Source organism: Rhea americana, unplaced genomic scaffold (assembly GCF_003343005.1).
Source record: "Rhea americana isolate MKP2758 unplaced genomic scaffold, rheAme1 scaffold_40, whole genome shotgun sequence".
Classification (NCBI taxonomy): domain Eukaryota; kingdom Metazoa; phylum Chordata; class Aves; order Rheiformes; family Rheidae; genus Rhea; species Rhea americana.
Genome location: NW_028186535.1, coordinates 1,632,521 through 1,702,158, shown reverse-complemented (window position 1 = coordinate 1,702,158; position 69,638 = coordinate 1,632,521). Strand labels below are relative to the sequence as shown.

The 69,638-nt window shown below is 42.8% G+C and overlaps 2 protein-coding genes and 1 long non-coding RNA gene across 3 annotated transcripts in view; all 3 read left to right on the top strand.

Moving 5' to 3' along the window:
• Positions 1-15,153, top strand: part of MRPS28 (mitochondrial ribosomal protein S28) — an 87,795-nt gene extending 72,642 nt beyond the window's left edge. The window contains exon 3 of the mRNA XM_085314320.1: positions 14,429-15,153. Within this exon, the coding sequence (XP_085170446.1) occupies positions 14,429-14,582 (154 nt within the window). The 3' untranslated portion in view covers positions 14,583-15,153. The remainder of the gene's footprint in view (positions 1-14,428) is intronic.
• A 5,488-nt stretch (positions 15,154-20,641) lies between these two features.
• Positions 20,642-46,294, top strand: LOC146590590 (uncharacterized). The gene is made up of 2 exons (XR_014896970.1): positions 20,642-20,936; positions 46,095-46,294. It is a non-coding gene; the product is annotated as an uncharacterized LOC146590590 (long non-coding RNA).
• A 21,584-nt stretch (positions 46,295-67,878) lies between these two features.
• Positions 67,879-69,638, top strand: part of HEY1 (hes related family bHLH transcription factor with YRPW motif 1) — a 5,823-nt gene continuing 4,063 nt past the window's right edge. Inside the window, exon 1 of the mRNA XM_085314297.1 lies at positions 67,879-67,956. Coding sequence (XP_085170423.1) covers positions 67,879-67,956 — 78 coding nt within the window. The remainder of the gene's footprint in view (positions 67,957-69,638) is intronic.

Below are 69,638 nucleotides of genomic sequence, written 5' to 3'. Positions count from 1 at the left end.
TTTTTTTTCTTCAATAGAGACAGTACATTAAAGTAGCTTTGTGGGCAGTGAATTGTTTGAGCCAAGCCTGGCTAATAACACATTCTCCTTGGCAAGCAGTCCTGCAAGGTATGGTTGGCATGGTTTGCACAGTCATGGGGTTTATCCCAAGCATGCGCAGCAATTCTGCTGCATTGAGTAGTAGTTTTAATAACCTTATTTAATGATTTAATAGAAGTGGTCTGACTGTGAAGGTAGAGCTGTAGTGCTTTCAGCTCTTATTTTTTACTTGTATGAAGATCTGATACTATACATGCCATCTTTTAAATCATTTTTAGGACATCTGTTCCAGGTTTCTGTGTAATTGTTCTAAGTAAAAAAGCTCAAAATCAGAAACTAATAGCACTAAGTATATGTCTAAGCTTTCATACAGAAAAGAAAAAAGCCCTTTCGAATTAGTTCTTGTATTACAACTTATCAGAGCACGCTGTGTTTCTTTGGAAGGAGCCAATAACATTGCCAACCTAAAGCATTGAGTTCAACTTTTCTGGTTTTGGTGATAATGAGCAAGAGAAACATAGACCTGTCAGCTGGGATCTTGATTAAGTTCCTTTTGTCCATGCCACTTTTTTATCTCTATATGTACAGATTTTGTCCTGACTTTAACTGTTTTAGTTGGCAGCTTTATACCCTCATAATAAATACATTTTCAGTTGGAAGGTCAGCTCATGCAGATCCAATTGAAAGATTGCACAACTTAAGATGGATAAAATGAGGTATGGCTCATTTTCAAAATGACTCAAAAAAGAGGGATTTTGAATTAAAAATTCCTGAAAGAAGCTGGTTTTAGGAAGAGTTTGGAGGTAAGACTATGGAAAACTAAAGGTTACTTGAGTATGTATAATATCAATTCATTAATTATGTTGTTTCTCAATTTGTTCTTCTAATGATAGAAGCTCTATTTCTTCCTCTTTACCGAGATCTTCTTTACCACTGGTTTCCTTGCTGCAGAGAAAGATGAAATGATTTAATTTTCTGTGCAGCTTTCATCTTTCCATATTTATGCAAAAAGAACCACAGCCTCATTTATTACTTGTTTTCTCACTTGATATTTTTATATTCATTTAATGAGAACTTATCAGTGTTTCTCTATTGATCAGTAAGTAACAAAAGATGAGTAAGTGGTATAAAAATGCATTAGCCAATCAACTAGATCGGGTAGGTAGTTGTTCTTATAAAGTATCATGGCAACTACTGCTAATTTGTTTCCAGGTGTTCTTCACATACTGCATCCAGTTCTGCTGTTATGAACGCACCAACTTTTAACTGTTCATATACATTTTTTTCAGCCCTGAGGCCTGTTTCTTGTTTCTCCATTTTCACTGAATTCTTTTGATTGTACTTACTCTAATCTTTTCGCCCCTTTGTTCAGTCTCCTCTTCTGGGTAGCCCTGTTTTTAAAATACGAACATGCTCTCCYTTCTGCTGTCATAAAAGTCAGTGTCCCTTGAACAGAATTCGCTTCTGCAATCCTTCCTATGTTGCTGCTCCCTTTTGGTTAAGTAATCCAAGACACGTTCTTGTGCTGTATCCAAAGACACGTTTTTTTTCTAGCTTTCCCTTTAAGTCCATCTTTGTCTAGTTCAAACTTGCAACCTCAGATTTGCCCTCATACCTCTTTTGAGCTATCCAGCTGCTCATTCCTTCTTTATTGCCTCCAAAACTAAATTCTACACTGTTCCTTCTAAGTTCCTCTTAACAGGTACGCTCAGTGACAGAATCTGTATTTCCTTAACTTTATGGCGTTATGGCATTTGGATAATCTTTGTCATTTCTCATATCTCTTTCTTAATCGTGCCTTGTTTTGTGCTATTTGTGCCTTTTCTCCTTTTAGTATTTCTAAAAATTGCTCTTAGCCATCTGCACTCATTCCTGAACTTCACTGTGTGTAGTAGGTCAGTGGCTTGCTGAGTGAGCTATCTCACTGCTAGTGCCTTATCTAGAGCTACAGTGTTCTTCATAGATGTTCTTTATGCATTTTCCTGTTGTGTTTTGTTTCATGAAACTTTTTTTTTTTTTTTTTTTTTTTTTTAATCTGAAACATGCCTTTCCCAGAACTGTCTGTCTCCGGTTAAGGCCTCTAGTGTTAGTTTTAGCAGAAAGTGGAAACAGCCTTGTGGATAGTTTTGTCCCATGCTTCGCATTCTTTCTTGCCAGTTCTTGAAAATACAGATGATAACGTCAAACAATTTGTATTTTTAAAGTTCCCTGTAAGAATTTTACGTTCTCTCTGAACAGGCTCTTATTAATCAGAAAAAACATTTGAATGAGTAATATAAGTTTTAGTTAGCTTGCAAAGAAATGCTCTTCATGAAATCTGAAAATGTCCCTTTTACAGGGGCACCATGACCTCTTTTTCRTCAGAAAGTCTGTTCTGTGCTAGCCTGTATTGCACATTCAAAATATAAGAAGCTAAGATTGCTTCTAGGACATTCAGATTAAAGGCACACTAACAAGTAATTGAAACTTGTTAATGTTGGGTAATATTCTCTGGTTTTTAAATACAGGTATTTATTTGAGCTTTGCATGCTTAGTAATGCTTCAGTATGATCTTTGTGCACTTTAAGTARTAAAGTTAATAATCTATGTTGTTGTATTGCTTTCTTGCAAGATCCTATTTTAACTGCTTTTAACTTTGTCAGTCTTTACCTATCATATTGATACTGTTGGTATTCTAAGCTAAAATCTTTGATCTCTTCTTCTCTGAGCCTCATGCTGTTGTCTGAGCAATCTGCATATGTTGCATCTTATGGTACAGTTTTGTGTTATCTAAATGCAGCTCAGAATATGCCATAAGTGAAAGAAGAGTGACTGAGCAAGGCATAGGGCAAATGTTATGGATAGGAGTGTGTAAGTACCAACACCTGAAAAGGAGAATTGGGGGAAAACATGGGACTAGGAAGGTTCTGTTGGACCAGCAAAGAGACTGGTAGTTTTCAGCAGTCCCGTGGGAGGAGCAGTCCTCAGTGTGTGGCCTAAGTTACTTGATAAAGGGGAACTGTATAGTAACTCCAGTTCCTTGTATCTTAGAGCCTCCTTCTCCTTGAAGCACACCAGCTCTTACCAACCCACTATCCTACAAAGTTGTATTTCTCTACTTGCATCTCCTCCAGACTTCCCTCACCCCTCTTAGTCTTTCTCTGATTATTTTCCCTTCTTAGAGACCCTTCAACCATCAGTGTCCCAACCTCCCTTTAAGCTCTCTTGCTGGATTCACATGCAACTGAAAATTTGAGTATCTGCTTCAGATGTTCAGCAACTCCCTTTTCAGTCTGATTGGATATACCAGCCCTTACCTTATGGTTTTCCTCACTCATTGCCACAAGACGAGCCATTCTAGCCATCATCAYCACCACCCTAGTCTTCTGCAGCCCAGCTCTCTCAAGAGAAGAATAATTCCAGCTATGTATCTGTGTTGGGATTTAAAGACAAAGAAAGGATATGGAAAGCATTTACCGTCAATCTAGGTGAGAGCACAGGAGCAGGAATAGAAGACATATCTGCAAAAACCTGCAGGCAGTACATGAATAATTCTGGCATGCTGAAGTTTTTCCTCTGTAACAGCTTCTCCTAGGCTGAGCAGGTTTTTTTTTTCATGCATTGTCARTGCTCCCTTAGCTAGTGTCATTACATGGACAGCAAGGGGGAGAAACAATCTGATTTGAATTTTGATACAGTATCTGCATTACCCAAACTCACTACTTTTGCTAACAATCTAACAGTTTTTCCTGGATTAGAAAAAGAGTACTGGAGATGCCTAATCAGATCCCAGAGAGGATGGTGAGAGATGAATTTAGATGAACAGGGACAAATGTAGAAAGAGAACGAAATTGAGAGCTTGTGTGTTAAGACGAAGACTAGCACCAGCACCGGAAGTTTGGAGCAGTGAAGATTTAGTACTATATACATGAAGAGGATCTGACTTGAGACAAGCTCCCAGAGAGRCTAAGAGAACAAACAGGAACTGTGATGGGAATCAACTGCGGAAAGATGACTATCTGCTAAAGCACGCTTCTATCCAGAGTTTTGATTGGAATTAATCCAGAACACTGGGTTCTTCTGCCCCCCCCCCCTTTTTTTTCCCCACTTGAGTACATTTCTCTTTCATGTCTTGAGCAGTTTGCCTGGCTTCTGGTGCCCAGAAGCATGAAGGGTAATTTTTTTTTCTTATCTTCTGTAGTACAACTGAAATCTTGTTTTTATTTAAATACATCATAATATTTATTTTTAAAACATCTTTAAGTTGTGAAACAGTGTTTTTATCAAAATAATTTCTTACATAATTTAATCAGCAGAAAAAATATAAGACAATCTGAGCTAAAGACACAGCTTTCCTTTACTCAGTTTCTTTGGATTGATGTTTCCTCTCAAGTTAAAGGATATGTTTTATCTTACAGACCAAGAAAGGAACTGGCATAGATTGTTGTATGATGGCATAACTGTATCTGATACAAGTTCTTAGATGACAGGAGCCACCTTTTGCAGGTTTCATTTGTCAAAGCTTACCWCAGCATGCTATAGAGAGAAGGTTATATCATTCATCTTTGTACTATGAAGTGCATTTTAAAATATAGATTATCCTTTCTCTTAAAAAGAAGGATGCTTTTCTAAAAGCTTTAGTAAGAGCTTTTTTATGAAGCATACTAATTCTTGCAGAGGCTGAATTAATTTTTTTCTATTCTTGTGAGTCTTGAGTACTTAGTTTTTTGTCTGAATTGAAAGCAGGCATGTTACACTTTGAAACACTTCATGAATATAAACATTTGCTTAAAGACATAATATCCACATTGGGTGCAGTAGAATTTGGGTTTAAATAATTGTCACCTTTGACTGTGATTTTTTTTCTGTCTTGGAAAAAAATGCCATTGATAGATATTGTTATAATAGCAGAGAATGACAGTGACTTCGCCATGGTTTGCTGAGGTGTTTTCCATGGCAATGATAAAAATTGCTGTAAGTCTTTGTATTTACCTTGTTTTAGCTACCAACTCTGGAAAACTTCCATGTTTCAACTATACCAATGTCTGTTGCATTATAAATTAGCTGCCAGTCATCTTAATAGCCAGCAATGGAAACAGAGATAAAGAGGCTGAGGTCCCTGGACTCTGCATCTCACAGAATGACCATGTCAGGGCTTGACAGATACATTTAAGTTTTGGTCAGCTCTGTAAGGATGAATGGAGATAGCACAATAGTCCCTAAACATGGGGTGACTCCCAAATTTGCTACTCTTACCAGTCTATTTGTTAATAATATTGAACTTTGTTAAGAAGATTTTAAGAACATGCAGCGACATTTGTGTGGGTGCATGTTTCTGTAAGCTCTGGTTAGATATATTTTGAAGTGCTCCAGAATGTTTTTTGTGTGCCAGGATCTAGCTAATACCCTCAGACTTTTTCTGGGTTTCATGTCAAATTCATAGAATCATAGAATCGGTAAGGTTGGAAGGGACCTCTGAAGATCATCTAGTCCAACCTCCTTGCTCAGCAGGGTCACCTGGAGCATGTTAGACAGGGTTGCATCCAGGAGGGCCTTGAAGATCTCCAGAGAAGGAGACTCCACCACCTCTCTGGGCAACCTGGTCCAGTGCTCTGTCACTCTTGCAGAGAAGAAATTCCCCCTCACGGTCAGGCGGAACTTCCTGTGGTTCAATTTCTGCCCATTGCCCCTTGTCCTGTCACATGGGACAACTGAAAAGAGTTTAGCCCTGTCCCCTTGACACCCTCTCTTCAGGTACTTGTATGCGTTGATAAGATCCCCCCTCAGTCTTCTCTTCCCCAGGCTGAAGAGGCCCAGCTCTCGCAGCCGTTCCTCATAGGGCAGGTGCTCCAGCCCTCTGACCATCTTCGTAGCCCTATGCTGGACTCTCTCCAGTAGCTCTATGTCTGTCTTGTCCTGGGGAGCCCAGAACTGGACACAGTACTCGAGATGAGGCCTCCCCAGGACTGAGTAGAGGGGCAGGATCACCTCCCTCGACCTGCTGGCAACAGTCTTCCTAATGTACCCCAGGAGACCATTGGCCTTCTTGGCCACAAGGGCACGTTGCTGGCTCATGGTCAATTTGTCATCCACCAACACTCCCAGGTCTTTCTCTGCAGAGCTGCTCTCCAGCAGGTCAGCCCCCAGCTTGTACTGGTGCCTAGGGTTATTTTTCCCTAGGTGCAGGACTCTGCAGTTGTCCCTTTTTGGACTTTATGAGGTTCCTCTCCACCCAACTCTCCAGCCTGTCCAGGTCTCTCTGTGTGGCAGCACAGCTACCTCGGGTGTATCAGCCACTCCTCCCAGCTTGGTATCATCAGCAAACTTCCTGAGGAGGCACTCCATCACCTCATCCAAGTTGAACAGGAAAAATTTCTGCTTTCGCAGTGGTCAGAATAAAGTAGGGCTTATCTTGGGCTTCCTCGGGTACATAARACACTGATTGCCCATAGGTAAGCACTGCTCAGCTTTACTCAGGTACTCAGCATACTGTGCTAATGAGCGTTGTTTAAGCTGACGGTTTCATAGGAGTTTTAAGCACTCTACTTAACTCTTTCAGGAACATGAGCTAGGTAAAGAACTTTTATCTGGCAGAGTATATCMCTTTTGCATAAAAAGGATAGTTTTGACACATTTATCAAGACATAGAGCAAAAATATTCTGAAAATTGGCTAAGCAAATGTCAGAAACAGCAAATGCTTAGAAGAGATCAGAAGAAGATATTTGCTTGCTTAGTGCATGGAAAGATGAAAACAAACCAATTGAGTGGGAAACAAGTGCAGCTGAAGTGGCAATGGGTTGATGAGTCATGAAAAAAAAGATTTTATTTTCTGATAGAATGTCACCAGCAACCTTGGAGCATTTTTGTGAAGCATTTGATTGCAGAAAAACAGGGATGCTTTGAAAATCCTATTTTGAGCATCCATCCTTCTTTYGAATGACTGGCTGCTGGTAATAAATTATACAGGAACAGAATTTATGGCAAAAGGGACCTTCAGGTCATGTCTTTGAATTTCACTCGAATCAAGAGACTCGAAATTTCGGCAGGTAGCCTTGAAGCGAWGTAAAGCATTTGTTCTGACCTCTCTTCACTGGAAGCCATCAATGGCTAAAGAGTTTCCTTTTGGTGATTTGTTCCAGTTGTTAATCAGTATAACTGATAAAAAGGTTATTCTAAATTGCATTTGTCTGACCTCAGTTTCCTGCCATTATATGCTTTTACCAGATAGATTTAGGAGTCTTTTATATCAGTATTTTCTTGCTGTGAAGGTATAGATGACTAAGTCTTTTCCTTTCTTTTTTTTTTTTTTTTAATAACAGATTGGGATATTTAGGTGATTGTTCAGTTTTCTGCTTGTTTTCARTCCTCTCTTTAACAGCCTTTAAAAAAAATTAGGCACCAGCACACAGCACACTGTTCTAACATCTCTCTTACCCAGGTTTCCACTCTTTGCAGAGTTCACACTACGTTGCTACAGCCACTTTCCACCGTCTTGTTTATAAGTGCAAAGCTCCGGTGGGGTCTTCCAGCCCCAGCGTTGCACAGGCGCCGTGCAGAGCGTGTGTGTGACTGCTGTGTGCAGGGTTTCTGTAAGCAGGATTGCTCTTCCCCCCTCGCTACATGAACACTGTGCGTTTTGCCCGGTGAAGCCCCCGTTACCAGGTTGCAGATTGCCGTGTGGGCCTATCCTGCCTTCAACTTGATTAAGCAACCAGCTAATCTGTCTTACGCATATTTTTATAGACAAGAGTTGTGTGTACACCGGCAGCGAATGAGCGATTGCTGGAAATCGGTGTGCCCTGACTGTACTCCCTTCCTTGACGCCAGCAGTGAGCAGTCGGTACCAGGGAGGTCGGCTGGGCCCTGCATCCAGACGGTTGCTCGAGCCAGCCCTGTGGCCTCCCCTCGCTGCTCTTGAGACTGCTGTAGGGTCAGGATGCACCTGCGAACACTTCGAAATGCCRGCAGCTCCATCTTGCCACAGCTGTACTGCTTTATTGCCGAGTAATTTGATTTAGAGATTTACTGCTCTCTAGTATTGCATTGCAGTTTCTGTATTACTAGTGAGGAGCTACAGGTATTTAGTGAGTGTGCACAGTGGTGAAAATGATGAATGAAAARGGTGGAGAAAAAAATACTGTCAAATTTAATTAATGACCGTCTTTTCTGTTGTATTTTTTCTGAGATTGATAATGTAACATCTTCCACTTAAAAAATGGGAAATGATAAGAAACAGTTAAGAATCTTAAACTGTTCTGTACTGTACCATGTTAACGTAATGAAATAAAAACTCTTGACTAATAGATACGAAAAATATATTTTTAAATTCTCACATTGCAAAAATGAGAGAAATCAAAGCTTCTAATGGCATTCTCTGAAGATGCTCTCTCTAACCCTATCTCTGAATTGCTTTATATCAATATATTTTATATGGACAATACATTGAGGGATTCGTTTATTTCTGTTGTTGAAAGCCATCACTAGAATGTGTGAGGAGAYGTAAAAAATACTAATAAAAATATGTAAAAGATCCAGATGTAAATCTCTAAATCATGGCCTTGGTATAGGAATAAAAAGACCAAGTTTAATTGCTGTCTTCCTGTTCATACAGGCAGGCTTATTAGGTGTGGAACAGACAGTGTGGAGGAATGAATGGTGGGTGAGAGCAGTCAGAGCAAGCCCCAGAAGTCAGCTCATTTAGCTTTAAATTTCACAGGTGATCATTCCAAAGAAAGCAATGGAAACTGAAAAGCAGTAACAAAATAGAATGAATATAAGCTAAGATACTCTGTTTGTCTTTCAAAATAGCAGTCTTGCATTTTTGTAGTATAGAATGGAAAGGTATCTGTGAATGCTCTTTTAAAACGAGGGGGAAATATTTAACAAGACCTGGTGAGACTCAACCATTTCCATAGTTGCGTTGTTATTTCTGTAGGTCTGTTCCCAGAATAAAAGGTTTATTAAATTTAAAATAATAATTTGAATATTATTAATAAAAAAGGACTGCTTGCTAATTTGCATGCAGTTTTAAATGTTGGCTAGTTTAACAAAATGCCTGTAATTTAGAGTCTGAATAAAATTCCTGATGCCATTTAGTAATAAGAATCCTTCCTCTACATGTGAAATTGCACACCTGCAAAACTACTCTCCTGTTTTCTTTGTAGTAAACAGTATAATTATAATGAAAAAAAAATTACTTATAGCCTCCTAGTTTGTACATGCTTTTTTTTAAAAAAAAAAAAAAAAAAAAAAAGATTGATCCCTCCTAGCTATCTTGAAAGTTGGCAAGAGCTGAAATATAGCATTCCATGTAATCCTTCTCCATTTTTTAAATTTTGTTAAAATATTACATTTTTTTGCTTATTTGTACGTTTTAAGGAGACAAAGTGTAATATCTAGTAATATTTAAAGTTTATTAAAAATAACAAGTTGAGTTCTTGACTGAAAAGTTATTTTTGTTGTTGCTTCCCGTAAAGTTTTAACAGACTTAAAAGCTTCAGTGCAGAAGTGAAAGGGTAGGTTAAGAACCAGGTTTCAGTGAAAGGGAGATAGAAGGAAATTTCTGAGACACTTTAGTTCAGAAGGGTGCATTATGTGCTGTTTATGTGTGTCCCACAAAGAAAGTATCTATTTTGATGCAAGTTAAGGCACAGCAGTTTGATATTTACATGCAAAGAAAAAAAGCTCTACTTTTAATGTAATGACAGCACATTGACTTTAATTTTTTGATTTGCTTTTAAGCAGCATTAACAAAGATACACTGCGTGCTTTCTCATACCTTTTAACTAAATCGATATGGTTGTACAGACTTAAAATTCAAACAGGAAGCAGAATGTCTTTTAACTTCTTCTCTAAGTGAGAAGTCAAAGTCTTYTGACTTCTTCTCAAGTGCTTGTTGAGGCCACCTCACCTCCCTTTGTTTCAATTTCCATCCCCTCTGAAATGAGATGTCAGTCTGGGTGCCCCCACCCAAGCTTGGCATGCCTGAAGGATTAAAATTGATAGCTCTTGTGGGGAAATGATTGTTAGCAAAAAGAACAAATGGGCTTTAAGCCCCAGCTCTGTGAATATATTCAAAGTTGGTTGTGCAAGGAAATAGAGCTACTGTTTTTTCCAAGAACCTGCACTGAGTTGTTAGGATGTTGATAAAGTATAACTGAACAGCAAGAGGGGATCAAGAGGCAAGCTCTGCTCTGGGATAGTGCCATTCAGGAGGAGGGAGAGAAGAGGAAAGCGTTCACAGTAGAATTGGGATTATGTGAAGAAATACTATGGGATATAAGGGCCTGAAGGAATTATGTATCCCAGATGTGTTACCTCCATAAATTCATTTCAGTCTTTTTGTTATTGTCTTTCCAATAACCATTTTATAAATAAATTCTAAAGAAGTGAGGAATGCTTTGAGTCTACTTGCAGAATGCCTTCTTTAAAGTTTTTTAGCAGATACCTTTACCTTAATTTGTACTTGCAACCAAACTATCTTTGTTTACTTCAAAGTGAATTTAATATYGTCACCTGTCAATAGGAAGAGTGCTGGGAAAAAGCACGTGCATCCTTAACAACACAGTGCTTGGAGGCTGCGTGGAGGTGAAGGGATCCTGCTGATCCTCCTGACACAGGAGGATCTTGAAAACCAGCACTGTCACGTGAAAACAAAGCAAGTGCTTTTGCAAAATGAAGACGGACTGTCTCTTTCCTTCTACGCGGGTGTTGTGCATCTCCTGGAGCGCTGTTTCTGGAACTCACAAAATGCCTGCTTTGTCTCGGGGCCGCCCTTAAAGCTTCTGCTTTGAACATAGGATAGTTTCATCTGGTTTRAGGAGGAATTCCTTTGTGCTGTGGGTAGAGTATGATTACCATGCCTGGAGCAACCTAGTATTTCCTTTGGCKTCAAAATGTGCTGGACAGAACACCACTGCGAGTTGTATGCACAACTCTACTTTTTATACCTCTTCTTCCGATCATTTATCCTAAAATCTTTTAGCTGTAAGGAACATCTGTCACAACAACAAATGTTTATATCCACATAAATTGACAGTTGTGTCAGCTCCTAAAAGTGATGTTCTTCAGGATCTCTTTGTAAGCAGGTGTGCAGTGACTGGAAAATTTTCTTTAATAATTGGATTAAGTATGATTAAAGTATCTGGACTCTGTGTCTGAGTTACTGCAGCAGCTTTTTAAGATTGTGAGGCTTTTATGAAAATACAGTAGCTTGGCTTTTACGTTACGAATATATGCTAAAGTCATATCTGGAAATTTGAGCAAAGTTCTCACAAAGTGTATAATGAACAAAGTCTTTCTRATGCTATGAAATATGGGGACTTATGCTTAGGATTTATGTATTAAATTTGCTTATTAATCGTAAGAAGAACAGTTTCTTCACAGATTTTCCTCATAGGCTTTCCTGGTGCTGTATAACACTTTCTGATTAGAAAAAAACTAATTTCCTCTATTCAGTTGCAAACCATTTGGACTATTGTCTAGCAATGAGACCAAAAGGAGCTGTTRCATGATGAAAGTAGTATTTTGTATTTGGGTTACAAATATGTAGCTCTTAATATCTTTCCTACTCTGCACAAGTAGTTGTTATCGAATCTAGAGGGGACTTCTCATTCAGTGTAAACCTCATTCAGATTAATATTCTGCAGATAGGTGTTGGATTATGAAGAGTTTTCACARTAGCATTCTAGTTTATGGTATTAGCTTTTTTTTCTGTGGGAGAAAGGAGAGAAGAAAAAAGCAGATTTTGGGGATTTAAAATTTATCACAAACCCAGTAATTCTAGTATTAAGTTTTATTGGGTTAAAAACATGTCCTTYAYTTWTTTWTTTWTTTATTTTAATAGAGCAGTGTTGTACTTTACAGATTTGAATTTAATATCACTTAAGCTTTAATAGTTTTGTGTAGTATATCGTGACTTTTCAGTGACTTTCTCTTCYGTGGCTCTTTTCAGTAGTTTCTTTCTTTTCTAGACAATATGCCTATACTGTTTTCCATGCTTGCTTGTCACCTTCCTTACCACTTTTCCCCCTCTTCATRTCTTCTTTAGTCTCTCTTTTTTCTTCCTTCTTATAAGATGTCTGCTCCCTCTCCTTTTCTGTCTCCTTCTGAGTTCYTTCTCTGCCTCTCCTTTTACCTTCTCCCCAAAACTATTTTCTAACTTTTATTTTTTAAATTTGACTTCTCTCACTCTCCATCTACTCCTTACATCCAGACTCAAAAGTCTATACGTTTATGCCAAAGGGAAGATTAGGAATCAGGATAATGTTATGATTGGATGCTAAGGCAATTTTTTAGCGAGAAGCTGTCAAAGGTACTGGCTAGATGTTTCAATTCATACTAGAGAATTTTCTGTGGATTCTGTGGATTTGTCCCAAACACTCAAATGCCTAAAATCGCTAGCCAGCATGTAAGGTTCATGTAAGGTTCTTCAGCTGTTGGCTGCTGGAAGGAATGAGGAGCTTTCCTTTTTCTTCCTCTTCTTATCTCAAAGCACCCTGACTTCTTTGGGGAACTTTCTCTTGTAAGCAAGCCTAACACATCCCAGAAGCTACCTTTCATTTTCGAAGTCTTTTGCATTGTCTTTTGATTTTGTTTTGCCCTTGTCTTAGTCTTMTGAAATGTTGCATGTTATCTTTTGTGAATTAGTTGTAAAACTGTCCTGTTGGGAAATGCAAGTAGTTCACAAAGAAAGGGGCAAAACTCATCTTTTCCAGCTAYGCAGGTAACGGCCTCGTAGAAGCCAGTCTCTGCCTTGGGAGCTGTGCCGTACTCTTCACTGCAACAGTTATTTTACTCGCTTTTTGGGCAGATCAGTGACTTGGTGTTTTTAAGAGAGTGTATGACGTTTCCACCGTGCCGATTCATACAGACTGAGAAAGGGTTCATCAGGACAAACCTCTGCAGAAACCCTCGCTCCACAAATACCCTCTCTAGCTGCTTGTTCAGCGTAGAGCTATAAAACGATCTTCCTTTTCTGTTCGTAACATAACTGAGCATGTTGCACAGGATAACCAAGAACCATGGGAAGTTAATAAAAAATAGAATTGCCAGAAAATAAAAGTAAGCATATGAAAATACAGCAACTTTTCTTAAAATGTTTGGTTTTCCAAAGGGATCTTGGTTAATGTGTGGAACGAAGGTCAGACCTGGTTTGGTTTTSTCAGTAAACAGTTATCAAATGACAAAGATTGTCTGCGTAGGTTGAAGATGAAAATGAGTAAGGTGAAAGTGTCATACAACAAACTTCTCCATTATGTTTTCTGCAGTTTGTAACTGGAAGATGATTATTTTCAGTGGCTATTTTCTTGCTTTTGCTCAAGGTGGTCAGGCTTGATACATTTTCAGCCCTTTCTTTTAACAAGAAAAAATGTATTTGGCTCAAACTTTCAAAACAAGAATAGTCCTCAGTTTTATTGCTGCACTTTGATTGGTAGCTCTCCAGGTGCATTGTAAAAGATGTTAGTATTTCAAAAATCTTCACTGATTTGTCATGGTGAGCTTGACACATGGTCTAACTTTAAAACATTTTGTGCACTCGCATCTGCTTCTGACTTGAAAACAAAAGAAAGAAGAAGAGTAAAACAATAAACCCCAATGCTGTAGGCGGAATGTTTCATTAGAGTAGTTGTGGGATTTCTTTTTAATTATATGTATTAAAAAAGTTGCAGACAATATGCACTTTTGGGAGAGAGAAAAAGACAAGAAAAGTTCCTTGCCTGAGGCCCAGAGCTGGAAATACAAGCCATAGTTAGCTGGCGTTATGTTTTTTTGATAATAGCAATGTCACCAGTGATCTAATGATGACTTGTCCTCCCCTTTAATGATAGGATCTGCAGGATAGCAGATGATACAATAACATATTTTGATAGAAGACAGAAAAAGTGTCCTATATACTTGCTACTTCTCTGTAGAGCTTCCATTCTTATAGTGGAATCTGTTGTTTCCTGCTGTTCCGTGGATGGGATTAGATCTACAAAGATTGGCTCTGCCATGTTGCAGAGTATGTCCTTGGATCTCTGGGTAGGGTTATTAATCCAATAAACRTATTTTCTCAGTCACTGAACTTGTAAAGGTTTTCTCTCTAGTCTTTCCTTTTGGTGGAAGCTGTTATCAGTGACAAGTAAGGCTCAARGGAGAATACTGTATGCATGAAAATGAATGATTTAAAAGAAAGAGAAATCATAAAACTGAACAGTGAAATATTTGTGAAACTCAGAATAATCTGTCTTTGTATCTTAACTTCACTGTTTTAGTGSTGCTGCATTATGATTAAATTCCATTATAACACATTGTTTTCTATGGCACTGCTACCTCATTCTGCAGACAGAATYTGCAGATGCTTCACAAGATGCAAGACTGCTGCTTATCAAAGCTTATCTTGTTCTCCATTTCCCTTTTGCTCCACAGAAAATATCAGAGAGGATCCCGAGTACGTCTGAGACTGCTGGATCTTGAACTCACATCTAGATTCTTGGGCGCAACAACTGATACAACTTTGCTGGAAGCTGATGCAGTGCTTTTAGGGCTSGTGGAAAGCAAGCAAACAAAGCAAAAAGAGTAAATTTCATGTAAATGAACCCACTTTATATGCTTCGAGTAAATCAGTTCCAAGTTACAGTGCAGAATTTGTACAGTGGATATTGGTCTTGATCTCTGTTATAATACCTTACGCTTTTATCTTTGATAAGGTGATTCATTGAGAAATAATGATTATTCTTTCCTTTAATTTGAGCTCTCATTTCCATTGCTTGTTAGTAATTTTTGTCTGGTCATGAATATAAGTGAAAAGAAACTATTTCAATGTAGTAGGCTAAGTTTAGTGCCTTGGATTTCTGTAAGTAAAGTTAAGAAAAATAGGAATAATGGATATTTGAATTCACAAGCAATGAATCGTGTTCTGGTGTTTCCACATCTTTTTGGAGCATTTGCTATCAGAGAGATTTTCTTTTGATTCCTGGTATATCCAAGTCTTAATTCTGCATACTCATTTCTATAGCCCCTGTAGAGTGCCTAACAGATGTGATGAGGGCAAGTGAAATTTGTCATTTTTATGACCACATTAACAAGGAAAGCCTTTAAATYGTAAAATGTATTTTTTAAAAGCTGGAATAAAATGAGAATTGTTAAGATCATATGCTTTGCCAGACTGTAGTGACATTCCAGTGGCAATCATTTCTAGCTATTTGTGATAATTTAGCAAATTGTGCATTGACTTAAGCATGTATTACTCAAATCCACGTGGTCTCTTCCATTGGAGCAGGCAACATGAGCTGTGATGTAGGCACTAAAGGAGGTATAGTTCCTTTTGTGTCTCATGCCTAGGTATTTCTGCATTTCAGTCACATGAAGGAAGAGGTGATATGGGATCCATAAAGAATAGGGTGCTAGAGAGCTATCTCTAGGCTGCCACAACTCATAGCCACTTTCCTTCTCTATATTTATTATATTATATTATATTTATTAATTATATTTATTTTGATATAGAACAGCAACTATATCTGTATAGACCTATATAGATTTATATCTGTATCTAGATACTCAGGTAAGAGGTCATCAGAGAGCAGAAAGTGTGAATAATTCTGTTAAGCTGCAGCTGACCTGTGGGTCAGAGATATGCTATTCAAGTAAAAGTCTTCATATGGTTGAACAAAATTTGTCATACAGAACACGTTGCACAGGTTTTAGTCTTTCTAGAGATCTTTTCCAAAAACACTTTATTTTACTTTATAAGTTGTCTTCTTTTATTCTTTCCTTTGAAAGCACACGCAAGGAAACGGGAAATCAAAGCTTGTATTTAAGTTCCTTTTCACCTAGAACCAGAGGCTTATCACACTATTGTGTGATTCTTCCTTACTCTCCTACCCAAAGAAAGACTGGATTCCTTTCCTTCCTTTGCCCTTTTACAACACTGAGAAAACAGTTATTGTGCAGGCATCAGCAGCTATAGATAGTTTCCAAAATACATCTTGTGAATGATCTGTTGAGAAGAATGTTTTAAAATAAAGTATTTATTTGAACAAAATACTAGGAGGAATCACATGGAAAATGTGTAATCTTTTTGAAGGGAATGAACGTGTTGTAGCAGATCCTTTCATAGTTTTGCAAACTGAAGCTGTGTTTCTGAAATCAGTAAGGCTCCAAGCAGGAGAGAGGAAACAAGCCATGTGAGCTTATTTTGTTGCCTTAATTTGCTCATTCATCGCAGTGATCTTGATTAGGAGAATTTGAACATGAATTTCATTGGGTGTTAGTCTCTAGGTAGGTAAAGAGTTATACTACTACTGAAATAGGAAAAGGGCCTTTTTAAGAAACCAGAAAGGATATAAAATATCAAAGGTAATCCTTTCTGTTAAAAGTAACCCATCTTGCATGTTTGATCAACCTTAAACAAGAGGAAATACATGCATTAACGTTTCAGGACCATACTATATTAAGACTTATTTTACAGCAGAATATCAAATATCTATTTTATTAAAGCTTCTTCTGGATAACCCTTAGAAAAGTAGCTTTTAAAGATTCTCATGATTGCTAAATGTGTTATCTGATTTATTCAAAACCAGCTTAGTATTTTATTTGGAAATGCACAGGTTCACATGAACCAACTCAGTCTTACAAAGTGAGCTTGCCTTCATTTGAGGGCGGTAAACTGGCAGGTGCTGAAGCTGGTCTCCTACACTTTTAAGTTCTACAGACATTAACTGTATGGTTGAAGCTGCACAGGCTGAAGCCTACTGCTAGTCTTTAGTGCTTGTAGAGAACTACTCTTTATTCAGGCCCTCAGCTTATCCTCGGTGATCTTTCAAGACAGTTAGTTTTGAGACCTCTAAACTCTGAATATTCTCCTAGCAGGACTGTTCAGACAGGAGTCAGCCAATAGGGGAGCCTCCATTTGGGGTAGCTGATGCCTGTTACATGTAGTCTTAATTCTGTGTACCTCCCAAATGAAAAATTGGAATCATAGGACAGGGAATTTAAGATTTCTCCATGATAGGTTGTTTGTATAGTTTGTGTTTTATATTTGTCATACCTATATATTCCAAGCAATCTGTGTAGGGTGCACATGCTTTTTATACTTAATGTGGTGTAAGGAACTAACAGTGTGTTCAWTATTGAATAAGCAGGCAGGCCCACTCACATGGCACTGTGTCTTGTAGAAGTTATGAGGCTGTTCTCCTTTCTGACTCAGATCATTTGTAAGAGGAGAAATTGATAATGCACTCAGGTATTTCTGGTGCCTTCCATTTATTTACAAGTTCTGTGTTCCAGAACGCAGAATAAGTCAAACAAACGTAACCCTTTTTCTGCCATTTCTCATCTCTCTTTCCCTAGGAATTCTCTCTTCATGGCCATACGCCTTTTTGCCCCTTTCTTTGCTTTTGCTGCTGGTACGCGCACACAAGCATACATCCAACCCGTTCTTCTTGAACGATACACAGTGAAGTCTCTTCATCCACATAGTTCAGATTCCTGAGTGGCCTTGCACGTGCTTTTGTTTGGGCAGTTGCATGAATCTGGCTTTTTGGTGGGAGGTCGTTATTATTTCATATAGGAGGATAGTTTTTTCAACTAACGTAAAGAAAGGGTAATAGTCACGCCACCAGCTTCTGTGACACTGTGCCTAGCCCGCAGCAACACTCATATCACTTAAGAATGCTATGTGTATTACTTACATTAACCAAAGTCATGCCACTGATTCAGTATACTGACACTTAAAATTATAWAACTGTAAGCATAAATACGTAATTTTGCTGAGAACTCTTAGGCCAATAAAAGCTGAGTTCTATGACTAGTTTCAGCTGATTGCTAAAATGAGGAATTTCTCTACTGAACATTTTGTGCTTTTCTTTCAAATTTTGTAATTTTGACTTACTCTGATCAGCTTATCACAGATCATCATCCAAATCACATGGATTTAATCTAACAGTTCATTTTTTTCTGGATTACACAGCCAAGAAGACATTTGGTTTTAGCAGATCTCAGTTTTTGTTTCTTAATCTTGTTTTTCAGAGGCTTGTTTTCTATAACACTCTGATTTTTGTACGAGTTTAAGGCTTTTTGCTCTGAAAATTCTCAAGGARCAACACAGACCCCGGCTCATTAGCAGAAATACAGTTCTCTCTTTCCATCTATCAGATACTGCTTTGTATCCTGCCCGCATCTCTTAAGCTCTTAATTGAGGGCAGATCCCACCGTTTGGATATCTGTGACAGATTCACTTCAAGCAGTTGTAATTCATACTTGGTACGGTGTAAAATTTATGCTTGGAGACTAACATGAGATTCATCGGCAGCAGACAAAAGAGATGGAGGGACTGCGCAGATAGCCCGGCCTCCGTACTGCTGGGCACCGCCTTGGCAGGGCCAGCGGCAGGCTGTGGGATTCAGTGGTGCGTAGCTGAGGACRGGTACCAACGCTCACTTTTGCACAACTTCGGTAGTTTCCACATGTTGTACCAGAASATACTTTCTTTTTCTCGACCTGAAACTGAAGTGCTCCCGGATTTCACCTGACCCTACATGCACYTCTCACTCCACTGGCAAGGCATCCAAATGCTACACCTGGATGTTAGTAATGCTTTCTGGTTTTACAGGTGTGCTTGTGAGCAGAAGCTAGCTTTCATAAAACCGGAATCAAAGCCAGTTTGGGTTTTAGCTGGAGCAAGATTAATAAATACTTTGACTATGTTTTATTTGCATCTTGTTAGGACCAGTTCAGTATGTTTTCCTAAAGTTGTCTTTTTTTATTTTTCAGGAACAGAACATTAAAACACCTTCTCTATACTTGGAAAAGCAAAATAGCTTTATCATGGTGTAGATTTGGAAGGAAAAGGAACATAGTTAAATGTTCTTTTGATGGCTGATGTGCTGTAACAGGCACTGGTAAATTCCCCAGGGCTTGTCTGCCCTTTCATATTCCACCTTTAAGTGGTGAGATGGGGGGAAAGAAATGCTGAAGAAATCAGACCTGTCTACTGAGAGGAAATTAGCATCCTGCCACCAAAGCTTTGGCACTGAATTCATTTCTAAAGAAAAGAAAGCCTAGCATTTTACTTTTCTTTAGGGCATTCTGGAAAGTTTGGATTCCCACTCATTTCTTAATACTGTCACATTTATAAATCAGGCAAATTATTGTTTAAGCTTTTTTCTGTCATTATTCCCTTATTCTGGGAAAGCTTTTCAAGTCTTCTGTTTTGGCTAGACACCATTTCTGCTAGATAGAAGCAATCTATGTGTGTGTTTTAGTAAATTATGCATTCTGAGGAAGCATTTTATCACATATGAAGGGTCTAGACTGCCTAAATTAGGCTATTACGTTGTCATCTGGCCTTAACCCAAAATAAATATTATCTCTGGTATGACTGCATTAGACTAACATCAGTAAGTTCTTAAATACTCTTAAATATTTTTATTTCCTTCTGGGCTGTGTCTTGTTCAATCAGCATTAAGCACACTGATGCACTCTACACTGGAGSTATAATGAGGAAATCAGCCATTTGTTAACATTTCAGCTCGTGTGCAATACATTGGGTGCAAAATGCAGCCAAGAGTTAAACTTCCTAAGCAGATTAATCATTCCCAAGCATCTATGCCCTTTGAGCTAGATACTGTAGTCAGTCTGCAGCTTTGGAGTAACTTCTGCAAGTGGCAATATATTTAAATTATTTTTGATAACTTTTCACTTAATTAGGAGCATATCTTGTATACAACATGGTGAGGGGAAATATGGATCATGATAATTTATTAAAARATGACCATTTTGCTAATAGAACATGGTGACAAAGTGTTAATATTAGGAGCACCTGGTCCAATTGCAAAAGAAAACATTTTGTTTAAGTTTTAACTTAATAAAYAAGTGGAGGGTTTCTTATGACTTATTTTGAAAGTGTAAGAAAAAAAATCATTTTGCATTATAAGCAGGTTAGCTGTGAAAATACTAAAAATCTCAATTACTTCTGAGAAGTGATAGGCGTGCTCAKTGTCATCTTCGGAAATGCTACAGACAAATGGTGAAAATTTAGAAAGTGGTAAAAGAGGTCTTTTTTCTCCTGACTTTATTTCAGTAGTTCTTTTACATCTCATTAATCAGCTTTTTTAGATAGCAGTCCCCCTTTAACTGCCTTTCTTTCTTGCAACAACAACTAAAAAGGTTGGAATCTTTACTTTTCTCCACAGCTCCAGATCTGGATTGTGTTTAAGAYACAACACACATGGGAACTTGTTATTTCATGGTCCCAGACCATGGATAAGGGAGCTGAGAGGTTAATACYTCTGTTCCCAGGGAGAGGATTTGTCATCTTCTCTTTAAAATGACTAAACCAAATGCAAATAAAGCACAGTACTTACTGAAGGTAAAGACCACAAACTAATGTGCCAATTACCAAAACATACAAACAGAGACATTGGAGAAGAGAGTTCAGGATACSTGTTGAACTTCCTGACAAATGAGTGTACTAGCATCATACTGAACATCCATTGGTATCTCATTTCTGAAGCCACTCAGTCTGAGCACTGGATCTTTTCATTTTTCCAAATTTCTCAAGACTGTCCTGGAGGTCATCTGTTCCTGAGCTTGGTAGGTGCTATCTTCATTTTGGAATGCAATTGTTAAACGGCTGCAGGAAATCAGAGTTTTCCAGAAGTGGCTGAGGTGTAAATCAGTGCCTTTCGCACAGACACGTGGCTGATTTGCTGCTTGTTCAATTTGTCTTTCCTTGCCCTGTAGTGGAAAGAAGGCTGTGGCTACTGTGTTATACTATCTTCCACAAAATGAAGTGTCCCTGCTGGTTTATTCCCACTATGTGTATGAGCCAACGGAGAACAGGCTCAGGCAAAGACRGCATCAGATTCCTTCCGATTCCGGCTCCTGCATGCCAGGCTGTGTCCGTCAGCCCAGAGTTTGGCTTCAGCCACGCCAGGTAAAAAGGCAGTTTTGTTAATGTAGCTGCCACAAGCTTCTTTCAGTTGGCACAACTGGTTTTTGAGGATACCCCTTGACTGATGAGGCTGTTCTTGCAGAGCCCCTTGCAGAGATCAGCCGTGCAGGCAGCACCACTCCTAATGGTACAGATGATTTCACCTGGGATGAGGTGGAGAACTTGTGTTGATATGGTAGTCCACCCTAGGGACAACTTGTTGATAAGGTAGACATCAGTATTTTTATAATAGTATAAAATAATACATTTTACATAATTTTTATACCAGTATTTTTATGCTCTGCTCTTCCCATCTGCCAAAAGTACTTGGGTGAGCATTCCCCAACTCCCTGCACGTTAGCGTAGATCCAGTGTTAAATTGCTCAAAGCACACCAGAAGAAGACATTTAAATAGGCCTGCTACGGTTTGTTCRAAATCACAAAAGTGCACAGCAAAARGTGGCGAGTGGCTTCCCTCCTTCCGTCTGGTAGACAGAACGCTCGACTGCTGTCTCCAGTGACCGCGATCGAGCAACTCGCCTGTTCGTCCCCCGAAGACCCACCACTGTGATCGTAACAGTTTGGGGTGGCAAAGTCTTCAARAAGCTGTTAGCATGTCCTTGGTGGCCACAGCGCGTCACCCCAAGGCCAGCCTTGGGGGGCGAGGATGTCCCACCCCCGGGCCAGCCTCGGGGGCCCGTGAGCGCTGAGGGAGCAGTGAGGATGCAAGAGATGGAGCTCCCGAAGGCAGGCAGCTACCTGGAGAGCGCAAGCTGTGAAGGAGCAGCCTCTGCTTGAAACCTTTCTGCTGTGCYCTTTGCACCGCGGGCTGCAGCTTCTTTGCACACGCGGGATCACGGGGCAGCTGAAGTTTCATTTATCGGCTGAACAGCTTTGAAAAAAGCGCCTGTTCCCACTTAGTGTTGCGAGTCGTCTGGCTCAACGGTGGGTTGAACTGAGCTGCCGGCTCAAGTGGTGGGCATCGGGCTGGGCGAAGGGGACAGAGAGCAGCGTGGGGGCCTGGGTGCACGTGGGTGCGTGTGGGTGCAAGGGAGGCCTGGGGGTGCCCATCCCTTTCCAGGGCACTGGGCTCTTTCAAGCGAGCTGCAGTGAGCCGGAGTCTTGTGTGAAAAACAACTGCCACAATACTTAAGTCGTAACCTCCTCACCCCTGACGGCATGGGAAAGTGCACTCCTCAGCTGTTAGTTATAGAAAGGCTGCTATAGTCCTGAGAAATGTTCATAAAAACGCAGTTTAAAGGCCGCCCGTCTACGCCGCACATGTCATCTTGCTTGTCAAGCTGCCTAATTGGAAAATTAGGCTTGCCTTAATTTAGAGCCCTCAAAGTTCATGCCAATAATTTCTCAGGGAATTTTTATTTTCATTATAAACAGTATCAGCACGTTGGAAATCTTTATTAAAAAAAAAAAGGTCTGATCTTTCATATCAGATAGATAGTTTGGTTTGTGTGAGTGGAATTGTGCTATTGCCCATGTGGGTGATCACTCACACATGAATGTGAGCCCCGATGTATTTCCTTSTTGTTCCTTGTTTTGCTGTATAAAGCAAGCACGTTGCAGTCTTATTTCAGGACTTAAAATACTTGTTGTTTTTCTCTCCTCCTGATGCTTGGCGTTTCTGAAAACAGTAGTAATAACGAGAAGCGCTCTYGCATGTGCGAAGGCTCGCGGTCAGGTCCGACCCGCGGGGCTCCGGCACCCGCTGGCTCTCCTGCCCGTGCGGGCGGGAGCGCAGAGGGCTGCTGGTGCCCAGCTGTCCGCGGACGCCTGGGATGGCCCGCGGCGGTGGCGCCTGCAGGGTCACAGGCCGCAAGAACAAATTCCTCCCGGCTTTGCCCAGGATCCGATCTTGCAGTTATGTGGAGAGATGCCACCTCTGCCTTCTCAATTCCCGTTTCTGACTCTGCGTGGATCACCTGGCGACACGCCGTATGCCTTCACTCAAGAGGAGGGGCTGGCATTTGCGCGGGGGACGTAGCAGTGTCTCAATAAACCTGTTAGTCCTTGGGAATTTTATCCTGTTGTTAAAATCTCCACACATGAAGCACGTGAGCAGGAGAGGAATGTATCTAAGATGATTTTCAAGATCAACATCTTATACCTTATGGCACAGGTGGGCCGCTATGGCCAAGGACGTGTGTCCTTTCCTGGCCCCGGCTCAGCCATCAGATGAGGCCGCTGCTCCTGCACAGCTTCCCTGCTGCCTCCCTGCCCCAGGAATTCACAGCCGGGTGAATTTCTGATGGACTTTYGCCAAAATGAACCCTGCAGTTTATACATTTTAAGGATGGTTGTTATTTGGATAGACATGCTTACGGGTGCAGGAGCAGGGAATGGGAGGGAGGGAGGAAGGTGCTTCTGGCACCAGCGTGGGGCACTTGCCTTTCCCGATGGTGGGAACAGCGTGACAGAGCAGCGTGTCGGAGGATGCTGGCAGGCAGTGCTGCCTGGCAGCGCTGGAGGGATGCCCAGGAGGCAAGATGCAGCCCTGGGCAGGGGATTCAGCTGGCCTGACCTGTGTCCTGGTGAGACAAGGCATACATGGAAAGCAGGACCTTTCTTCTTCCCCTAAAAATGTCACCAGCGCAGGCACATAGGCTGGGGCTAAGGTCCAGGGCTGACATAGAAGGAGTTCACCTAATGAATAGCCACCACCAATTATGAGAATGATTTTTCTTGAACTATCCTATCCATCCAAGCTGTGACAGCCCAGACGGCCTTGACTTAGACTCTGGCAAGGCTGTAGAGCTTAATTTTGTGTGAGTTACACCGATGTCAATACAGCTTTGCACATTTCTGTGACTGACTCACAAATCTTCAGTGTGCCCCAAACCAGAAGGCAGGTAAAGGTGGGGGGAAAAAAAAGTCAGAATAAAGAAAAATGCAGAGAACAAAGTGAGAACATAACAAACAAAAGTCCTATCTATCTCAGGTTTTATCCACCCTGCAGTTGTACTGCGGAAATAGGAAGCAATACATGGGAAGTCTTGCTGAGATAAAGCCATTAGCTGTCCCTGAGGGCCATTTTACTACTGCTGTATGGCAAAGTCAGGCTGAAATGGTAAGCTYAGAGCAAGGGCTCTTGTCTCCATATACTGTTATCATTCAATGTTTATTAAGTTGTATCCAAAGGTCACAAGATACTCCTGGATTGATTCTGAGGTGCATAAAATCGTGTGGTCCAACAGCATGGTCCCTTGTGCCGCCTAACCTGATGTGCAGTGTCTGGGATATAGTACAAATGTGTATTTACTAGGTCATYGGTACTGTGTGGAGAAAACAGGGTGCAGAAGTTTTATTTCTTCCATTTAGATTGAAAAGAAGAGTCCTGGTGGCCACATCACAACAGTGCATCTGGCAGCACCTGACTGCACTGCTGTCAAAGCCCTGGAAAGACCCAAACCTCAGCTGTGTTGTTCCTAGACGGTGGCCACCTGGACTGCTGGTGACTGCGAGAGCCACCCAGGGAACAGGGGCACTGCGTGTTGTGGAGCTGGTCAGAGAGGAGGGCTGAGAAGGTCTAGAAAACCAGCCAGCTCCCCCAAGGGCTGTGCAGCAGCCAAGCTCAATTGCAAAGTTTCTGACCTTATTTTGGACACCTTGTTTGATATTAGCAGCGAGAGTGRAGCACTGGACATTATGGCCAAGCGCTGCAGTGCTCTGCTGGTACAAACCACAGCGACGCCCTACAAGCTCTGAAGAGAGGAGGTCRGTGACCACCACCTTTTCCCAGCTCCTATTACCTTGTATTTCTAGAAAACCATAGCTATGCATAGCATATTATTCTGTTCCATCCCCTCGACACCAGCCTGTGCTGCCGGCCCTGCAGGGATATGCCCCCTCTGCTGTGTTGCTCAGGGCAGGCACGCACTTCCCCAGCAGATGAAAGGGAGTTATCCTCCCTGCCTTCCGGAGCTTACAATATAAATTAGTTCAACAGAATGAAAGGTTGATGGTGGGAAAGCATGTCAGAAAACACAATGCAGAGAACACAACTCTTGGGAGAGAGCAGTTTGTTTTGTTATTTGAATGAGCTCAGGATTTAGCCAAGGGGGCATAGTGGTAATTTACTTTAAGGGATGCTGACAATTGCATTTGTCAAGTTAGGTTATAGTCATACTGTCATAAAGGATCACTCTGTTGTTCTTCAGCTAGTGTATATATGCATAAGTACTTTGGTCCTCAAAGAGATAAAAATATGGCTCTGATGTGCAAAAACCCATACCGCTGCCCAAATTTCCACGCTGCTGCATGGCCCATTGGTTGTAATGAGACTATTCAGTGCATACATTTGAGTGCTTGAATAGATCTGAAGCCTTCGCAGATCTGCAATGGCTTGATCTTCTGACAATCACACTCTCTTAATTACTCATCCTAAATACCGACAAGCTGAATGGGGCATACCCAGCATTTTCAAATACGTGTGAGCTCAGTGGTGAAAAGGTTGGGCTGATTGAAGCACCTCATTCTGCCCGTACGTTCAGTTAGGTACTTGTTTAGCAAAGCGACCTAATGCCTGTTCCGCTGTTCGCTGCCATGACTTCAGTCCCTGGCTATGCTGCTGCGCTTCCWCAGAGTGTCGCGGGCTGCCATTCCCCTTCTAGTTCTTATTTTTTTTTTTTTAATTTCAAATTCTTAAAGTCTGGGGGTTGATCTACACTTTTTTCTTTTTCTCAGAAGAATTCCTCTATATTCCTGTGTACATTCCTTAATCAAATATTTTCTTGCTGCTAAAAAACTTGCATATTAGGAAGAAAGGCAAGCGCTCCCAGGAAAGCTGCCAATATTGCAGTCCAATATGTTTGCTGGGGAGGGGCAATAGTTAGCAAGGGTAAAGRGGCTTCCGGGAGCCTGAGCCTGTGCGGGACACCTCTGAACCACTTCAACAAGCTCCTGACATGCAACATATGTCCCCTGAGGCTGCGTACCGATGAATACACGTAGACCTCCGGGTAAACCGGAGCCCGCTTTGAATGTCAATGAACGGATTCTGCTGCGGTTGTCCACACTGAGGTGCTAGCGAAGAAACAGCTCGCTCTTTCTGAGACCAGGAAAAAAAAACACCCTTTATTTTTATGCTTGTGTCACTTCCCTTCCTGCCCTCTCTCTTCTTGGGAACGTAGAGATTAAGGACTGGATGCAGATGTGGGTAGAAACCTGACCATGKTTTTTTTCCCCCCTCCTCCATTGCATCTCAAATTAGTCTCTRCTGACACACATTTACTAGTCTTTGTGCGGTGCCCCTGACATGCAGTAGATGATTAGCTTAAGAGCGTTTACAGTCTCCCTTTGCTCCACCCTGAAGGGTAATTCTGGAAGATTTTGCTTTTGCAATATAGGGTCGGTACCTTAACACACATCTCGCACAGCCAGATTAGCAGAGGGGGACGTTTGCAGTGCCCATGTAATTCAGGCGCAGGTCTGGGTCGCTCCTGCCAGGTATTCACAGCGCGCTCGCCTTTCACGATAAGGCTATTAGCGTTCTTTGTAATTTAAAACACTCTTCAGAATTCTGATTTAGGCCTGTTTGAGCCTAAAAAGCTCTCAGGTTTGTAAACATGAGAACTGCAGTTTTCCCCRGTGTAGGCGTAACGCAGCTGCGAAGTTGAAGCTGAGCCGCCCCACTGGGCTTCGAGGGATTTTTTTTTCYGGGAGCTTTTTTGCTGCGAGAACCCAGGGATCCCGGCGCGGGGGGCGCGGGGGCCGGCGGGGCGCGGGCGCGGGGGCACCGCAGGCCCCCGCGCCTCCATCCGCCGTGCGGCCGGCCGGGCGCCCTTCCGCCGCGGCATCGCCCGCTCCCGCCTGCGCAGCTGCCAGCCCTGAATTATTTACTGCCGTCTGCGTCGGAGCCGGGCTCCRTTAATTGCAACCGCGAGCGATCAGGCGGCTGTGAGGGAGAGCGTGCCCCCTCCTCTGCCTCCCCCAGGGGAGACCCGTTTTGCTGCTTACTTCCCCCCCCCMCTTTTTAATTGCACGGCGAGGGCAAGCCAAGCGACGCCCGTACGCTGCTTCCCYCGGAAAGCCCCGCAGATGCCCCCGCGCCGGGGGAGCTCGGCCGCTCRCCGGCCTGATGGGGCCGGGAGGAAGGCTCCCGGCACAAGGCTGCTCCCGGGGAGTCGGGGCCGTCGGAGGTGGCGGGCTTGAGGCAGACGCTTCGTTCAGTCTGGTTTTCAGTCTGCCTACAGCAAGGTAGCAGCCACCTCCCTTCTCTGAGACTGCCGCTTCTCTGCCCAGGAGCTTCTTCATGACAGCCTAACTTCTCTTTTTCTTTCTTTTTTTTTTTCTTCTTCCCAACCCGTCATCCCTGTGCTTAGTTAGCTGGATCATCCTGTGCAACCTCTCAGGTGCCCTCCCTGCTATTTAATCCCATCAGATTTCTCTGCAGAGCGTATTTGGTCTTCGGCCCCTGTTCGCGTGAAAGCCATTTGTCAGTCGGCTCTTTGCGGTTTTAGGGTCGAGTTGTCCAAAATTCCTGTGACAGTGCCAACTCACGCTGGCTCCCGAGATGGCTCGCTGCCCCCGGTCCCGCATCGCGGGGCAGGGCTGGGCGCACGCCCAACGCCACCGCGGAAGGTCTGCACACCGAAGGGCTGCCTGTCACCTTGTTCTTGCTTCCTTCCTCCGCATGTATTTACTAGCTTTCAGTTTTGTGTGGGTTAATCATGGTCTTGCAGTGTGGCAAAGTACTTCAAAACATCGCAGTTGTGTCTTACTGGTACTGTTCAACTACCACCGCAGTGGGTGCTTTGAGCCATGCAATTGCCTGAGATGCTGGTGTAGAAGCAGAAAAGATCAGAGCAAGGAGGAGATTCAGCAAGGAGCAAGAGCCCTTCTCTAAGAAAGGCTGGGAGGGCAGGGTGGAAGGAGAGACGGCAGGGTGGGAAGAAGGAGAGAGTGAGGCCAGACGCTGGGGAGATCCCTGGCTCTTGGCTTTGGCTGGCAATTACAAGTGATATAATTACAAGTCGTCTTCTCCTAGCTGATGAGTACTTGAGACTGCAAGCTAAAAGGAGTAACTGTGGTAGGAAGGGGTGAGGGATGTGGAGGGCTGGGGGAGAAAAAACCCTCTGGAAATGATGTGTTGAGCTTGTTTGGCATCTTTAAGCATTTGAGATATTTCAGGTATGTTTGCTAAACTTCTCCATTACTTGCCAGTACATGATGTAGATATCCTTGTWAGTAAGGGTATTGTGTRTGTGTGTGYGCGCGCACGCACGCGTGTGTGTGCGCACTGTATATAGGGAGACATATGCACAAYGTGCTATGATACACACATTTCCTTTAAATCTATAATGCCAAGCTCCCATGTATATCAAAAGAAAATGAGATATGCTGGCGTTTTGCTGTTCTTGTTGATACAAGCTGMATTTAGACTTGATATGCCTTGGTCATCTAAAAAGTTGGAACTATTTTCCYTGTTCCCTTCCTTTATTTACTCTGTATCCCTGTGGTTAGAGTAGGTGATTGAATCTGGACAAAAATTTTGAAAARTCACTGCCGGGGGAAGGCATATCATACGGTCCCTTCTTTAATCAGAACTTCTGCTTGATTTTTTTGTCTTGAAATGTGATAGATATTTGTATGTTAAGCAAGAGCTTATCAAATGCTTGTCTGAACCCTGCACAAACATATCCCACTCTCTTCCCTGCTCAGTTTTCCCAGGAATATGAGTGTTTGGCATAAGATGCACCAGATTTACTTCTTTTCAGTGCTGAGAAAAAGAGATGACTGAGAGCAGGTATGATAGAGGTCTGTAACRCCATGAGTAGCTTGAAGGGGCTCGGGGAAGGACTGACTGCTTATGACCTCTTCCAGAACAAAAAACAAGGGGTGTTGAATGAAGCCAGTAAGTAGGATACTCAGAACAAGCARAAATGAAAAGGTTCTCCAAAAAATATGTAGTCAACTCCTTGCTGCAAAATGCTGGGGATGTAAAAGTTTACATGGGCTGGAGGGGGACTGGATAAATCAAGGATCACTGCATGCAAAGAAGCCGGTGCTGACTGTGAGGAAAGTCTGAACAGCTAGTGACTGGAATCTGGACAATATCAGTCTCATCCAGGATAACCAGCATTATTATTTTTTCTCATGATCTACCCCAAACCAGGTAACTGCTCTTGGATGAGTTGTGCAGACCACATCCTAGGTTCTGCATAAACTAGATGAGATTAGTTAAAATTGAGTTTCACCTTACTCCACCATTCCTYTGCATCTGCTTCAAAAGCACTGTATTCCCTGAGAAATGTGTCATTACCTATCTATTATGAAAATTTGACCTAGGCATTGCAGTCAGACAAAAAAATCACGTTGCTTGTGCTGATCTGTGCATGAAGGAGAATATACAAATTCAGGAAAAAAAAAAGTTTGCAACGTATGGAATTTGACATCCTGTTTAGGTAAACTTTCTGCCTTTATGAGGCCTGGCATACACACCACTTCTGATGGTACCTCTATGGCTGAGGTGATTGGGCCTCACTTGGAGTAGGAACTTGTCTCTAAGGCTCTCATGCTGCTCATGAGGCCTGTGGGATTTCTGTGGTTCAGAGGAAATGATTCTTGCCACACTCAAGCACTGAACACAGAGCACCAGACTGCAGCTGCCACCTTGGAGCGGTCAGTGTCTCCTCAGAGAGGTCTCTTAAACWTGCACTACAGTGTGTATGGAAACCTACTTGAAAAACAAGCAACTTTCTGAATTCAGTTATCAAGTCACATGATTTGTCATTACTTAGATCTGGCATGGTTTATTTCAGAGAGACGGATTTGGAGTAGATAACTACAAAACTCATTTGAAACACTAGGAAAGTTAACTTCTCTTGAGCCTATTCCAGTTTCATTTTCCACTTTTGTGTTGTAGTTGGGACTTACTGCACCGGTTAAGGAGGGAAATGACCTCAGCAGCTTTTCAACTGATCATGTTGTTAAATATGAGCTTTTCTACAAAGGAAAATTCACTAATTAAGTTTAATTGAGATATTCTCTCTCTTCACTTAGGTGACTTTGCAGTGCAGTCCTCTGATATTAGCTCTGTGGAGCCTTGGTGCCATGATTTCTGTGTGTGCCAGCTCTGCAGTGGGCAGTTTTCTATGTTTCAGCACTTTGCTCTCAGCCTTCCTGCTTTGTGCATGGCTTTTATAAGGAACTACGCAGCATAACAATTTGGGGGATGGGCAGGAAAAAGTGACACTTTGATTGACCATTTTACATAAGCTTTAACAATAGAAGGTTTTTAGTGACTTGGTACAGCCTGTACTCAACATAAAACTGAGTCTGTTATCTGCAAGTGCTTAGATGGCAAGATAAGCTGTTAATGCTAGCAGAGGAACATTACTGAATAATACAATGATGATATTTTTTTCACTTCCACTCTTTTTCCTTATTTAAAATGTTCCCCAAGCTTTACCTGATAGACTGGAGCTCTTGCATCAGGTCATTGTTTTGGTTGGACATGCTGAGCTCTTTTTCTCATTTTAGATGATGAAATGCTTGCCTTTTTTCCTTCTTTGTGAAGTAATCCAAGATATAAGCTGACCAAGACACTTATGTGTTCCCATCTGATAGAGAGAGGCTTTTACATTCTAAGAAGTAAACCCTTGTTCTAGATTACAGGGATGTGTATTATCCAGTGATACTAATACTTGAATAAGAGAAAACTTTATATAATGAAAAATTCCTTTATTTCTGCTGAAACTCTTGCTGAACTAGGAGCTGTTATACACCACACCAGAATACATGCAGATAGGTAAGGTTTTAGTAACATTCATACTGTGTAAATTGCAGATAAGAATGATGCTGGGAGAGTCCATCATCAAAGCCATCTTTTGGGGCAAGAGGGAGATTTGTCATGGAGGAATTTGGATGAATCTCACCCACAGACCCTTAAAGAAGTCCCTGTGTTTGCTACTGAGTGATGCAAGAGCGGGGAGCATGACTCTTAGCTCTGCTGTAGATCAAAGGTGGAAGGGAGTCAGGCTCCTGCACTTACCTTTCAAGCACACACAGCTGTTCTCAGGATTGCGGGTTATCCAATGGGCCCAGACTGTGGCCCTGAGCTCTGCAGAAGGAACATGTTCTCCAAGACAGAAACAAGACTCACCTTCCAAAAGAGCCCCTTCACGGGTTCAGGGATACTTGACCACATATAGGACACCATAGTGAGTGAGGCTGCCACCCCATGCTTGCTCACCCATGGTGCTCCCCCGATCAGGTCATTGGACTCACCAAGGGAGAGGCCTGAGAGGACACAGCTGTCCCACCTTGAGAGCTCTGGTGGGTCAGAAACTTCTGCAGGAGGGAGCTTGTGCCTTGGGTGAGCTTAACAGACAGGAGCAGGAGCAACTTCATCCTCCCTTCCGGGAGAGCGATGTGGGGATGCAGAGTGGGCTGGGACTTCTGCAGAGGCTGCAAGTCCAGATGGGAATTTCCTTTGGCAGGTTGGTCCCCTTGATGTGAGACTCTGCAGAGAGATATCAGGGYAGGGGGAAGGACAGGGGAGATGAGGCTGCCCCTCAGGAAGTGGGGGATAGTTGTGGTTGTGGGAATCCCCCCCTAAAACCTCAGTGCTACACAAGGTCAGCAGGGGAGCACCGAGGAGCCCAGCAGCTCTCTGACCCTGTATGCCCACTTGCTCTCCTTGCTGGGAACACTATGCCCATGTGTCCATGGGTAGGAGCAGAGCCCAATATTATATCATTAAATGAAAGGCAAATATCAAAAAAAAAAAAAAAAAAAAAAAAAAAAAAAAAAAAAAAAAAAAAAAAAAAAAACAGACAGCAGGAGCCAGTACGAGGCTCTACACTTGAGATGAGTAATGACATGCAGATATAACAGTGGCAATGGTTTTGCAAAAAAGAAAAAGCTTGCAGCAGATAACAATTCAGTATTATCACGTTGCAGAAAACACAAGTGTCAAGTGTCCTAGTGGGCCAGGGAGCTTGTAGGACATACAAGTACAACCTTTCCCTCTACTCAGCACTGGTTCCAGTTATGGGTTCAGTACTTGAAGAAAGATGAGGGCCAGCTGCAGAGAGTGCAGAAGAGAACAGTGCTCAGGGGCATAGAAAACATTTCTACAGAAATGTTGAAGGAATCAAGGTTGTTTGAGCTGAAGAAAGTGTTGAGGGTGAAGAAACTGTCAGCTGCTAGGAACAACATTCTTCTTGTCTGTGGAAGACACAAAAAAACCTTCCTTAAGTGGCAGTAAGGAAGAATTGTATCAGCCTTATAGAATAAGAACTAGCAGTAAGGAAAATGAAGGAGTAGAATTTGTGGGAATTTGTGAGATCTTTGTTACTGGAAATCTTTAAGGACATTTTATGCAAACATCAACCCCACAATTCTCCTTCCTTGAGACAGAATAAGCTGGCTGACTTCTTGAACTCTCTTCTGTTCTAGGATCCTATTCAACGGAGGACGTTAAACGTGTGCCCCAATCACACTGAAGTCATTGGCTTTGTCTTGGCTGGGATACAAGTGTTATAAAAAGTGTTAAAATTGATCCATATTCAGGAAAGCATTAAAACATACGAATCACTTCAGACATGTTTATAACCCAGCGGGTTTTGTCTTGTGTAGGAAGGAAAGGCTAGTAACAGACTGTCTTAATTAACACATTTCAAAACTCTAGTGAGGATGCAGTAATGTAGCTTTCAACATGTCCTAGCYGGCCAAGTTGAAACCAACACTGCCAAAACTTCCCAACACATCCTTAAATCCCTGTCAAGGACCAACCCAGAGGGGTTTAAGCACATATTTAAAACTAAGCATTTGCTTAGTGTAAATGTTCTCTGCAGCAGTGCCAGAAGGAGCGTTTTGGGTCGGCAGCACGCGCGCGCTCCCGCAGCAGGCGGACAAGCCTTTGCAGCCTGCACCAGATGCACCCAGCCTTCGCCGCCCGCCYGTCGTCTTGTGCATGCTGCGCACTGCAGCTACGTGCCAGGAGCGATGGGCTGCTCATGCGTGTCGGTGCTGACTAATGTGATGTTTGCTGCTCTTCCTAAAAAGYGTAGCAGCCTTGGACTTTTTGCCTGGGAGGCTCAGTGTGTCTGGACCCGTCAGAGCAGGTGATGTGACTTTCCTGGTCTCAGCTGAGCAAGACCAGGCTGGCAAAGCTGCAACCCATAGGTCTTATACTGCAGAAAGTTTTGCCTAGCAGCTTGCTTTTCTTAATCCTGATCATACAGGATTAAGGTCAACTTTTGCCATTAGCTCTGTTGGAAGCCGGCGCATGTGCAACGCTAACTCTGAAAGCAACTCCTCCCAGCACCAAAACCCAAACCAAGTAAGCTGTGTACCTCAGAGGCATCTCCATTTCTTCTGCTCGTGCTGCTCAGTCAATTGCTCCGAGTAAACCTGACTGTTTTTAATTCACCTCCAAATTTTTAATTTATCAATTTTCTTAAACATATCACTGTAGAGAATAAAACTTAATATTGGAAGTAATGAATAGATGTTGGTATCCAGGCAAAGGCTAATGAATGATGAAATGAAAATTAATTCACATTTTCTTTTGAGAGGCTTTTGTGTGTCCTTTCCAGACCCTGCATATTTGGATATTTTCAGCCTAAATTTTTATGGTGGGAAGTTAGTGGAAGATTATAAGTTGTGTACTTCTCTGTTTTAAAATATCGTATTTAGAGAACAGATATTTTGTGAAATATTTGACGACCTTCATTTAAAAAGAAGATACATTTGACATACATGGAGAATGTTTTGCTCCATCTGTGGAATGAATCTAAGTTTCATACAAATCACACTAGTACTTTTCATTTCCCTGTCAKAGTATGATTTGTATCAAACAGTTGTTGTGTTTGTGTCCTGTCTGATTTATTACTTTTCATACACTCTTTCCATACTGGAAACTATCTTCTTACTTCATTCAAAAGCATCATCTTTTTTTTCTAGTTCTTGCTTCTGTGCTACAGTTGCATGTGTACCACTATTACCTTGTGTTGACCTCCTAGCCTCTGGGTAGGATATATTAATTTCTTCTGAGCAATTGGAAAGATTTATTATCTTTTAGGAAGACTTTTAACACAACATGAAATGTGCTTGCTCAATCAGAACAAACATGCTTCTTGTCAAATACCTGACCGATTTGGTTTTTTAAGTTATTTACAGCACAGCTAAATGGTAACATGTTCAACATCAGACAAGTGCTTCCAATTGTAATGCTAGTAGTGCACCCTGTTTTCAGTCTAGTGATTGCGCTACAGCCTTGGGAAACATTTAGAGGAGGCCTTTGGCGACCAGAGACCCTATTTTGCAGTAGGTGAATGTCAGCCAGCTCCACTGCAACGCGTGGGGCTTCGCGTGGATGCGAGGCTCTGCCCGCTGCGAGCCGGTCGCCGGATCAGGACCTGGGTAACCTCGTCCTGTTGYCTCTTCATTACGGCCGCTGACGGCCCAGCTCTGCTGAAGTGAGTGGCAAAACCTGTGCTAAATTCCATACGACAGATATTTTACCCTGCATGTTTTCTATGATACAATGAAGTGAGGGAAAGTGTAGGTAATCCTGTAAATACTAAAGTAACCTGGTATAAGGAAAGGCTGGCAAGACTTTGGAGATGAGTCAAAACTTGATGCATTTTTAATTCCAGTGCTGGCTGGCAGTTGCTATTCTGTTATCAACCTTTCTTCACCCCTCAATATTTTGATTCCAAAAAAAGAGACTAAAAACAATAACTGCTTGGTTAGCAGCAGTTTCTTTATAAGCAATATAAATAGATGAGTACTGCACTGCACTACACTGAGAGTTTAAAAGGAGTTTTAGAAGGCTCCTTAAGTTAAATGAAGTATAAGAGCTTTATTGGTTTGTGGGCTCTAAGTGCCTGTGGCAATTCTCCCTGCTCTGAACCAAGACAAACAGAAAAAAGTACCCTTTGATAAATAACCTTTCCATATTAAATGCACATCAATCTGACATAAACAATTAGCTGTCAGGTGCTTGGCTTTGCTAGCAAAGGCCAATTTTCAGATTAGTGCTAATTGCAGGGCGGGCTGACACATCAACTCCAGGACCCGGTAGCTAACAGCACTGGTAGGAGCGGGCTTCAATAGCGGGAGCCGGGGAGGGCTGCGGCTGCCTGTCTCCAGATTGCTGGCAGTTTGACTGTAGACTAAAGTAATGGAGCTGGCAGGGTGGAATCAATTACTGGCCAATGAAGATTTTCCCACAGGTCGAGGCTTGGGAAAAAAAGGACGTTCCTGCTGCCGAGACAGCTGGCATGGACTGTCCACTGGGAAAGGAGCCTGTAGAATGAGAGAAAGAGGGACAGTTCTCTGTGATAAACTGGTGACAGACTATAAATTATGAAAAGGGGATTTGGCAGAGGATTTAGAGCTTGCTACCTCTGTTTTTCCCTCCCCCAAGATTTTAATGCCAGCCATGTTCACTGAGTCATTGAATTATCTTAGTTAGAAAATGAAAAGTGTTAAGAGAAAAGGCTCAGAATATATTTTGCTTAACAGTGTATGCGCACATGTGATCTGCTTTTAAAAACCTTTAAAACAGTGTTTTCTCCTCCAAATGAACCTTTGGACTGATCTGCTTGATGCAGAGCTTGTTAATGATGCTGTTTCTTGCTTGCTTATGAGACAGTTGGATTTCTGCAGTGTTATTTCAAAGGTCACAAAACACTTTGCCCTTTTGATCAATYTAGAATTTCTATTTCTACTTCTTTTCTATAGTTCACTTCTATCTTGAAGAAAACAATACCAGTGCATTAATGCAGCACCTACCGCTGTGTTTCACTTGATCTGGGCAATAAAGTCAGTTATACTGACTCTAAAAATGCTCTCCTTCACTGGCAAAAAGGAATCATCAAACTATTCATGGTTAAGAACAAAAAAGGAAATGTCTTGTGAATTTTGATCTTTCAAGCAGTATTGCAATTAAATTCAAATGAAATGGTAGCATTGATCTAAAGAATGTAAACAACCTGTGTCAAATGGTGCAGTTCTTTCTGTACTGTCGTAACATATTTATTTTTTCAAAAATAAAATGTAAAAGTTTAAGTGTGCACTGAAGCTAAATCTGTATATGAAAAGCTAACAGAGATGCCAAGACAAAGATGTAGTTCCTGTTCTTTCTGCTTCTTTTGAATGTGTTTCCACATTAGGATGTTGATTAAATTATTTTTTATCACTTTTTTTTCTATTTGTTGCTCAGTTTTTAGAAAAATAAGGAGGGGATGTATAAAAGCATGCTATTTTTTGCTACGTAACATTTATTCGTAATACCGTGATTAGAAAACTAAGAATCTTTGCATCCTATTTTAGCAGCACCATTGTAACAGAACAATACCTAACATGGGACTCCTGTGAGGCTGATTAATTTATCTGGGTTTCCCATCAACATAACTGAAATCATGAAGACTGTGTCTACACCAGGAAACCTGGAATCTGACTTGCGTGTGTGTGTGTGTGTGTGTGTATCTTTACACCTACATTGCTGAATCTGTTTCTATCTTTATGCATCAAAAAAAAAAAAAAAAAAAAAAAAGAAAAGAAAAGAAAAAAGAAAGAAAAAAGGTGTCCAACCATGAAACAACGACCAAAGAAAGGTTTATACATGATTATTTTACAATTCTTGGTAGCACAAGGCAGCTCACCTGAAGATGGAGTTATGGCCACACAGTGACTTAACTGCTAACCCTAAATGTTACAAAATCAGGAATTGTGCTGAATCTTAGTTACTGTGGGGTTCTTTTTATTTATCTTCTATTTTTTAGGCCATTATGATAACTTGCTTCCTTGTTTCAAGCTTTCTTTTATGGCCCAGAGGGATAGAAATTTACCTTTAATGACAACTAAGATTCTCATGTAATCATTTCCATTCAGGAGCTGAGGCTTTCGGAAAAACACCCATTATCACAAGACTTCAAGAAAATCTCTGAAGAGCTGGCAACGTTTAGGTTAGGTTGGAAGTGCTTTGTGGGAGGTGTATAGAAAATACGCCTTTTGTGGTTTACATCAAGTTTAACTCCATCTTTCTGAAATTTCTTTCCAGTTGTGCATGCTAACAGATGGGTGTGAAAGAGCTTGTTTGGTAGGTCAGTTTGCAGAGCCTGGAGAAGGACTTTGTTTAGGCTCAGCCACAGCCCTACTTCAGGGAGGTAGGGCTGGATGATCTCCAGAGGTCCCTTCCAACCTCGGCCATTCTGTTATTCTGTGATATCCTCCTTGACTTCAGTCCCTGCATTTGTGCCAGCCCTGCTGTTCCTACTAGAGCACCCTGAATCCCACAACACCTAAGCTCAGGCAACCCTATGCCACTGCCACCATCACTGCCACAAGTGCCATTGCCACCACTACCACCACAACTGCCACTGCCACCACCACTGTCACTACCAAAGACCACCATGACCACCACTGTGGCAGACTGCCTCCACCACCACCACTACCATCACAACAGACTGCACTAGTCCAGCAGGAGCTGAAATCCAACCAGAGATTTTTCTGCAAGCCCACAGCACCATAGGGATTTGTTTTATCACAGGATTGTTTTCTGGCCTTTTAGCCATGACCAGAAAACTTGAAGGGACTGGACTGGTGTGCCTGATAAGGGCAGACATGGGAAACAAGCTGTGATCTGATAGGACAGGACACCTTTCTGCTTTGCATTAAGCATTGTGCTAAGTGCTGCTATTTAAGACAGCCCATGATACTTTCCCAATGCTCTGAAATTTTAAAATATAGCCTCTTTTCCCCAGTACTGAATGTGGCTCCAGCTTCAACTGATTGTCTCTTCCCTAATTCAGCAGGGTGTTAAGGGTGGAGAATGAGGTACTGCTGGTCAACCGAATCTGAACCTTATTTGTGGCATGGAGAGACAAGTCGGGAGGTAGTTTGAGAATGGGCAAATCCCTTTAATAGGGGACCAAGATGCAAGCAGTGGCATTTGTGGGCTGAGGGCACAGCCTGTACAGGCATTTGCCATGCAGCTTCATGAAAGAGGCATTTGAATGGGAACGCATGGAGCTTAGCTGACTCCACAAGGGAGTTAAATAGGAAAAAACTAGCACTGCTGGTGATTTGTGACATGCCATGGCAGGCTGGGGTCTTCCTAAAAGATGATCATCGACTGGTCTCAGTACTATGAAAACCTATTTCCTTTTTCTCTTCTCAGATTTCTGGCAAATCTGATCTCTAAATTATATTAATTTTAGACATTTTTTGCTTTCTGTAATAATTTAGAGGCTTGTCCAACCCTGCTGACAGGTGTGAAGGCTGGTCAATTTGTTTGCCAAGAGAGGCAGGTTTAGCATGGCTCCCCATAGACTGCTGCCCCAGAAGGCCTCGGTTTGAACTACATTTTGCTTCCTCTGGTTGGACTTTTTCCAGTGGGGTGTCGTATGGGATGAAGAGTCCCAGTGCTTGTTTTTCAATTAGGCTGTCAGGTGGCAAATGTGGCTGCGGCTGCAGTACAGGCACAGGTACCTACTACAGAGGATGCTGCCAATTAAAATACYAGCATGACTGGCCCATGCAATAGCCTAGTAAACTCAGGGACTGTCCTCTTAGGGCATGCAGGTCAAGGGATTGCAGTGTGTCACGCACACAGTGGTCTGGCAGCAAATTGGTTTGATTGGATGGAGCAAATGACCCTTTGCAGAGTTCCCTTTTGGCTATGCTGAGCCCTTCTGGTTAAATTCAGCTTCTCGCTGGAGCCTAATTGCCATGTAGGAAGCGAGGGAATGATGGACTTAAATTAGGTGATGTCAGAGCTGCAGAGCAGCCCGGCAAGATAAAGAGACAAATTCAGACCTGACCTGTGCCTTGGCTGCGATTTTTCATTGTAATTGTTAAAGTTTCCCTACTGTAAGCTGCATCTTGTGGCCATTGCTTGTTAAGAAATCTCTCTCTCTCTCCTGCTTGCTTTCCTGACTCCCCTTAGAATAAATTCACCTTCCTCATATGGCAAGTAACTTTCAGAATAGGAAAGAGGCTCATTAATGGATGTGAATATGTGGTATATGTGGGAATGAAATAACATCAGGGATGAATCAAGTCATAGGCTACAATGAGAGAAAGGTGTCTGAATGAGAAGACAGCCTCTACAGATCACTTCTATGGTGGAGAGATATATTCAAAGTGCACGAGAAGATGAATAGATGAGAGAAATCTGATTTTAGTATAAAATAGAAAATGTGGGGCTAGTAGTGTACTGACTGTATCATTTCTTTTTATATGTGGTTCAGTAAAATTCTCACAGATAGCCTTGCTTCAACATTAGACCTGGTTTGCAGCAAGGTGAAAGAAGTTTTAATGATTCTTATTTAGCTTTGGAACAAGCCAAGCAGACAAAAGGTAAGGAAATTATTCTCATCATCCAAAGCACTGTCTCCAAAGTCTCTGCCTGAAAATCTTYTCTTTTTCCTAGAAAAACACACAGTAAATCTGACAGCTTCCAGAAAGCCAGTCAGAGCAGGTTTTCTTTGAAGGCTTCTCCACTTCTCAGGCATCACTYCTAGTGATAAGAAGGAAACACGTGAAGTGATCCAGAAATGCTGTAACAAGAGCTGTGGTGGATATTAGCACTGTTGAAGGCTTTTCCCACTTCTCTTCCCCCACCACTTGCAGGGAGATAGATGAGAAAATGCTTTCAGTTGATAGGAAGTTAACTAAGAGGACTACAAAGCCTCCCATCATTCCTACCTTCTATCATGCTCTAAAAATCCTCAAATTGAAATCAGTCACGTACTCACATAACAGCTCTACCAGCCTTGGCTCTGGCAAGGCTGGATGTCCTAGCAAGCAGGCTGGCTCAAGGGGTGGGGGGGAGGGCAACAATATTGTGGCCCAAAGGATGTCTCCTCCCAGAGGCAGGATTTGATTCCAATTTTGAAATCTTGAGGAAACAACTGAAAATTTCAGGCTTAGGTAGAGGACTGAAAAAGACTCTGAAAAATGTGAAACACTATGAATTAAGTGTGAGCATCCTGAAAAATTCTGTTTAGATGCCGGCACAGAAGACTTCCCTAAAAGCAGCCACCCTCTGCACCCCTAGGGATGTTTTCTGGACAAAACCAAAACAAACAAAACCCAGACAACCCCCCTCCCCAAACTGTTGCTGGTACCAATTAATCTCCACCTGTACAGATGGGCTTCTGTGTCACTGCCCACTTTTCAAAAACTGTTTCATTTTAATCTGATGCAAGCAGGCTTGCATGCAAATGTTAAAACTCCGCATGGTCCCTATGGTCTGTAGGGTCCCCAGCCCTGCTACAGCCAACGAGCTGGAACAGTGTCTGCAGCGTGGGAAATGGTTATGAGTCTCCCTAGCTTACATAAATCCTCACAGTGACTTTAAGAAATTTGATTTCTGACAGAGGCTTTCTGTGCCCAGAGCCAAAATATGAGGTATTTAGAAAGACTTACTCAAACCAGCTATGACTCATAAGAAAATAAAGCATTTCTGGATATGAAAAGACCATTTATGCCATTCTTTTCCCCCTTCACACACAAAAACAGCTCCCCCACACATATACACTGCAAGCTCTTTGGGAAAGGGGAATTGTTATTGCTCTCAATTCAGGTCTTTATGACCACACGGTATCTGATCTTCTCCCCAAAGGAAATAAACAAAAAGCATCTTTCTCCCTCTTTTTCTCTGCAGCAATTCTGGCTAGGAGACGATTAAAATTTTTGCAGGGTTTTCTACTTCGTGTTTCCTTATATAAGTATATAAAACATTATAACTGGGAGGAATGAAATGTTCCTATGAAACACTGGCAGCTTACACATTAAAGTGTCCTACCCCRGCTTGTCTTCTATTAACCTGTTCATGCATAAATACCACTTGGAAAAACTACTAAAAGATAGAGTAAATCTGGCTTTTCTCTTTCTTATTTCATTATTTCTCTTTCATTCAGATGAAATCAAAATCCATATGTCCTGGAAATGCCCTGTGATATCTTTCTTTAGCCAAATCTTTCCTATATTTATTCTCTGAAAGCTCACACAATCTCCAGAATCTGTAGAAATGAGATCCAATCCTCAGTCCGCTCTGTAGGGATGCTGGTCTATGGCCTTGCCCATCTAACAGAGGTGACAGTGTGTGCTASAGCAGTATGACTTTCTCTAATGGTGAGACATTACGGCGGTGTGGAAAAGCATTATCTGGAGGACAGTACTCAAGATTTATTTTTACTCCTTTGAATATCTTTTAAAATCACTTCTGCTTATTTGTACAGCTTTTTTATAGTCTTCTTTTACCAGCTTGTTTAGAGTTGGAAGACCTTCTGCTTATTGCTCATCCTAATCTCTCACATCTTTACGTATGAACATTGAGCCTGTTGCTCTCTTCCCTTTTTCCAYATTACTAGAATTAATTTCAGTGGCACTTTCCCTGTTGGATCCTTTCTGTCTTGGTGTATTTAGATTATCTGACTAGTTGCAACATGTTCTTCCAGTGTTCACTRTAATGTTCCAGAAGGATCCTATTTTCCTCATACTAGCTCCAAAGTTAAGTTGTCTCTAGTTACGCCTCAGGGGCTGCCTATGTTTGAGGCTGACATCTTCCACTTTGTTTGTGATTAAGGGTAGYGTTCCCTTTTTTCTTCAGCCTATGAGGAGACCACAACGAAATTTGTCTCTGGGAATCAACTCTCCATTCTTAGTCTTCCCTTGACCCGAGGGTTTAATAAGCTGTGGCATTGCTTTTCATGGTGAAGCCTTCGCTCCTTCCCAGCAGTGGTAGTTAGGCACGTCAGGGAGGATTCAGCTGCTGGTCCCAGAGGCTTCCCGCCTGTGGCCGAGCCCCACCATGCAGTGCCTCATGGGGTGCRTGGCTGAGGTAGGGCTATGAAGTGGGTGCCTGAGGTGGAACTCCAAGGACAACTGCATTAGGACAGACAAAAAGTCCATAGATCCCAGTCCCATATTTTAAAATGACTAACCATTGATGCTTCAGAAATCAGCAGCTTAGGAACACACTCAACCGTTTACTGAAGGCTTCAGGAGCTGCCTGAATCTTTTTTTGAACCCTTTTTTGGTTTTGTTTTTTGTAAAAGCCTTTTTGAATCATTGATCCATATTTCTRCTATTCCCTTCCATAGACATAGAGGCTGGCAGTCTTACATTCCTGACATAGGTAGAAATCATCTCCTGATCCTCTCTCCTCAGCATCTTTGGAGGTTGTACCCATCCCTACATTTCCTGACCACAATGCTTTCCTAATCCCTACTCCTCCATGACTTAGTAAAAGTATTTGCTTCTTATTCCAACCTTAACAAAAAGCYGTTGCTCCTACATTTGTTTAGTGTTTTTTAATACAAGAGAGGCAAATAAAAGCTCGCTAGCTCCTTATATTTTAARTACTTCAGTAATCTTCCTTTTTCATCCATTTCTCTGTCATCTACATAGCAGAGATATTTTAATGCAAACAGTAACTTTAATTTAGCATTTATTTTGTGTACTCATGTAATGTGCAGCAAAGCATGATGCTAAACTTCATTCTCCATTAGGACATATTGTTTTTCTCTGCCATCTGTTAATTGGGGAGCACTTGCTCTATCATTATTTTTTTCATTCCTTACAAATATCTAAAGGTGCTAACCAGGTTGCTTTTCTGTTGTAGCAGGTAATTTATTTGTCTCCATGGAGATAAACTGTTGGCATTTTTATTCATGCTGTTTCATCRTTAAAACATCACTAATTATCTCAGAAATCTTGAGGTCTTTGCCTTAACTCCTCATCCTTCCCAGGCTCATCTTGTGCAATCATTTGAGCATAAAAAGCATAAAATTGTTTTTACATTTAAAAAATGTATTTATACTAAATATGCTAAAACATTTATACTAAAAATTTATCTGTGATGAGGGTTACTTACTAAAAATATCTTACAGAATAAAATTGTGTAGTATGTATTTAGGTTGTATTTTTCCTCATAAAGTGCTTTAGAGCCTTAGAAATGGCTGCAGTAAGCAGGGGGAGGTTGCCAGACACCACTGAACTGTATAGCCCTGGACACAAACCACTATACTTTTGAACATATTATCTTCCTTAATCAATGGAGAGGGAGAACAAGCACATATCATAACCTCCTGTCTGATGAAATCCCCAGCTTCATCCAAGATTAGTTTTTGTAAATAGGCATCACTGCACCACAGAGAGGCTACAAATACTGCATCCTTTTGCAATGACTAAGATTTCGGCAAAAATGTTATCACCTGGGATCTAGTCCAAGTGCCAGGGATGAAAGAGCTACTTTTGCAAAGATGGTTCTGTGGTCATCGATGACTTGGTATTCTTATGTGCCAAGTTTAATGCAGAAAGTAAAAGGAGATCAGCAAGATGATCCCCAGCSTGCTGCCAGAGCCCCAGTTCACACAAGGCATACTGTTATTCATCTGATAAGGCTTAATGAATGGAAAAAATCCTGCTACACTAATGAGGTAGCTGCAGGATCTGGATCAGCTTTGACCAATTCTCTCTTCATTTCAGACAAATTTGCAAATAGATCAGTCCCTCTAGAAATGACTGAGACTCCACAAGAACATAGCAGCTTTGATCTTTACTGAACACAGGAAACCTTTGGTGATGTTGGATGCTATTTAGCTGTTCCTTCCAGTATCTCACTAGTTTCAAAGGAGGTGAATAGAGCTCTAGATCAATGTTTTTCTTCAATTCCAACAGCTCTTYCATGTGTACATTCATGTGTGGGTATATTCCCTGGTACAAATAAGGCACTGCAGTGAGTTGCATGGCTAAAATTCCTCCTTGACGGTAGGAGAATTACATCAGGGAAGCGTCCTCACTGTGGGCTTTCATAGCAGCTCACCTATAATGGAAGAACCTGGTGATCTGGGCTGAGTGAAGGCATCCAAGTAGGGAGATGGTGCGTTGCAAGAGATTTTTACAGCTGACTTGCTTACAAACTCATACCATTCCTCCAAGTTAAAAAGCAATAAATTACTGTGATGTCTCGAGCTCAGTAACATCACACTTCTCCCCAACCCATCTTTGCTTTCTCCAGTGGCCAGATGTATAGTCTTAGCACTTGTAGACATTGTGAGTCCCATGCTCTCCTTACAGTCAAGAAGCCTTTGCAATACSATCTTTGCCTATCCAGACACCATGTTCAGCATGAATTCTACAACTCATATGGTGTCTGCACAAAGAGGAAGTCTATAAAAAGAAAGAAAGAAGAAATGAGATCTTTTTAAATCCTGTAGTATTATTCAAGAGGTAAGTCCTGTCTACATTCTGAGATGGAACTGTACTCAGCCTTATCAAGGAAAAGCTTTTATACCCTGGTTTGCAGACTTGGTTGTTTTCCATTCAGTCAGCTCCTGATTCATATCTCTCTGACCAACTAAGTTTTCTAACTTCCATTTCCTGTTAGTCTTGACTCAAACCTCGGTCCTAGCTGGGCACTCTGTGAAATCAGTGAGAGCCTCCAGTGACTTCCATGAATGTTGGTTCAGCCCTGGATTYCTCACCCTCACCACAGATGCTTTCAGAAAAGTGCCACAGAGCATCTACTTGAAAAATATATTTTCGTAAATTAACCTTTTTTTTTTTTTTCCCCATGGCTGAAGGAAGCCCCTGCTCCAAGTGGTTTAGGGACAACATTAAAAGGAACCTAGTGTATTTTCTTCTTTCCTATGGAAAAAAATGTCTTAGGGGCTTTTGGATGGCCTTTCTTTTCAGTGCCATCCCTGAATGAGGTTGTGGGGCGCAGGCAGCTCGGTTTGGTTGTGCTCTGCTCCACAGTGAATAACCGATGAAATGATGGATGTTGCAGCCTCTCCTTATGTGCACAGACCCTTTGATGTCACTTCAAAGGGGATATTTGCAAAGGGGCTGCAGGTACGATGCAGTTAAATATGGCCAATACCATCTCTACTGTTTAATGATTCAAACATTTATTTCTTACAAGCAAACAGAGGCATTTTTTTTATATTGTTGACACTGATCTTCTAGCTTAGCAAAAGGCACTCGTGCAACATATTCTGACTCAATTTATCATCTGCCCTAGGCATTCGTTGCACTTTTCTCATCATTAGGGAAGAAATAAAAGCCATCCGCTAATCCCCAAACCACTTTGTTCCTCTATGGCCCTTCAAAGAGCAGGGCCCCTAAATGGTGATTAAGGACTCTGGGGACCTTTCTCAAGAGATTCTTTTCCTTCCCCATATCAGGCAGAAGGAATCAAATTTTCAAGTTGGATAATGTTTTTTTAATTAATACCATGGGACTTAAAATAAAATAAAATAAGATAATTATATGGGGCTTTTAACATTTTTATAGGCCTTTTATGTTACCTTTAAATAAAAACAACTCCCTCTGCCTAGTTTGTGGATTTAGGATGATGGTGTTAATTTGCAGGCTGGGGCAGAGATGACAGGACTAAGGAGTTAGGCTAAGCTCTATCTAGGTTCCCGTTGAAGAAGCAAGAAGCTCTCCTTGCGCTCGCCTGCTTGTGGCCCTTAGGCCGTTGTCTGCACATTGCCAGAGGGCTGCGACCCCTCTGGCCCCACAGGGACAGGAGGCAGCTGGGATGCCGCTCCGGCTCTGCACCGCCTGCCAGACGTGGGACCTCCCGGTGAGGTCCGTGGCCTGTCGGAGAGCAGCTGCCTGTGCAGGGAGCCTCCTCTGCCCCCGGACTGGATGTTCACTGACGGACACACACCAGCAGCACTGGCAGCTGTGACAAACACATGGTTTTTCTACCCCCTCAGTGCATGCTGAAATCTCTTCTGCATGTGAAAAATATGAGGAAAAATACCGGCATTTGCAGTCATTGACAGGTGTGTGAGTTAGGGGCTGGGCACAAGAGACCAGAAGCAAATACCTGTCCCAGAAGTGGGAGAAACTGGAGACTTCCATACCTAGTTTATGATATGTCTTTTCCCATCTGTGTGGTTCCTTTCTTCTCCAGAAGAAGTGGCCCATGCCCAGTTCACACAGATTTGCGACATAACCTCTAGCTACATGATTTCTCTGTCTCCTCTCCAGGCAGGGTGGTCACATTTCTTATTTTCCTCTGAGCACAGCAAAGCCTTTTTTGTTCCTGATGCTGTTGTTAGAGTCTTTGGGGCACAGGTGTGTGTGGGGGTGTGTGGAGATGCAGGCTCAAGTCGAATACGCTTTGTTTCCCTGTTACAAGACTGTTTCCCTGTTCCTCTTTTACAGGGTTTCCTCCAACTGCCTGCAACCAGAGAGAACAAGAGGATTTGGAAGAAGCCCTACATGACAGAAATGAAATACAGTATTTCCTCTCTTATTGCTGGCTTTAAAGGCTTGGCACACTAGAAAGCTATGATAAGTCAGTAATGTCCATGGAAGGAAAATAATTGATATGGTTCCTCTCATAATAATAGTTTTAGATCTGTGTTGTTTTGAGCCTCCATTTTAGTGACAAATGTGAAAAGCACATTTACAAAGTTATTTTTAACCCCCCCTTCCTGATTTCAGTGAAACTCTGAAGGTTGTTTATAATAATTATTTAGTCACTTCACAGGTATGTGCAATGTACTGCAACAGTAAGGGCACTGTAGATCCATGCAGTCACTTCCATTGGGCACCACAGGCATTTCAGTGCTCCCACAGAAGGCSCAGCCCAAGGATGCTGGCTAGCGATTGCCAAAATGTAGCTCCAGAGAGCACTACATCCCTGCCAAAGCTTGGCACCCACCCCAGCCACGAGGATGTGATATTCAGCAATAGATGGACTTTGCTGGGGGCTCCTATTTTGGTGTAGCCCTCAGGTAAGAAACCCAGGATCCTCCAGAAATTGGTGCTGTTGGTGCCTGCCGGAGGATGCAAGCAGTGCTGTGGTAGTAAATGAGCAGAAATGCTGTCATGTGTAGTTGAGCATCGTGGTGCTTTGCCAAACCTTCTCCAAGGAAGACTGGTTTGTGCCTTTTGAACAAACCAATGGCCCAACTACTAAGCTATATTGTCCCCTAAATTCAAGCTTTCTGATGTAAATCTGGAGTCACTTGGGTGCAAGTCAATGGAGGGTCAACAGCGTTAACTGAGTAGAATTTGTCCCGTTGTTTTTTCTTGCCCCTGGAGTATTCATCTGTCATTGGGAAGAAGCAGAAACTTATAATTAACAGCGAAGCAGGAAGTGAAAAGCAGAGTTCAAAGCTGTCTGCCAAAAGAAAACGATCCCAACCTAGTCTCCCATGATTGTGTCTCCTAGGACAATTAGGGCCGAGCAATTCCAAGGACAGCTCATTGTTGTGCTGCGCTCCCCGTCCTCAGCCCCCGCTATTGTCTGCCTGCTTTGCCTTACTTGCGGAGCTTTAAGTTGCCAACCCCAAATTAGGACTCTTCAGGGGCGAAAGGTCAACCGGCAGCTTTGCGATATTTTGGAGGATGTGAGTTATAATGAGATCACAGTAAAGCGTTCAAACGACAAGCAATACAGTGGCTGAATGGGTTGGCTTAGTGATAAGGAATGGAGCAAAATTCAGGGGCTGATCTATTCTTCTGGGTAAATTTCTATACAAGTGCCAGTCTCATTTTGTCCGTATAAAACAAACCCAGTTTAACCTATTTAAAATGGGGTTAAAAGGGGTCATAAATCTTTACAGGAGTTGGAGATCCACAGAGAACTAGGTCTGATCTCTTTTACATCTGTTTCAGGTTCTCAGCCTTATCTGGTTCAGCTGCCTTTACTCTTTGTGGCTGCACACAAATGCCATTAAACAAAAGTCCTTTTGCAGCGGCTGAGTGGCAGGTATAGGGTAACTATACTGCGAGCGCCGAGGACGCCGCGGGGAGGGAGGAGCGGGCTGAGCGCCGAGAGTTATTGCTGCAGACAGCCCCCAAAGCCGGGCTGATTGACATCGTAAATCTATACAGAGGGGTTGTTTGAGGGGAGTCTGTCAGATTGACAGTGTAAATGTGTAACACACACAGCCTGGGAGAGAGGAGTCTGCCGGCGGGTGGGAGAGCGCGGGCTGAGGGTTGGTCACACGGAGATTGAATTACAGCTGAATTAGATCAGAGCTGTGGGAAACGGCACCTCCTAAACACACACAGGCACACCCAGGCGCGCCGGGGGGAGGCGGGCAGCTGCCGCGCCGCGCCGCNTTTCCCCCTAACTCCTCTCCTCCTCCCTCCCCTTCCTAGCAACTGAGGAGCCGCCGCCGCTCCCCGCGGGACCCCCCGAGCCCTCGCGGGGCCGGGGGCTCGCGGCGGCGCGCAGCCGCGCGCAGCGCAGCCGCTCCGCGGGTGCAGCGCTGGCCGCGCTCGGGGCGGCCTCCGCGGGCGGGCGGGCGGAAGGAGGAAAAGAAAAAGAAAAGAAAGAAAAAGAAAGGTGAGGATGGGAAGGGCCTGCGTGCCAGGATTTCAGCCCCACAGCTGCAGGGGTCAGACTCCAAAGGGGATTTCGCTGGCTTTAACCGATACCTTTTAAGATTTGCGGTTTTACAGCGTTTCACTAACACTGTGTGGAAGAGCCTTAATACCCTGACGGCCTCCTCAGATACCATTCGCCCTTCTAATCCTTTTGATTTGCCATATACGCTGATGGCATTTCACAAACCTGCAATATTAATGCCTCCAAGTTGAGGGTCAGGGTAAGGGGGCTTTAAAACAGAAACATTTTAAGCTCTATTAGAAAGGGCAAAAAGTCAGTCRGCTTTGAAATGGACTCGCGCAGCGGGAGCAGTGGAAGCATTTCCAGGAGACAGCAGGAAAGCATTTGTTTCCCTGGCTTGGCACTGAGCGGTGGGGTTGCAATGCTGCGCACTCTGCGTGGCCTTCTGCAGGACGATCACACCTTGGCATTTCCACGCCACCCCTCCTTGCCCTGAGCCCCTCTGCTGCAGTGGGAATCTGCTGCCACGGCTGTTGCTGCTCTGGGGAGGAAATAGTCTCCTTCCTTCTCTTTAATCGCCTGTGCTTGCACATCTCCTTGAGGGCTGACTGAACAGGGGTCAGAAAATGACCATAAAGGCTTGTATCCAGAGAAYAGATTTTTTTTTAAACTGTTTTTAGTATTATGCAAGCCATTTTTCAGGMCGATTCTTTTATTTGATTTTCCAGTGACTCCTGCTTTGCATAATCCCCTCTCTGCCCAACTCTGCTCCCAAATGTTGGCCAGTCCRTGTGCAATTTCTCAACCTTCAGGCTAATTCTCATAAATAAAACGCAAGCCAAACAGAGAGACAATGGTTGACAGTGGAGCCGAGGCTCTGCAGACTCGGCAGAACCAGAGGGCAGCTTGCCCCAGCTGTGGTGCAGGATCAGACCTATGCTTTGTAGCTCTTGAAGTCTCTGAGATTTACTGTTAGGCTGATCTGTGCAACCCTGGCTGAAAACTAGTGTGGCTGGCAGCAAGGAAAGGTTGTTGCCAGGCTCACTCAGTTATTGGTACTGAACTGAGAAAGATAGAGATGTGCTACAATTTGTAGCAAAAGGCCMTGCAATATAAAAAACAGAACCATTTTTCTCTGCCTCTACCTCCTTCTCTTCCCCCGGGGACTTCCAGACTGAACTGAAGCCCTACCCTTTCTGCTGGCAGCATCTCATTTCCCCTCTTGCAGCCTGCTCTGTCATCGTCGCTGACCGTAAAAGCAATGCTTAATTTCCATCTCTTTGAATGACCATGGTCGTAGAAGAACCTCCCATTGAAACTGTTTAAACTGACCTGGGTTACTCTGCCTGATCTGGGCCAGGAATTAATAATGCATGCAGTTATACTGCATGTGCATGGAGATGGAGGGAGTTTGAACACTTTGAACAGTTACTGCTTCAACTGTGTCAGCCAGACCAACTGCAGGATCCCTGCTYGCAGCCCTCAGCACCAGGATTTCCAGTTGCTAAGGCCTTGTCTCTAAAAGTGAGCTAAGCAGGGCCTGGGACTTGGTCACACTTCTGCGATCTGTGCTGCCCAATTACTCACCAGCATGGTTTTAGTCCCATTTCCAGCATGCAGAATGGATGGAGCCACCTTCTTCTGAGGGAGAAGAAAGTTTATAAAGATACAAGGACATAAGCTGTGTTTACCACTTGGCCTCATGAGCCCTGGCCTACTTATTTACTATTATAGACACAGTCCAAGTCCAAGTAAGCCCAGAGCTAGATGCTTTACAGCAGTGATTTGCTCCTTCTGGTCTACAGGCAACCTGCCACATGACAGACTCTGACATTGCTTTTGGTTACAGGAAATTAATCCTCAAGACAGAGGCCAGCAGACTCAGCAAAGGACTGTGTCCCCTGCAGTGCATCTTTTGCTCTGTCTCCTTGTTCATGGGCCATCCAAGACAGGGGAAAGACAAATGAAGAGAGACAGACTTTTCTGACTCTTTATACAGGAGAATTCTGTGTTTCTCACTGTAAGAAACACTTTGAGATCTAGCTACTGCAAGTCCCATCTACATACAATCTTTCAAGCTCCTTATAGTGTTTTCTGTTATTTGGGAAGAGGGATACTTTTAATTTTGTGGTTGCAAATATGGTTGTTCACTTTTGGAAAGAGTGTAACGTTCTTCCAGAAGTTGTTGGTAGACAAGAAATCACAAATTCATGGTGTGGTTTTGATATTCATGCAGTATTATGCTTATAAAATGAGAATGCAAAAGATGTGAGGGAAGAGTCTCCCAGTTCTCTGCTTTCTAGCTTTGGTACAGCTAGAAGCATAAGCACAGCTTTACTCTGACTGATCAAATCACTGCCTGATCTTGCTGTTTGCAGGGCCTAATCTTGCCTGGGGAGATCAGCCCAGATTTCCAGTGAAGTTGTCACAGACCTGTGGGAGAATGCTAGGGTTTAGGTGCTCCACTCTGGCCATATGCCAGATCTCCTCCAGCTAGCGCTAACCATGGGAAAATGTTTCTTGCACACACAGGGTTCAGTCTGTGAAGTCTCCCAGCTCATCCTAGGAGCCGCAGTGGAGAAGCTATTACTCCTCCCTAAGGTTTGTCCCGTACCCAGGGCTATAAAGCTACATTACTCAAAGTCAGGTTAAGCACCACAGAGGATCTCAAAACTAAGAAATATGTTTACTTAGAAACACGGATTTGCCATAGCAGAGCAAAATTATAAGATAAACCAATCAAACTCCTTAGCAAGATTAAAATGGAGAGTAAGCCGCCTCCTTAAGCCGTTGCAGTAGCTCAGCCAGCTTGGGATGCTAATGAGCCTCCACAAGGGGACAGCCAGTCCGAATCCGGAGCAGTTCCAGGATGGCTCTGGAGCCAAGTGCCTGGCACGGTTTGTGTAGGCACGCTGAAAGGCTGCCTGCTGGCCCAGGCAAAATGCCCTGGCGAGGAGGGGAGCAGAGGCTGTACAGGAGCACTTGGGCCCCTCATGCCTGCTCTTCCAAGGTGTGCCTGCACCTCTGGTTCAGGACTATCTAAAAGTATTTTTACAAGGTTTGTAGGGCTAGAAAAGAGCTGATGACCTCTATGCTTTTCTTCCATAAATGCAGGAGAGCGAGGAGGTGCTGTCTCCAGCTTGTCAACCTTCTTGGAGTCTGTCACAATTCACCGGCTCAATAACTGGCTGATTTGGATCTTTGCTGCTGTCACTCAGGGGTAACCCTAGATGAGGGAGCGATCACACCACTGTGAAAGTGCTGCAGGGCTAAGTAGAGCTGCTTCCATCTCATTACAGACGTAGCTAAATATATGGCCGTTTGTTGTTCTGAAAAAAGGGGCGGGGGAGAAATTGTTTTGAAGAATCTGATAGTTGAAAGTAGAACATTCTAGAAAAGATTTTCTTGTACAAAACAACAAAGATGATGAAAACAATTTGAGACTTTTAAACTGTGTAAATTATAGTGTCAGAAAACTTTTGATGGCTTTATTTAAAAAAAAAGTCCATATTTTATGGTCTTCAGAAATTTCGGACATGACTAGTGAATTTTGGTGCCACCAATAAGAATGCCAGGACCACCTCTAGCAGTATGAAAATGAATATTGTTGGCGACCGAGAGGAAAAAAGGATCTGCCTGGATTCTTCTCCGAAGATATTCAGCAAAGTCTAAGTCTCTTTTATGATAAGTAGTCACCAACTAAGGTAGAAAGCTGGAGCAAAGGCATGCTTAAGTCTCAGACATTTTGACAGGGGAGAGAAGGTGCCAATGCAGTGGAGCAGGAGCCAGAGTCAGTGTAGGGACCCTTTGCAGTTCTGTGGAGGATGGTCTAGACACACCATAAATAACTTACCTCCTCTGTTTGAATTCCCAGTTTTACCAGGGCTGAGGGAGTGTAAATCTACACATACTGGCAATCAGGGGCCTTTACCAGAACATTTTCCACCAGTAAACGAAAATTTCTCAAAGTAGAACTCTTTGCAGAAAACGATTTGGGAGAGAGAAGTGTTCCAATTTATTCAGAGTTTGAAATAAAGATGCTATGATTCAAGTTATTCAAATATAATTTAGTTTTGATATTTTAGGTAATTTACTCTAAAATATAATTTAAATCAAATTGCTGTTAAATAAACTGTTGTGAATTTTTCCTATATTATCAATTTGCCAATGTTCTGAGAATTCAGTCTGGAGTCTCTGAATACTTAGTACTGGGTCCTCCCAGTGGTTACCCCATAATTTCAAAGATAACTCATCAAATAGGAATAACAAAGACCAGGATAATGATGTCCTTCAGACAAGCTGAGTTTATCATGACTTGATGGGATTCTGGCTATTCACTTACCTGGAGCAGGTAACTCTTCTCCTTGTTTGCTGGGTGGTTGCAATATAATTTGTCTTTTCATTCTCATGATATGTTAAGGATCAGCAATTATGTTTTATGCTGGGGCAGCTCTGGTTTTCATGAAAGATCCAGCAGTTCAGCTGGAGAACAACTCAACCCTGTGACTTTGCTGTAAGACTCTCCTATCTCACATAACCATTGATCCCTTTCTCAGTTGAAAGCAAACCCCCGTGTGAAACACATTGATTCAGTCACCTCAGCACACCCCTTTCTTTTATGCTTTTTTACCTGAATTCCTGCAGACTCTCGATGCAAATTGTTTAGGCTGTCGTTCACAATGAAGGGGGAAGGCCTTCCAAGGGAAAAGCATTTGGCTTTGAGAGTGCTCATAACATTGGAGAGCCTCACAGATTGCAGCCAAGCAGGGCAAGATCACACTTTGGGGAAAGTATGACTAACCTCATTTCCACATTTACTTAACACACAGAATGCCCCAGCATATTTAGCACTTCAGAGGTCACTGAGATGGGGTGCCRGGGGTAGAATTCAGTTAATTTATGGCTGAGCAGCATAAATCAGACACGGAATTCAGCCCTTTGATGTCAACCATGTTATCAGCACTGGCTTTCTGGACATGTGAGATTATCTAGTGTGTATAATATTGCAGAATAAGATGCCTATTTCCTTTGCAAGCAGAAAAAGATACTCCTGAAATGGAGCCATGTGTGTTGAACATAGTCTGGCACCAGGCAGGAGTGGGCACACTCTGTCCGTCAAAGCTGGCAGGCTGCTGATGAGAGGAAGTTATGGGTGTCCTACAGCTGCTCCATCCACTCCTCTAGGAAACCAGGTGTCAGGGTGGCAGTGGAGAGGGTTAGCGAGGTGGAGGAGGTCACAAATGAAACAGCTTATCAAAGTGGACATCTTTGGCAAATACAGGTTATGTGAGCTGTTTGACCTGTGTCAGCCTTCACAGTCCTTACAGAGGAACTGCAAATGCCAGCCAGCTTCTCTGCTGCTAAAAACAGCACCTCTGGTCTAGTCAACACCAGTTCCTCTAGAAGATGTTCAGGGTTTCATCTGGCCACAAGAGATAAGCAGCCCTTTTCTCCTGTTGGCACATTTCACGTGCAAGAAGACAACCACAAGCTGTTAGGCAAAGKGGTGCAGTACAGGACCTTGAGGGAGCTGAAAGGCCTGTGGGTCCTGCTGCTTGAATAAGTGCCCTTGGTGCTCTCACCTGCACAAAGCTCCTCTAAGCAGTTGCAAACTGCCTCTCCCTTAATAAGCTGGCTGAGAAGGCCTGATTGCTTCCTTCAAAGACAGTCTGCTTTACATGGTCAAACCAACTGACAGCCTGGGACAGGTAACATGCAGCTGTCATCTCGTGTGAAGTTTAGCCCAGGCATGGTGCTCTGTTGTGTTAGAAAGGAGAGCTCATCCCCTGCTCAAGGGATGTTCAGTGGTTGTTCATACAGCCTCAAAGCATCAGACACTGTTGTCTTCAGACCTATGTCACTGTCGTATAGATACAGCAATATTATAGATCATATCTATTTGCTTCTAGAATAGATGTGACTGCAGCTCCTGTCGCTGTCTACAGATGCATTTGGTTTCTCAGGAAGTTAGGCGCAACTGAAAGTCACAGGGAGTCTTTCTGTTGGCAGTAGTGGGGTTGGGAGCTGGACTCTGGATCCTGCCATGTGGATGAGGACTGCTTTTACAGAAGTAAGTGGTGAGACTAGAATCAGTGTGACTAAACTGTAAGGAATGAGTGCGTGGCTGAACAGGTGGAGAGAGCCAAGAGCTAACAATAATAAATAGCTCAATWTTTTCGGACAAATCAAAACTAATTTTCTTCAAAGTACATGGCATGTGGAGGAGGGTGATGTCAAGCTTCTCTTTTGCAGCTACCAAATGTATTCATAACATCTCCATTTGTGATTAATGCAGCCAGCTCAGCCACATACTAGATATTTTCTGATGCACCACCATGCACCTGTGTGATCTCTCCTTCTTCAGTGATTAGAGAGTGCAATGTGTCAGCTACCATACCATCATCATGTAAACTTTTCTGTAGACTTAATTTCAAAAATAAAGATTTACAGGAGCATTTAAAACCACTGAGATTCAGTTTGAACCTGTGATAGGAAAAATTTTCCAAACTTCTGAGTTTTGTTTCAGTTTAAAGTAAAGATTACAGGAATTTTTATCTGAAAGTGTTCACGTGCACTTAAAAGAAACAAACAGCATCTCTGTTATTTACAATGTCTGAAATCCACTGGAAACTGGGGAATGTCGCACTAAAAATACCAAAACAGAAGAAATCTTGTACAATGACTGTAGCCAAGGAAGTAAGGGCTTGTGATTAATGCAGGAATTAGATTTTCAGGAGGTCTTTCTGGCATCAGCTTTATTCCTGGCTTTATCCCAGACTTCCCGTGTGACTGTGGGCACAGACTGAAGGGCCTGACAGTGCACGCATGAGAATAACTTGGGCACTTGGGCCCGGCCACAGCTGCAGAATTACGGTCACTGTGTTCGTAAGGACAGGACTTCTCCCTTGAAGTGGCTCATAARCTGCTCTCAACATCCAAGCCAAGGAACTTAAGGCCATTGCATGGCCTCAGCTGTAGGCATGAAAGAGCTACTGCAGGACAGTTGTCCTGTGCTGCCTGYGCCAGGGAAGATGGGCAGCTACCTGGCCCCTTGGCTCCCTGCCTCAGTGCAACAGCCAGCCCACCTGTGGCTGAACCATGTCCTGGGCTCRGCAGCTGGAACAGAACAGGGTCTGGATTACAACTTCCTTAGCCAAAATCTAGTCCCTGGTGTGCTCAGGGCAGCCCCTGAGCTCACAGTCCCTCCTGCGCAGCCACAGTGGGAACTACTGGCCTTGGGAGGCTTTGTAAAGCTGCCCTYATTTAAGCACGTCTTCTTAAGGGGAATAAAAAGGGCATTGAAATGCAGATGTCTAATCAAAGGGGCTTTGCCTTCTGCTCTCATTGGGACAGGATGAGCCAGGCAGGGCAGGGAGGGAAAGATGGATCCAGACACTGGCCTTCCTATTTATAGGTGCCGCACATGAAAGGTGACCTCGCTGGGGTGTGCATGTCCCCCCACCGGCCAGCTCACAGGGCTTGCATAACAAACACAGCTCTGGCTGCACAACAGATCTGCCGTGGGGATTATCTGCCCGTTTGAAGTGAAATTTAGCTGGTCTTAATCAGAAATCTAACCGCATCAGGTTCACATTAGCTTGTGCGGAGGTAGTAGTTTCACACAATGACATGGTAGCAATTAAGCTAGTTGCTACTGGTTCTTACCCTAGGGTACAACTTTGTTTTGTTCCTTGCAGATTAGTGGGACTGTGCATGTTTCCACATAGTTTTCTTTCCTGTAGACCCTGGTTATTTCATGTTCAACCCTCTGGGACTGATTATTAGACCACACAAACTGTAATTATTTCCCAAACTGGCGGACAGCGTTCCAGATCTCTAGCATGGCCAGCTATAAAGAATGTTATGTATCTGAAAGAGCGAAGGGATTTCACTAAAGCCAAAGGAGCCTTAAAACTGCACAAACATGGGGAATGAAACATTTTTGAACAGCAGGAACAGAAGAAAAATACTTATTTCAGAATGCATAATTATGCCTTCTTGGCATTGGAGGTGAGAGTGAAGGAAAGCTCCTTCTGGGTCTCCCTTCATTTCTGCTCCTTGGCATGGACAAAGCCACAAACCTCATCTCCACCTCATGTAAAACCCTCCCAGGTGATCCAATTACAGCCTAGTTACCCTTCACACGAGCCCATTTTTCTCCACTGGGAGAACCCACATTTATTTTAAGACTCAGACTGAAGCCCTGACATGTGGGAAAGGGTTGGACGTGTCCCACCCTTGGAAATAGTAGGAAAAAGGAAAAAGTCCACATAGAAAACAAAAAAAAAGGTGAGATCCATAAGTTACAGTAGATCGAGGCAAACACACACCCAATCAATTATCTGAGTTGAAAAGGAGCCTGTTACTGCTATAACAGCAAATTCTTTTCACAAGACAAACTGCCCTCAAATGAATTTTCAGCATGTGACAGTTTTCCATCTTGAGGCCCACAAGCCTTTGTGTGCCAACCTATGTATTGTAGACACTGTAATGAAAAGACTGCTGTCCATTACTTTCTAGAGTTCTGCCTACAATATTCTGAGGCAGTCATGCAGTAGAGTATCTTATTCCAAACTCATTGTGTTTCTTTTGGCATTTGCATCAGTTAGGAGTGAATTATTTTCATGTGAACTGCAGGACAAAATTCACATCTCTTTAAAAATGTGGTGGGAGATATTCTAGCAAAATTCCATAGCCAAAATTTCTTCTACCTTCTAGACTGAAGCATAAAAATAGAGAAAACAGAAAAATTAACAATATAATCTGCTGCATGGTCAAAAGCAACGATCATGTTWTCCTAATGTTATCTTGTTAATGTAACAATAACTTAATATAATGATGTAATTTCATAGCATTTATTGATTCACAATATATAAAAAGTCATTTTTATTTCAAGACAGCATGGACCTAAACTACTAATGCTGCTTGGTAATTTGGGCAAACCTTCTGCAGAGGTCATGTCCCTCAAAAGTTATTGTAAGAGCCTTTGTTACTCACAAAGCGAACTGGGCCCGGCTCGGGTCTGAACCTCTTTATGTTCAATATTGAGTGCTCCCAYAAGCTTAGAAAAACCAAGAGCATGAACACATGCAGGAAGACCTGTATTAGTTTTCTCCGCTCTGAATGTCTACATATAGAAGGGCTACATATCCAAATACAAATAACACATGAAGTAAGGAGGCCTGCATTTCTAAGAAGCTCAGCTTGGCTCTTTACAGCAATTGCCACAACAGCTGTTAAGTACGTAGTGCTTTTAAAAGGCAAACATTAACACTGGCAAAAAAAGGTGACAGTAAACCCAGCTGTAACCTACCAGTCAAGGATTTTGCTGAGAYGGGGAAAAGCCTGCTGCAGGGAAGGGCCTCCCTGCCATCGTGTCCAAGGCTCTGAGAACCATCCTGGTGCCATTCTTGCCTTTGGGCACAGTGAGGAGCTAGTGAGGAGCTGGTGAGCTTGCCATCAGTGGGGCGATACTTCTGTGTGATCTCTCTAGCAGCCCTTGGACCTGCTGTGCCAGAGTCAAGGCTGGCTTTCTGACTCAGAGACCTGGTTCTGGCCCCAGTAACCACCTGTGTCATCTAAAGGGGTCCAAGCTCCAGTGGTGTCAGCTCAAGCAGCTGCAAGCTACATCTAACCAGGAATTGGTCGAAGGGATGGCTATCTGGGAAGGCATACTTTAGCTAGCCTGAATCAAGCTTGTACTGCTACCAGGCGCGGCATGGTGGCGTACATGAATGAATGAAGCATCCAGGAAACTAGCCACGGACCTCGTTAGACTCGTCCAGACTGCAGCTGGTTTTTCACAGCTGTAGTTACTTAAAACAGTCTAGATCAGCTGTGGGTAGCACCTCCTGCACTCTGCTAACACCTCGTCCGTGCTCTAGGGAGCACTCCCTCTCCCTTTTTAGCTCCAAAGGATCCTGCAGGCTATTTGTCTATCTCTACAATTAATGGGATTATCTCTGATATTAGCAGGGTAATGGTTATTTCTATTGCCCTTCAGTACTTTTGCTAGGAAAGCATTTTACATTGCCCCAAGGAAGATGGTGCTTATGTGTGTGTCCAGAAATTTCATGGATAACATAAYAGTTACAGCTTATAATTCCCTTCTCCATAGTTTTACCAAGAGAATGAAAAGTAACATGAGCATTTTCTGCATTAGTGCCCCCAAATCCAAACAGACTGTTTCCCTCCCTTTTGGGTTAAGATGCTGGGTTTCTTTAGAGAGACACAAGTGACAATAACTCCAATAAGCACAACTTCAGTGTTTTCCTAAACTTATCTCACAACAGACCAGGCGTGTTGTGTTTTGTAGAGTATACAGAGTATTAAGACAAAACCAAATGTCACTTCGAAGGAAGCGAGGAATTGAAATTCTTGCTCCATACCTTACACYACTCCTGATGGCAGCTATCCCTTACATTCCTTGTTCTTTGCTTTCCAAGAGGTCAACAACCAATGTCTGCAGGCAGTTTCCCTAAGAGTTACAATATTCCATCTGCACTGTTCCTTTCAGAAGCTCCTGTCTTTTATTGGTCCAAGGTGATAACCTTTTTTTCCATTTTAATTGTTTTTTTCACTCTATCAAAACTACTGTCTTAAATTATACATTTTCCACAAGACAAAATGCCCCCTCCCCARTATTTTTGAAATGATATAACAATGAAGATATTGACTTCCAGATTTATGCTGCAAGATTGATATTTCTCCAGAGTAAATACTGGCCTTGGCTGTGCCACAGTCAATATTTACCTTGAGTAAAATAAATCTTGATGACAACCAAAACCTGAAGTCAATATTAGCTTACTGTAATACAGCTGGTATAAAGTAATCGGTTTTCTTTATATTACCTGAATGCTTTATGCAAATATTTTCAAGTTAAAGGTAGAATCTACATTCTTGTACTTGTAAATGCAGTGTTATAACCATCCCCCCAATTTTCAGTCATCACAAAACTGAGAATGCTTCAAAGCTAAAACTGCCACTATGCACTGTAGGAAAGCTCTCCTATCTCAGAAACAATCTGCGAGTGACTGATTAACTATCTAACCTGTGTACCTACTCAGAGGCCCATTACTCTAAGAGCCTCCCATACCCTTRAGAGAGGCAAAGTTTGCCAGGAAAGTTAATATCTTTTACTAGACTGGGTGATACAGCTGGGAAAGTGGATAACCTGGGCACACAAACCTTAGTTCTAAAGATATTGACTGTCCCTGCTAATCCTGCCCCTCACATTTACTTGGACCATCAGGTCTGCAACAGGATCGTTGCTACTGCTGCCTTTAAGGAAGGAAATGATTTCTTCTTCTCACTCTGTGGGGAAACATTCTGATTCTTGAAAGAGGCTCTTTTCACATGTATTTCCTTTGGTAACCAAGTTTAGGCAACCATCTCACTTATCTGTCTGTAGATCAGTCTCTTCCCTGTACAATAATTTCCAAATCTGCTGGCCAACACCCACCATATTTGACACATGGAAGACTCAAACAAATGAAATTCCTACAAGTTTTTGGAAAACCTGGTGAACAGGTAGTTAAGGAAGAGGGACTTAGATTAATCTTCCTTGCACCACTAGCCATGCCAAATCAGTCAATCTGGCTAGCACAAACAAATCTTCATGTTAGGTGCAGCATGCTCTGCGAGTAAAGATGTTGAGCTAGTATAAGGATGTGGAAGATAACTCCATAGGAAAAAAGATTTGATTAATTCTGCCATCTGCAGAGAAGCATCAGTTCATAAGTTTGTGTGTGTAACTGTGTATGCTGTATGAGTACACACACACAGAGAAAGTTGAAATGAGGACATTCACTTAATTTGTAGCTCCAAAAGTGGTGGAGGTCTTCAGGGGAGCATTTCACAATTACTGTGACCAGTGCACCCGGAAGTCTCTCTTTTGGCTGGAATTGCATTGTTCCACTGCAGTGGCTGTTGTACACAACCTTGGCCRTGAAGTCTGAGTTAAGCTCTCTCAGGCAGCTAAACCAGTCTCAAATAGGCTTTGCATATCAGGACAGAAAATGAACTGCTCTCCATATTCAGTGAGAAAACAGGAAAAAGAACAGAGGGCTTTCAGATGACTCACTGATGGGCTGGGGTCTTTTTTCTTTTCTTTTTCTTTTTTTTTTGTCCTCACTGGAGCTTTTTCATTTCTAAATATAAATAATCAATTGCAAGAACCAAAAAATCATTAACTAGATTAAGTTCTGATGAAGCTTTGTAATTGTTACAGAGCCAGTAATGCACAGAGTTGGTTTACTAGATTATTTTTCCTCTGGTTCAGGTTACTTGTTGCAAAGATGTTGGTGGTCCTAACAAATCCTTAAAAGATATCTGAACAGAGCACTCGCCACTCCCTGTACTGCAATTTTGCCTGATTAGAAATCTCTCTGGGAGGTCAGTAGTTGGAACAGTTTGTGAACTGTATTATAAGAGATATAAATAATAATAAATTACAATGTTTAATGCTAGTGGAAGACCACAGGTGCAAAACCCTGCAGATTGTGTGGACTGTTAGTGACACATTTCTAAATCAGAGCCTAGTTTTCCCTTCAGTAACACTGTAACTATTCCCAAGGAGAGAAATGCTTGGAAGAGGAAAGCCTGACAGGACGTTGCTCAGGACTGTTTATTTGTCCTGGTTGCCAAAGATATAAAGACGGGGCCAAGTCAAAAGTTACTGAATGGGAATACTGAATGTGAAGATGCACAAGATAATGCTCTTGATATTTCTGTAGGATGACTTCTCCATTGGCCAACTCTTTCCCAAAYAATATAGTTGGTCATGTAGGATGGCTCTGTGGGTCTCTCCTGCACTAGTTCTTCATTCAGAGAGGGTTACCCAACTCCAAGGCAGGTTGTGTTTTGTGACCCACTGGGGCACCAAAAGAGCTTGTTGGTTGGTGGAGGACTGCGCAGACAGCTACTTGTCTGCATTTCTTCCTTCTTTCTAGCTCCTTATCTCATTGAAAGTTAGATTTCAAATATTGTCCCAATATTACTTCCCTATCAAAATAATTAGAGCTACCATATGAATGTGAAGTGCTTGTAAATGGCAAAAGTGGTCATGAATAGAAAGCAGAGTGTGCATGACACTATGAAAAGTGTGGGATCCCACTGCCTCTGAAGCCTTGGAAAGTGTTTCTATAAAAAGAAAAGAAGAAAGAAAAGAAAAAAAAAGAAAAGAAAAGAAAAGAAAAGAGAAGAGAAGAGAAGAAAAGAAAAGAGAAGAAAAGAAAAGAAAAGAGAAGAAAAGAAAAGAGAAAAGAGAAAAGAGAAAAGAGAAAAGAGAAAAGAGAAAAGAAAAAAGAAGAGTTCTTTTTCTTTTCTGCTGCAGCAAAATTACCTAGACATATTTGGGGCTCATTAGCCAGCCTGTATCTTTTATAATTCAATATATTTTCCTGTAGCCTGAGCTGAGGAGGAGATCGTGGGATAGATAACCCAGAAAGGAGGCTCACCTTTTAGAAAGAACAGAACTGGGGGATAACGACCTCCAAGTATTAACATGGTGCCCTTTCAAGCTGAACTGACTCAGGGGAAGTGTTTTACTGTTTCCAAAACCTAGAACAGTTTTCTTTTTTCCCACAAAAAGGACAGAAAAACCCCAAACCAAATAGAATTAAGTTATTCCAACTCTCCTCCCATCCCGGATAAATAAATAAATAAATAGAAGTAAAATACAGGAATTTCCTATAATATGGAAATTTTGATTTTTACCTAGGTGCAATCCCACAATGATGGGTCAGATTAATAAGCATTACTTTGGGCTTTTCCTTAGACATTGGTGGAGCTATGTGGGGAAGTACAGACTATATTTACGTCCCCTGAATACAGTTATTGTCAGCAAACCTCTGCTCTCATGAGCTGCTGACTGTTGAATGGGAAATAAATGCAGTCTTTACCTTCTCCTGCTTCTTGGCGAGCACTTGGCATTCCCTTTACATATATAATATGTATAATAGGTTAGGACCTGCATCCCTCTGAGTGTGCCCCTGTCTTTGCAGTGCCTGGCAGCTGTGATAAAGCAGGCCCTCCAGCTAGATTGCCCTTAGCTGAAATGAGAGGGGCCCCAACTACGATTCGCCCTGAATGGGGTCATCGATGGCAGGATCCTCCCCTATGCAGCCCCGTAGCTCTTTCCTCAGCATGTGAAATCACAGAATCTGGAGGGTGACTGCAGACCAGTGGAACAGGGACTATTAAATGCAAAAGGAGCATGGCCTCGCTTTTCTCAGGTTGCTCGAGAGCTGGGCATCAGCAAGGGCCACTCATGGGGACACAGGGGACTGCAGGACTCTGGCGGCTCCCACGGGAGGGATCCAGCCTGGAGCCTCTGCGGGCTGCAGGCAGCGGGTATGATTTGAGGATGGTCTTGTGTATTCAGCATTTGAAAAGCACCCAGGGCTATGGATGAAGTGATTAAATTGGAGATCTAAATTAAAAAGATCTGAGTCCACATCCTGATGCATCCACAGGTACTTGGTCTTGCTGTGTGACTGACGCTTGCTGCCTGACGCTTGCTCTAATAAGCAAATGCCATGATTCAGGTGATTCTCTCTCTCTCTCATTTCATTTTGCAAGCCATGACATGAGCTAGCTTTAGCCTTGCCCTAAAAACTGACTTACTTCCTAAAGGTAGGCTAAAATAACCTGAGGATTTTTWAAAATTCTATTTTTTACCTTCTTAGACACAACAGAAAGACATTGGGGATTTCTGGGGGGGAAAAAGAGTTTGTAAAACACAGCTGAGATCTCATTTCCAGCCCTATTTTCTCTGACTCTGTGAGTTGTTTCCTTTCAGAAGAGGAAATCTGTGTCTCTCCYGTGGCTCGCGTTTGACAATCAGCACTTCTTCTCTCTTCCCTGAGTGGGTAAAGCAGGGAGGGAGGGAGAGGGCCGAAAGTGAAGGGAAGAATTGTTCAGATTGCCCAGATCCCTCCGGGAAGTGATCTTTCTGCTTTTACTCCAGACACACGCCTCCCAGCTAGCCAGCAGCTCTAACTAATTAGCACACGTGATGGGAATAGGAAACAAAGTCACAAACAATAGTAGCGTGGGAACGCAGTGTAAACTGCAATTACATAGACCCCCCTGCCTTCCCCCCTCCCGCCTCTTTTCTTCTCCCCCCAYCCCCAGCCTGCTCCAAATAAATAAATAAATAAATGCATAAATAAGAAAGATCTGCCGACAGTGCAGTAGATAAGCGTGGGAGGCAGCGCAACCCATGCTGGGCAAGAGGTGAAGATCAGTGTTTGCTGGCCGAGTAACAGCCAGCTATTATTTTCATCCCATACTTCAAGTATATCGAGGCGGCTTCTTTTCCTTTTGTCCAGCGTTGGGGCACAACAGAAAAATGTGTTTGGGGAATTTCAGCACTTGCCAGGTCATGGGGGAGGTCACTCCACTTTTGTTGGGAGAGAGGCAGAAGAAGAAAGAGGGCAATCAAATATCCTCCTTGAGACAGCTTACAAGCACATGTCTCATGCTGTCAGGGAGTTAGGCTCTACTGTGACACTTCCAGCTTCTTGTCTTCGTGCCAAGCTGAATATATTTGGTATACGTTATATATGTGAGAAGTGGTCACCACTTCCCCTGCAGACCACAGCTTTAAGACATATTATAAGGGGGCTATTGTGTGGGATTAAACACATTTGTTGTGGTTTAAGCATTAAGAGTGTGTGACTGTTTGCACTTGCTTTAGAGCGCTGTTATTAATACTGACTATCGAGGTGTTCATGCAGAGGTCATCATCACGGCATCTCCCTGCTTAGGTGGTTATGTATTAAAAGCCATGTGCTAGTGATTCAGTTGCGTTATAAGTAAACACAAGGGACTTTTTTCATGGCTACACCACTAGGAATCAAATAGAAGGCCTGGGTATGAAGGGGAAGTTACTATTATAGCTGTTCTGGAATGCTGCTGTGATAGCTTCTGTTCCAATATAACTGAGATTTTCTGGAATAAATCTTTCAGATGGGTGCCATTTCAGAAAAAGTATTTTTCCTGGAATATTTTTTCTTCTTTAAAAGCAGATGAAGTGAAAGTCACTTTGAGAACTGTGAGCCCGTGCGGGGAACTGGTTTGGCACAGTTATGCTGACCAGCTCTCTGGGGCGTGGAAGTCTTGACTTTTTTGAAATTCATAGGCATGCAGCAGATTTAAAGTATTGTGAGCAAGACTTAAATAAGGTCTCTCATGTAAAAAATACCCTCACTCTCAGTGCAGGTTGTTGCTCTTTCGTGACTGCATTTTTGTGGCACCTTTAAAATAAGCTTTAACCTCAGAATCAACTCATTTATGATCTTCATGTTTGATTAAAAACTCTCAGAACAGATGCTGATATACATTCAGATCATTTGAGAAATAAAAGTTTCCTAAACAAAAAATAGGTTCAGTATCTAACCTTGTTCTGCTCAAATCAGGCTGGCACCTCTGTTCTGTTGTTTATTTTTATCCTGGTATTCCATAACGTAATGGAAGAGACAACTGATGACGGGATTTGATTTTGATACCCTCTCTGGAGGAGAGGGCTTAGTGCTCTAGGCAGCAATGTTCAAATACTCTGCCTGTATGGAATAACCTTTCACGTCTAAACCAGTCAGGCTTAGTCTTTAATTTTTCTGAAGTAAGGTTACTTTGACAGGATCTCTGAGATAAAACCTCTGCCAAAGTCCTGACTGCTGTGGCAATTAAAATTCCGTGGCACTTTTTTCTCTCTGGTCACACATCCCAAAGTTCCCCTCACAGCTCATTACTCCACTTGGGGGGCAATTCTTACACCAGTGTCACCTCCCAGTGTCCAACTTTTGCCTCAGTGGTGGCTGAGCTCTGTATGACCTGCTGTAGGGCAGCAGGTGCCTAGCAAATGCTGTGGCAAAAAATGTGCAATACAAATTATCATCTAAGAGAAACTAAAGAGATGTTTTGCCAGGAGTCAGTGCTCAATACACCAGAGAAGTTGTCTGTGCAGAGGTCATCAAAATTTACAGTAGCTAGTAGCTTCAAAAGCAATAAAATATTACTTTCATTTGCTTTATTCCAAACTGTATTTCTCAACAGCTACAAGATATGCTCAACTTACAYTTTTGTTTCTGCTTAATGAAATGTAGTTCTAGAAAACATGCTGACAAAAATGGTTATATTTCTATTTGACTAGAGGCTGCCAAAAAGGCAAGTTTTCCCCTTTAAAGAGAAGGCATTAAAATTTGCATGATGAAACATAAAGTCTGAGAGTTGCTTTCCATCTTATTATTCCTAGCAAGAATGCATAGCACACACATTTTTCTCAAAGCTGTATTTTACTGACAAAGGGAACTCAAAGTAGGTCTTACATTGTAAACTCTTTGGAGCAGAGATTTCCTCTCCATATGTCACTATATAAAATGCATGTTTGGAACACTACTCTTAGAATATTAATGTTGCAAGATTGCATAGGAAAAATAACCAGTCAKATTGTTCCTTGATGGGCTGCTGTCTGTTCCTTTACAGCAGAAAACAAGAGCAAGTTTCTGGTAATATTATTGCTCTGTCCCATTATGGGAAAAGTACTGCACAAACAGAAGAAAGTTGTTCTCACAACTGGCTGAAAAAGTGAACAATAAGTGAAAGAAGATAATTTTATTGTGAGATATCAGAAGGAAAATGTACTGTGTGATATTGAGGAATAAACACAGGGATAAGTGAACCAGTCAGCTACAGTGGCATTTTCACCTTGTTGGGGGGTGTGTGTGTGTTTTAGTAGACATGCATCTGAGGCCATTGCTCCCTGTATAATTTGGCAATCTTACTGAGGCTGTCCTGCCAATAATATATGATTGAGTTGAATTTGTTGTGYGATTTTACATGCAGGATACACTCTTACACACAACGACATTATGCCATTTTTTAAGAGCACAGGTGGCTGCAAATCAAATCAGTATTTTTTTTACAACGCCACCCCAGTTTGACTCACTTTTGTATCCACTGTGAGRCAGTCATTAATTAATTTGACCTTGACTGAGTCCTCCCCTGGTGAGAGGGTGCATAACCCAGTGCACAGACTGTGCTTTGGGAATGGAGGAAGAGGTGTCTAGGCAAAGAAGTTGCTGTCTGTAGGAGCCTTGACTGAGAGGAAGGCTTGCATGGAAAGAGGAAAAGGGGTTGRACTGACTGGAAGGGAAACCAGTTCTGGGAAAACGGGATAAAGTAGCCAGTCTGCCTGCTTGCACCTCGATCAGAGGGCTGGTTGGATGAAAGGCAGCCCTGCCCTTCAGCAACTTGAATGCTGTGTTCAGAGCCTTTGCACAGTCAGCCTTTACACAGTCATATTCCTAGCTCTGGATTTGGAGGTGAGCTGGAGCCTGATAGGGTGGGTACGTGCATCAAAGGCTACATGCATTATTCAGGACCATCCAGAAGAGGAAACTCTCTGCTCTGCTGCTGTAATATGCTGACAGTGCTAGTCTTGCTTGTTATAAACAAATTTCCAAAAAATGAAGCCTGAATGCAGCACGCCTGTCTGAGGGACAGGCGTGCTGCAGCAGAAGCAATTCAGGATTTCTGCTTACAGTGTGGACTTTCATACAAAACTTCTCCCTCTGAGAAGGGTCAGCTTGAAAACAGAATTGCCTTCATGACCTGGATATCACCACAGATGCACTTCTGTGTGGATATGCAACACAGCTGCATGACAGAGCTTGGGACCAGCATGGTTACAGAGCATCCAAACACAAATCTGAATTGAGAATCTGGACCTCCAAGAGGTACAGGTGTGAATTTCGATGTCCAGCTCCTGAGAAAACACCTTTACATTCATAGTGATGGTGACAGATCATGCAAAATTCCTAAAGGCTCTTCTGTTGTTTCCACTAACTTTTCAAGCACTTCCGTGTGATCTGTGATAAGCAGTTTTGAACTGTCAGTGGTTCTAACAGTCGACAAACTCAACATGAAGTCAGTCAGACAAGATCTCGAGCAGCGGCTCCCTGCAGAGCTGATGCTGTAGCCTGATACGCGCAGTGTCTCTCTCTCTCTCTCTCTCTCTCTGTGTGTGTGTGTGTGTGTGTGTGTGAGTGTGTGGATATTAACGTTTTTGACTGGCTGCAGTGTGAGTGCCAGAGCCACAAGTTGAATCGGGCAAAGTAACCATAGTAACTATGAGTTTCCGGGACTCGGGATGACAGGTTGACAGGATTACTCTTCAAAGCACTTGCTCCCTTGGGAGAGAAGACCTAAAGGGAGGGGATGGGAGTTAATTTAATGCACACATGAGAACAAGGGTCAGCCGCAGCAGGTCTCCGCTGGAGGCAAGCCCRCGGCAGCAATAAACAACTCCCTGGCAGTGTTATTTTGCTAGTATTGAAATCGCCTAAGGAGGCATAAACCAAAGAAGAATGGGGAGGTGCACACCAAAATGACACAACCCCCTTCTGAGGGACAGGCGTGACCCATGATCCCTACATGTTTCTGGAGTCCCTCCGTGACGGCGTCACCTCAATCTGCCATTACTGTGTTTAGCACAGGGGTGGCCAAACAGTGATTGCTATGCCTGCCTGCCTGTTGCTCCTGCAGGGTGAAAATAGAAATCTTTGAAATCTGAATCGTGCCAAACCTGGAAATGATGGGGGGAAGYGCAAGGGCAAAGGAGGGCAAACATGTCTGTACGTTATGGGAGGAAGGGGTGAGGGAGCAGCTACGGCATTAGGCATTCGGATAGATGGTGGGGACCCTGAGGCACCGGTCGTAGTAAGGAGTGGGCACACACCTGGCCAGGGGGTGGTTACGCTGTAGTGTGAAGTCAGGAGATGTGGCCATGTGTAGGGGGGAGGTTGTCATATTCTAAGCTTCACTGCCTTATCACTATAAAGGTATCAGGGGATATGAGATTAAGCACTTTTTTCCAAGTGCCTTGCTCTTGCGCACCGTCATTTTGATTTCTTCGGAGCTTGGTGCGCAAGAGGCTGCTCTCCTGCCGGCCCTCCTGCAGCTCCAGAGCCAAGGCTGTGCGACACGTGTGACAGGGAGGTCTCTACCCCTTGGTAACCTAGGGCTAATAAAACTGCCCCTTTGGACCACCGTTAACAATTAGACCAACTTTGAGGACTGGACCTTGCCCAGTCTCACTGAAACAGAATAACAATGTAAAGCCGGTTTTGCTCTCTGTTATTCCTTGTGCTGGATGGGAAAATCAAGGCAACATGCTGACAAACATACCTTACTACAGCAGCTGATAGGCAACTGCCATTACTTCCATACATACAGGCCCACTTACACTGTGTTTCTGTAAATCATTCTGGGAAATCAGTGCCCAGAAAGGATCTGAAAGCATCATGGACCAGGGAGCTACACACGGTGAGGGACGAGATACGACTCCTCCTAGGACCCAGAGCAGTATGACCTCTACTCATGAGCAATGAGTGCTTAATGCCAAGTAATTTCTTTTCTAACAGTTGTTTCACTCACTCTTGGTCCTGTGAAGGCAAAACGTGTGGGAAGAGATGTTTTATAACAAAAATATAAAGGCTGGAAAAGTGAATTTAATGGAACTGCTTACATAAGCTTAACTCTAGAACCACAGAAAGGACAGGTTTATGAAAAGTGTACTGCAGGAATAGACTATTTCTATCATCTTCTGTTAGCTGCTTATAGGTAGCTGCAGGGCTGTTCCTATCGCAGCTCTTGGCTGGGTGCGCTGTCTTTGTTCCCATTTCCCTTCTCACTGGAGACACTTGGCAAAAATATGGTAACTCTATGAAACCTGGGGTGACACTGCGTGAGTAGCTTTCATAAAAACACGTGGGAGGCTGAAGGCAGCTATTCCAGGGGCTTGAAAGGGGGAAACCTGGGTTCATCAGTTCTTCGCTCTGACGTTGTGCATGTCTTAGCTCCTCTCCAACTGCAAAGTCTTAAGTTGAAAGGCTTCATTTAAATGAAAATTTAGGTATTATGAAACCACCTCAAAGAGCATGTTCTCCTTTCACCTGTCCTTTTTCGCCTGTACTGCAGTTTGAGAAAATTAGCAGGCGGAGGAGGGCTTGCGCTGAGGAAGGGGGCAGCGCACACACCTCGGCGGAGGGCCATGCTCCCTGCAAAAGCAGCACGCCCTCACCGCACAATGTGCTGCGCGCGTACCACACGCAGCGCCGACGCCGACCTCTTCTGCCATCTCACTACTCTTTGCCAAGAATTGCACAGCAAAGTGCTTTTGCTTTCTGCTTTTTAAAAATTGTTYCTACATTCCCACACACCCCAGAGTTAAGAAAAAAAGTCCTAAGAAGCTGGCTGAGGTATTTGCAGTTAGGAAAGGGACAGTCAGGCGGGATGCCTTCATCTCCCTTGAGCTGCCAGCTCAGAGACGGCCTGAGCCGAGGCCTTCCCAACCGCAAGGCTCCAGCGACCCGCTTAACTACCTCGCTTTCGGGGGAGGG